General features: G+C 37.5%; 3 protein-coding genes across 3 annotated transcripts; 2 read left to right on the top strand and 1 right to left on the bottom strand.

Annotated features, from left to right (window-relative positions):
- Nucleotides 1-2,741: 2,741 nt before the first annotated feature.
- On the bottom strand, nucleotides 2,742-18,912 carry LOC100892599 (phospholipase A2 AP-PLA2-II). The gene is made up of 5 exons (XM_003729152.3): nucleotides 18,484-18,912; nucleotides 13,549-13,656; nucleotides 6,932-7,148; nucleotides 4,503-4,639; nucleotides 2,742-3,965 (listed from the first exon to the last, which is right to left on the bottom strand). The coding sequence occupies exons 1-5, from the start codon at nucleotides 18,536-18,538 to the stop codon at nucleotides 3,799-3,801; spliced, it is 684 nt and encodes a 227-aa protein (XP_003729200.1). The 5' UTR covers nucleotides 18,539-18,912; the 3' UTR covers nucleotides 2,742-3,798.
- A 10,444-nt stretch (nucleotides 18,913-29,356) lies between these two features.
- Nucleotides 29,357-29,689, top strand: LOC105441262. The gene has a single exon (XM_011672209.1). It carries the CDS (start codon nucleotides 29,357-29,359, stop codon nucleotides 29,687-29,689), a length of 333 nt encoding a protein of 110 aa, XP_011670511.1.
- A 2,296-nt stretch (nucleotides 29,690-31,985) lies between these two features.
- Nucleotides 31,986-65,322, top strand: LOC100889196 (nose resistant to fluoxetine protein 6). Its single transcript, XM_030975633.1, has 16 exons — nucleotides 31,986-32,080; nucleotides 37,194-37,407; nucleotides 38,025-38,191; nucleotides 43,190-43,277; nucleotides 45,564-45,669; nucleotides 47,057-47,283; nucleotides 47,920-48,096; nucleotides 54,728-54,821; nucleotides 55,663-55,755; nucleotides 56,583-56,751; nucleotides 57,972-58,051; nucleotides 58,890-58,991; nucleotides 60,534-60,681; nucleotides 61,284-61,467; nucleotides 63,622-63,764; nucleotides 64,646-65,322. The coding sequence occupies exons 1-16, from the start codon at nucleotides 32,063-32,065 to the stop codon at nucleotides 64,763-64,765; spliced, it is 2,130 nt and encodes a 709-aa protein (XP_030831493.1). The 5' UTR covers nucleotides 31,986-32,062; the 3' UTR covers nucleotides 64,766-65,322.
- The last annotated feature ends 6,767 nt before the right edge of the window (nucleotides 65,323-72,089 follow it).

Here is a 72,089-nt window from a genome sequence, read left to right as displayed (position 1 = left end):
GTATATATTATATATGAATAAAACATTACCAAAAATATCAACAATCCAAAGCGATTTGCTAACAAGCATGTGGAAAGCACACATTAAAGAGGAGGGGGGGGGGGGAGGCTACATCCCTATCGTCCTCTCACTATAGTGTGAACAGGTGCGAGACGACGTCGCTGGGTCGAGCTGAGAGGTCCGGAAACAAGGGGCTCCTACATGCCCGATCTATCCCGTCCTCTTGTGATGCGCATAAACCAGGGGCGTCGCTAGTTGGATATGGGGGTGTGACACTCCTCCCGCATCCTTCCATTAATACAAAATATACTGTCTGTAAATTTGAATGTTTGTAGCCTCCCGGCAAATCCTAACGAATGGAGAATTTTGTGTTAAATTAGAAATCTGATATTTTGTTAAACCATTCGGCAAATTTGAAAATATGATAATCTGATACTAAACAATTTTTTACGCTTATTGGCAATTTTTGTTGTTGCTTATTAAGAAATTTTCAGCTCACTCGTCCGGAAATGTTGATTCGGCATCCATATTAAAAAACGTTTTAGAAACGCCCCTGGCGGCATGCGATACGGTACATGCATTATCCGCCTCCGTGACTGGCCTAAGATTCAATCAATTAAGAGCACCTAATCCAGGGTAATGACAGCAACACATGTTTCACGAGCTATTAATCCTCATCATGACATGGAAAGGGGATGGGGGATTCTGCTGGTTGTTTTCAAAGCATCATCCGTCAATTACAGATCATATATATCCAATACCACTATTTAAAGACAGCTATAGGATCCCAGCTTGGTCATAATGAAGGGAAAAACAATTCTGCAATAAAGTAATTTGCGAACAATTCTACTGATATTGAGGACAGAATTCGACTAGCACAATAAGCAATTACTGCATTATTTGTAATGGGTGAATTGATTAATTGAAGATATTGCAACGGTCCACTCAATAATGATCCCCGAATGCTCGTTAAATATGACGCGGTTAACCACCGCCAACCCCCCCCCCCCCAGGCCTGGATAAGATGAGAAAAATAGAGACAAAAACACAGTAATAGTAATACCCGAGTTCAACCCATTGTGCCCATAAATACATTTCTTACAAAATGTATTCCGTCGGAGATGTTGTTTTGATTCACCTACGAGGGATCAATCCCCAGACATTATCTTTTCAGGGAACAAACATTTCTGCTCAGTACCGGATGTATTATCATCTTCATTCCTGTCACAAATCTACTTCAACCACTTGAGTTTGATCGTCAAAAAGATTTACATCTGTCACGAGAGAGTTCGACTGTTTTAAGTGCTACGTCAAGTTGACGGAGAGCAATAATTTTCAAAGATAATAAGAGTGATTTGTAGGAGTCTGGTGGGAGCTTGAGCCCCGTACCAAATAACAAGTTCAAAAGACATAACATGTCAGTTCCGGTATCTGTCTGATTGTTGTAAACTTAGATGCAGCCTAGAGCCAGCTATATCACGGCATTTAAACCAAATTTTGATTCGTAATGCCATTGGGTGGTATTCTCATAAGTTAAGCCGGGACTAAGTCCAGACTAAACAAGAATTTTAGTTCACACTTCTATGGAATGCTAGGTTTCACCTTCCTCCTTCAATATTCATGATAAAGATAATCTACCAAAGACTTTGTTAAAATTCACTTCATACTCATAATATCTTTTTCATCCCATTTCATTGCAAAATTAATTTTTTGGACACTTTTCATTGAAGGATTAAAATAATCTGTACAGGGTAAATTAGTTTGCAACAGGCACTCCATAAAAGTATGAACTAACTAAGTATGCGCTAACTTAGTACGCGCTACCGGAATACCACCCATTGATTTTACTCCCCTTCTTTCTTTGTATAAAAAAGAAGTAATTATGATGATTCAAATTTTTGTGAGTCTTCGACAACTCCCCCTCCCTAACTTTCTCTTTCTCCCTGTCTCTATTTCCTATTCTTCTTCTTCTTCTTCTTCTTCTTCTTCTTTTTTTCTTCTTCTTCTTCTTCTTCTTCTTCTTCTTCTTCTTTTTCTTTTTTTCTTCTTCTTCTTCTTCTTCTTCTTCTTCTTCTTCTTCTTCTTTTTCTTCTTCTTCTTCTTCTTCTTCCTTTTCTTCTTCCTTTTCTTCTTCTTCTTCTTCTTCTTCTTCTTCTTCTTCTTCTTCTTCTTCTTCTTCTTCTTCTTCTTCTTTTTCTTCTTCTTCTTCTTTTTTCCCTCCTTATTCGTGTTAACTTCGTGTGTATGATACGTTCAGTTGCTCTCATTATTTTATGTAAAAATAAAAATGCTGCGATTGTTGCTGATGTTTTACTTTTGATTCTCAGAAGAATGAGAATATTTATATATACTACACACGTGTTGATAAGTGTTTTAGATCTACAGTTATTCATAACTTAATACAGAGGTCATTAGATTATTTAAAGATGTGGTGGGGAAAAGATTTAATGAAGGGACAAAAACATAAAGCTAGTCAAGAGAGGGCAGTATTTCAGTTAGTGCCACAGCTAGTTGAAGTACAGATTTAATAACTATAAGACAGAAAGCAGACGCATGACATCAGTAACGAGGCAATTTTATTGGTAAATTCTTGGCACAAAAATGAAAATACAAGCAACATACATATTTACATAACAGATGTTTCGCGAAAAAAGGAAGCACCTATGAATACAAATTCGCTTTAAAAGAAAATATACAATTGCACATCACACCTGCTATTCCACAATGGCTTATGTTAGCAAAACCTTTTTTGAAATCACAGATAATGTATTTTGAATGAATAAAAGAAGCAAACGGACTTCATAGCCTTGACTTTTCAAAAGCGATAACCAAAATAAAATGTCACAAACATCATTTTAAGAAAATTGTTTGAAAAAATATTGAAAACTTTTAGTCTAAATAACCCCTGAATACATTTTACATTCTGCAACTTTAAACAGTGGCGAATTTGATTGAAAGAGTTTTAACATTTGACTTATTATCGACAAAAATGTGTTAAATTACTTTTTACAGTAAAGATCATTTATAAAGCACAATATTATTCTGCTGCCCAGAAAAACACATAACTTTTAAAAACAATTTTCTTATTAACTTTTGTTATAAATTGGAGGAAAGTAAAGGCACTTTTATCAGCATGATTGAATTTATCTACGATTTTACATTTACTGCATTATTATGAAACGTAAATGCTTTAAGTAGAAAGTTCATTTTTTACTGTATACATTTTTTAATTCAATTAACAAATACATCGAAGATTTGAAAGACTGTGGTATAAATATAAATTCCGGATTGTGTTCATGCTGTCTTACATTATATAGGCCTGCTATCTCCCTTTTTATAGCAACATAAGCTCCGTTGATCACTTGTGGATGTCGAGCGGGGGGGGGGGGGGGTGGACCGGTCCATATTGTGTTAATGTTACCTTCTTCAGTGCACTTTTAAAAAAATGCGAAAACCATTTCGCCGTTTGGTTTTTTCAAACTTTCAAAATAACCATCATTATCACCCTATTTGTGTGGGGGTGTTACACTTAGAATAAAAATGTATAAAGACATAGACGTTAAAAACAAGCCTATTAAAGTGCCAAAATGTGCATATTAATGAAAGCGAGCTTTAAAATCTATCTGGTTCTATGAGTATGATTATTATTATTATTATTGGAGGGGGGGGGGGGGGGGAGGTAATTGAAAATCGAAACATATTTATGATTAAATTAAGTTTGATGAAAAGGACAAGCATTATGGCGGCACTACAAATAGAAATTAATGGATGGAATGTTTAAACTTAAATTGGCAACAGCTAACAGGTTTTCTTAGCCTGAAAAGACGCATAGTTGAGGCTGTAGCTGTTGCTATGTCGGGCAAAGCAAAGAGCGGCTGTACGGTCGCAGTGACAGAGAGCTGAGGCACATCGGGGCTGCTTGCCGGCGAGCATGCTATCAAAGAACGAGTATTGGTGATGGTTGGCTGCAAAACAGAATGAAATAAGCAATAAATTATGTTATCGATTTGGTAATCCATCATCAAAATCCATAATGACTATATGAGTTAAATGTACAACTGTACTCTTCAACAGCATAGTATTCCTCTCCTTTTCCCGATATAATATATTTTGTTACAAATATTGATAATGATGATAACAGACAGCTAGTTATTGACTATATATCCAGCAAGGGGGGGGGACCCGGGTATGTACTATTATTACCAATTGCTTTCGCCCAGCTGCCTTTAAAAGCTGACAACAGTCAGTCAATGCCATGGTGGGACTCGAACCTCAAACCCTGTGATCCACAGTCCGGTGACGTATCCTCTAGACCACGACACCTCAACTAAAAGTCGATATTAATATCCATCATGTTTAAGGGGTGCCCCAAACACTTTCAAAAGTGAGGAGGATGGGATTCGATGGGATTATAGTCCAGTCCATTAGACCATAAAAACTCTTTATCAATACCAACTATTCTCCGATTTTGTAGTCTCAAGCATGCATTCATGCCAACTTACCACACCATATCTTAGCGTTGGGGGTGTCACAATTGTTCATATTAGACTTGTAATAGGTGAAATACACCGACTTGTCTCCTTTGCAGATGCCCTGCTTCTTCAGCTGGCTGTAACACCGGTCATGCACCTGACAACACCTGGATAGAATCGAAGAAAAACAAGTGGTGACATGATAAAGGAATATCAATATTCATTTTGTAATTAGTGGGAAATTAATTTCAAGGAAGATAGCAAATCGTTCCAAATGTGATTAAAGATAATATTGTAACAGTTTATGCTCCCACTGCAGTTGGTGGTGTTTTCACATTGGGATAAATCATAACGCCCCTCGTAAATGATCATACCGGCTTAAGCTTCGGCTGCTGTTAATTTCGAGGAATTATTCTGCCTACCAGGTACCCTTTCCCTCCTTGTTTATGTCTTGCCAAAGGACGACAGTGATGTGGCAGGGATTCGAACCCCATACCTGGTGGTTCACTATTCAATGACTTATCGAATAGACCACAGCATCTCTACATATTCATTATACTGAGTAACGAAGACAGATATGGCTATCGGGTTGGTCGGGACTGCAATACACCACCTTGTCCCCAAAGTCTTGCGTCGCAACTTTAGAGTGTTTCGGTATTTTAAAAATGTAATTCAAGTGTCTTTTCCAAATTGGATCTATCTCGTTCATTATCACGTTTAAAAAAAACCTTACATTCACTAAATAGCACTGCCTACGTGCAGGCCTTTTTTAAAACTGTTTTGATAGTCATCTGAATAACAGTCTTCTACCCAGTGTAGGCCTACACCATACAATGATCTCTCCTTCAAATGCCACCGTATGACGTTGTAATTGAAAACTTCATGAGGTCACACTCATTCAAAAGTTTTCATCGGTTTAATTTTGACACATCGCCAGCGTTCCTCAGCCAAATTATGAATGATTTCCGAACGCGATGATTATAAAGGAACCACGAAATTTGTTTGGCACGTCAACAATGCTCCGCCCCCAATAATAAATTAGGTCGATATTAATTAGCAACCCATTTAATATTTCTTAACCTGACACGCAATGGGTGCTACCACTCATCACAAGTCTAAATTTTCGTTGAAATTAAATTAAAAGCAGAAAACAACATTTGGCACACGAACAGCGAGGAGAAGATGTGAATGTTTCAACTTTTAACCACGGTATTCGAATTGATGATAAGCGTTTAAATTGAGACAGAATTTACCTCAGAAACATTTCGATTAATTCAGTACAATCGATTTCGTAAATGGGGTAAAATATATGCGCTTAAACTTGGTGAAATAGTTTACCAAAGATGTAGGTCATAACAGCGACAGTAATGTTTTTGTACTGTGAACCAGATGGACTAGATACAGTACAGGGGGCACGGGGTCATTCGCCCCCAATCGAGTAGTGAACAAATATAAAGAAAAGTTAGTTAAAAGGAAGACGGGGAAAGCCCGAGAAACAAGAGGCATGGACTACTTCTTGTACTCTGACCAGTATACCATTGACTTTCGCATCTAATATTCCGAATAAGACTGGTGCCCCACCCCACCAATTATTCCAGGACCCCTCAACGGGACAACTCACACTACGCTATTGCTGTAAATGTGTTTTAACAGAAATCTGATAAATTCGGAACTGCGTGGATTTATTAACGAAGTTCAAGAAGTAGAAAGAGTGAGTGATGAAACAACAAAAAAATTAATCCCCATCTATTTTCATTAAGTACCCAGAAAAATAATGTAAGGGAGTGGCTGATTAATTTAGCCAACTGGCATTTTGTCCAAATGCTTTAAATGATACTTATTCCTTCAGGCACTTTCGAGGTATATTTCATTCGAGAGAGGTTAGCAAAAGTAGGTCAGGAATTAGTTGAATTATAAAAACGGAAACATGATCTTGTTCAATATTCCCTTGTGGGCGTTGAATTCTGCGTGAACTGGAAGTATGACTTGGCCACTCCAATTAAGCCATATTCAGTAACATCAAAAGCGAATGTTAAATCGACCATGGCGTATCCATCTAAGGGCAGAGCCGGCGCACACCCTGCCCCTTTTCTCACACCCACAGACACCCCTTTTTGTTATAGAAGCAGTGGATGCCCAGAGTGCAGGAAAACAGCTTGTGCGTGGGGCATATGCCCGCATTACCCTGTAGCGTTTTTGTTTTTGTTTAACGCGCAATGGCGTATCCAGGATTCTTTTGCGGGAGGGGAACAATATTAAAAGAAAAATAGAGTATTGTTCAAGGTGTATTTTCTTTGGTGAGGGGGATGACAATTGGGCCATAGAATGGGGAACAAGAATACAATTAAGAAGGGCATATCGCTTCCAAGTAATTTATACAAGATTTGGCCATGCCCCCCTACGACTCCATTTTGGATCCTCTTATATTAAACGCCAATGAATCAAAGCGTACGACCCACCTGTCGGTAGCATCAACGGCCTTGCCCCCGCCTCCCAGCCCGCAGTGGCAGCCGTAGCCATTGTAGGCGAGGGACCCCCTCCTCACTAAACATTCCACCATGCCTCCAAACTGGACGACCATCTCACTCGGGCCCATGGCTGCGCCATTAGGGGCGGCTGCCCCACCGGCTACTCCTCCCATTCCAGTTTCATGCGCCCCCATCATCTGCTCCTGATCTGTGAATTGAAGTAGAATTTCAAGAAAATAAGTAAACATGATAGACATTGTAATCAATTTACTAATAATGCAATTAATTTTAGATATTCGCGTACAGACGCCTGCAGGAATTCATTATTGAATATGATCGCAAAGATATTCGAGAAATGTACCCAGGATGATTTAAACTCACCGTTACTGTCGTGTTTGCAAATTTCGAAGTGTGACGGACACGGCTATTGAAAATGTCTTAGCTTGATTTTTCGAAAATATTTATGATCATGTTATTCGTTGAATGTGTACTCTTCAATATCACCTTCACAATTTTATCCCAATACTTAAAAATATTCCTCTTCGTTTACTGTATCCCTATCCAAACGTACGTAAGGCGGACACCCCCATTTCTCCATTGACTGACGCCCATGGGACACCACCACATTACGTTTATAATATCGAAAGGGTATCCGTGCCGACATGAATATCTTAAAGGCCGTTTGTATTAGTTTGGCCAGAAGGGATGAGACCACCCAGGGAGATCACTGACAGGTGGGTATCTCATCAACTCAGCTCGCAATTAACATAAGAAAAAGAGGATCATGGGGGACTATTGGTCACCGATTAGGCATTGTTTTCTATATAGAGGGGGCAAGTAGCTACAAGTAGTACAGTGGGACTTTAAGTCACACGGAAGCGCTTCCTCTGGCAAGTCTGGAGCAGAGTTACATGGTTAAGCCAATTTCAAAGAGAAGCTGATTGTGGTTTATTTTTTTGTCAACTAATTTCAGAATCAGAGACAGGTCTTTCTTTATGTATAATGTCTGTCGTCCAATATGATATCATACTACAAACCAATTAAACATAATTATTCTTCAAATAAAATCTTGTGAATTCCTTTTAATTGGATAACCCTATTATAACATTTCAGAAACATATAAAATACAAACTGAGAAATATAGAGAAGGAACAGACTACATCGATTCTTCTTATTTGGTCAAGCTTATTGTCATATTTCAACATCGCGGTTCTCCGTGTCTTCTTCAAAAGAGGATTGACCTTTGATAATTTAGAATACTTCGCGGAAGTGCTGGGTGTATCAAACGATGAGCGTGTTGATGGAGAAACTATACGATAAAAATAAAAGCATGACGAACACCGTCTTTGTAAATGCCATGGAAACAGGAAGCTTAAGGAACGTATTGAAGATATTCGAGAGAGGGTTGAACGACGTAGGAAAGTTGATGGAACATCCTGTCTAGCTATTACGTTGGATGGGGTGAACGTCATCTTCTCGAGAACAGCATGCTTGTTTATTTCAACGATCTGGGGTTTTATTATTATTATGTTTCTAGCGATTGTTTGTGTTTTGATGATCAAGATTTTATGAATGAACTTGTTTCCTGTCCCCCCTCTCTTTCTCTCTCCTCTCACCACCAATAACATGAACACAAAAGAAATGGGAGGAGCAAAAAGATTGAATGACTTTCTCATTTTTCAGTTAAAGGGTAAATCAGTGGCTGATAGATATTAATCTGTTTCGAGCCAGAAGGGTGTTAACTCATATAATTCAATACTGAGTTACGTCTCTCTGGCTCTGAAGAGACGCTATGGCAAATATATGTTAAAGACAAACAACAAAGAATTAAAACGATCCATGGAGAAGAGAGGGAAAGGGAAGCGGGAGAGGTAGAGAGAGAGGGAGAGGGAGATAGAGAGAGAGGGGAAGGGGAGAGAGAGAGAGAGAGAGAGAGAGAGAGAGAGAGAGAGAGAGAGCTTAACTATTATGCTTATATTCTTTTCTTTAATGGACGTTAACGAAAGATAATTTGATAAGACTATACAACTTTATAATCACGATGGTTCTTGGGCCACTCTGTTAACACAGTTTACGTCAAAGCAAAACTGTAACAAGTTACTAAGATAGGATGATAATGGACCGAAACCCTGCTCTTGACATTTTAAGGTTAGTTCTTCATTCAAAAAAAGAAAACAAATTCCCAATTATAAGTTTCAACAAAGATAAAACCCAAACCGAGGAAACGTCCAATTACTATCAAAAATGCATTATCAACTTTTCTTTCAATTGAAGTCCAGTTTTGTACTCTTCAGAAAATAAGTTCGCGACCCTCTGCGTCCTTTTTGGTCAGTGTTCCCCGTTGCCATAGTGACGCGGAAGTTGCCGAAGGACTTCCCTCCCCTGGAGCTTCCCTGTTTAGACGCACTTTAATTGATGAAATTTAGTCAACCGAAGGGGGAACCTTTTGCAAATCTTATCTCCTGATTTTTCGAAGTGTAAATTTGTACTTTTTTTTTTTAAAGCTGGAGGCAAGCCAAAAGATAGTTCGTTATCCCTCTCGACGAAAGAAGCAATTTCCGAGTTTAGATTTGTATTTTAGCAGTGCCTTAATTTTAAGTGAAAACATTTTTTTAAATAGATTGTGGTTTGCCGCTCAATTTACACATTTTGCCAATCTGAAGATGTCAAAGTATTGTGTTTAATTATATTATGACTTTAAAGATCAACAGGTCGTAGAGTTGAAGTAGTCGAGTGGTGAAATCATTTGACTGGAAATATATAAACATGGACACGCGGCATGCTTTAGAACTCCTATTTCATCCTGCTTTTCTATTTTACGGTAAGTTAAAAGACGGTCATAAAAAAACTTTAAAAGACGGCCACAGGTTTGATTCAGAGACCGATTGATTGAATCCAAAAGTCGGTCTCAAAGGACCGACAGCCCACGAGACCGACAAAATAAAAAAACATATATGGGATTAAGATGTCGGTCTCTTGTTCTATCGGTCTCTCGGGCTGTAAGCCATTGCATTGTGGATAAACTTATCTTACATCGCCTGGGTGGCAGAAGGGCGTTAGCACTAAATTGCCTCAAACTTTAATAAAACTGACTTTTTTCCGAAAAAAAATTGTGGCCGTGTTCTATTATAACATTCATATTAGTCTTTTAAGTTTTAAACCAATTTTTTGGACGAAAAACATTTAAAATATAAAACTTATCCCTTAAATGCGAATAATTCGAAAAGTAGTTTTCGAGTCACTCGCGCGCTAACGTCTTTCTGCCACCCGGCCGACGATGTTTTGACGTAGTTTATTTCACTTGCTTTTCATAGCTGAAATCAACCACATTGTCTTTTGGAGGGGTTTTTCGCCACTCATTAATGGTCTAAATGTCAAACCTGCTGTGTCATATAATCACATTTTTCCTGTTCTCGTCATCCGAGTTTTGTTTGGCATCTATAAAAAGCCTCATATAAGAAGCTGACGACTCAAAACTTCTAAGGAAATACAAAATGTTAACAGCGTGGACCACTCTGGTTATTAGATTAGACATAAAAGACACAACTCAGTGCCCCTTAATTGAGAATGAAGGAATTTGTTTCTTTGTTTAGGTATACTCGTTGGTGATTAAAGACACGTTCTAAAATGGTAAGTATGCCCTGAAATAACCCTGTAAGTTGGGGCTCTGATCGGATCGGAAGATCGGAGCGACACCCTCGCACCTTTGATCGGTATCGGATCGGAAGAGCGACAAAAAAAATCGGCCGATTTTTTTTTTTTTTTTTTTTTTTTTTTTTTTTATGACGAAAATTTTCAAGTTTTTGGCTATCAAATGCTCAAAAAAAGTTCATGGCTGGGATTATTTTGTCATTTGGAGTTGTTGTAGACCATGTTTGTTGATATTTTGTGCCTTTTCATGACTTTGAAATTAAAAATATTGGTCTAAGAGCAGAGGCAAAACATGCGGGCCGCCATCTTGGATTATAATGTAGGTATTTTTTTTTTTTTTAATGACGAAAACTTTTAAGTTTTTGGCTATCAAATGCTCAAAAAAAGTTCATGGCTGGGATTATTTTGTCATTTGGAGTTTTTGTAGACCATGTTTGTTGATATTTAGTGCCTTTTCATGACTTTGAAATTAATAATATTGGTCTAGAGTCTAGATCTAAGAGCAGAGGCAAAACATGCAGGCCGCCATATCTTGAATTATAATGTAGGTAGACCTCTATAATCCAAGATGGCGGCCCGCATGTTTTGCCTCTGCTCTTAGACCAATATTATTAATTTCTAAGTCATGAAAAGGCACTAAATATCAACAAACATGGTCTACAACAACTCCAAATGACAAAATAATCCCAGCCATGAACTTTTTTTGAGCATTTGATAGCCAAAAACTTGAAAATTTTCGTCATTAAAAAAAAAAAAAAAACCTACATTATAATCCAAGATGGCGGCCCGCATGTTTTGCCTCTGCTCTTAGACCAATATTATTAATTTCAAAGTCATGAAAAGGCACTAAGTATCAACAATCATTGTCTACAACAACTCCAAATGACAAAATAATCCCAGCCATGAACTTTTTTTGAGCATTTGACAGCCAAAAACTTGAAAATTTTCGTCATAAAAAAAAAAAAAAAAAAAAAAAAAAAAAAAATTGCCGATTTTTTTCCGATCATTTCAATTGATCGGCGATCGGAAATTTTTCGCCGATCACCCCTGATCGGATCGGTATCGGCGGCCGATCCGATGATCGTTTACAGGGTTACCCTGAAAGTAGTTGATTCTAGATAAATACATTTTGAAATAAGTTGATTGAAAAACCTGGTGGAGTTAATTGTATATATTTATTCAATTCATCCAACTATTATATATCTGTTTACATAATCGTTTATTCATTCATTTAACATTTACTATTTATATGTATTCAATTATTTATTTACTCATATTTCATATCCCTTTTTTTAGTTATTGCTTTCCGTAAACGCACTTGATGATTCTCAAATCTTGCCAATATAATAATCTTTTCTTTAATAAACAAAACAGTATTTTATCGGATGTTTGTTTTTATTTATTTGACTTGGTCACTGTTGCCGTCCCAGACACAAGAAATACTAATATTATAGTGTACAGTGGTAAAGCATTGGTGCACCCGCATCTGGGATGAGGGGGAGGGGGGCAACGGCCGTAACAAGTATTTTGTACACTGTAGTTTGCGTCATATTCGTCTAACATTCTCTTTTCTGTGTCTTTCCTTCATTCTTCCTCTCTCTCCCTCTCTCATATACACACACTTTTTAACGATTTTTTTTTGGAGGGGAGGGGGGGGGGGGGGGGTCAATGGGCCACTTACGAGTCTCCTGTTGTCCCTGTCTCAGGTACACGTACAGAGTACACAGCTTATCACACATAGTAACAGTTTCCAGCGGAATCTAGGGTCGCTCAAAATACAATTTATCGCTATCTAAAATCTTGTTTTTTCCTCTCGATTCGATACATGCCCTCTCGTTTCCCTCCACACGCGAAAAACGTTTCTGCCCAATGACGTCCACGAGTCCATATCACCGTCTAATATATTGCATTTCATCAGGTGACTTCAAGGAAATTTTCGAGAAAACAGACCTTATCCATAGCATCGCGATGAAAGATAGGGGTTACATGCAGTGACGTAGCTACAGGGGCATAGGGGCAAGTGCCCTCAATTAAAATGACATTCATGAACGAAAAGTGAGCACGTGAGAGAGAGAGAGAGAGAGAGAGAGAGAGAGAGAGAGAGAGAGAGAGAGAAGTGCAGGAGAAACAAACGACTACAAGGAACGTGAGAAGGAGATCACATGGCACCCACAGCAACAAACATCCTCCATGTTATCCACCTAGTAAGGCAAAGCCCTCCCCCCAACAAAAATGAACGAACACCGGCTACGCCTCTTTACACTCTTGTCTAATACGCTCACGAAATTTTTCTCCAATCTTTGCAACTATGAACATCATATTGAGTTGACAAACACACATTTTCGATGATAGAACGCCAATTAGGTGATTTAGAAGCTGTTGATTTGTTTCAAGGGTTGGTTAGATCGAAGGTAATCAAGGGGAAAACATGGGGTATATGACCATGAACCGATGATAAGCTTCACTGATATATCGGGGGTTTAGTTTTCCAGTATATGATCACGTGATATCGTCGATTTGTACATTTTCCTATTCAAGCATTATGTCAGACAAAATAAGGTTTAATTTAAATGTTAATGGTTACAGTATATAGACAGATCCAGGATCTGGACATTAGTTCTTTAAAACAAAGTTGTTACTTGTTTGGGAGAGGGGTGCTATTTATTTCCAAAACTGCCTGATAAGAAAGAAAAGACAAAATCGAATATATCCAATTATTGTCAAATTATACAATGTTTTTGTCATCTAAATTTATCTGAGAAGAAGATTATAATTAAAAAAAAGGTATTGTGCCTTTTGGTGTTTATGATTGATGCCGGGGGCACATTTAAAGGGCTCTTTTTTTTGGGGGGGGGGGGTGGGGGTATTAAAGTAAATCAGATTTGATTTCGTTGGGGTGGGGAGAGGGGGGCTCGTAGGTCTAAAAGGGCATATATTCATCTCTTTATAAATCTCACCTGTAAGAGCAGCTCCCTGTCCAGCGGACAGGTAAGGGTCGTTCACCCCGCTAGTCCCGGCCTCCGACTTCTGCATCATCACCACCACTGGTGTGACGACTGCTGCAACTGAAACGTTGAAAGAAAGTATGGAGACAAAGAATTCAGTAAAGAAATTTCGGAAGGCATGTGCCTCCTTCCGTCGAACGGGGTTAAGAAAAGTAAAAGAGACACAAAGAACGAGACGTCCAAGATATCAACACAAGGGTGTTCAGATTACGTAAAATGTCATCATCATGTTCCCACATTGCAAAAGGGAACGGACAAGGTTACTGAAATTGCCTTAAATCGACTTTCCGAAAGTCTTTCCGATCGTGTTGAAAGGAAAAGACAGACAATGAGAGAGGCAGAGCTAGGATTCGAACCCTCAACCCTTGAATTGAGAGTCAAGTGAATGAACCACTATTCTCCACGGAACCTAGCATTGATGAGGGTAATAGTAATTTAATTACAATGTACTCAGAAAGAGCAGAACAATATTCTGATGTGGCTTTTTTTTAAAACCCTGGGTATAAAATAAGTCCACATTAATACAAAAATTGAATTGAATTGCTCTCACCAAGGCAAAGATTATGCACATCTTTCACTAGTAGAGTTGAAATGGCAAGGACTTTTATAATTCAACGTCTTCCTCTCTTATTGGGGTACCTCGTAATATTTAGTCACCTACGCAATAATTGCCTAATCGGGAATCAAACTAATGAAATTACTGATGATTATCGTGAAAACTTCCTGATGATATTGGCGATGAAAATCTACTAATAAATGGTGCATGCATGCAGTGTGATGAAAGCGCTCGATCGATTAAGAGTGTCTTGATATAAATAAATCTCGCTCAAAATGTAATTAAATGTTATCAATGTTAGTGTTGACTGTCACCATAAGCCAATCATAGTCAGAGGCCGTAGTGGGGAATGTCTGATTACTGATATTTTTTAAAAACCAATATGAATGGAACCGGCGTCTCTTTGTGTCGTAAATGATGGAAAATCGTTTTGAAAAATCAACACAAAAGATGCAATTACTTGACAGTTGCAGATTTTAAGGATATGTTTTTTTAATCCATATTTAAAAAAGCTGAAGGAATTCGCATTGGATTTTGCACCCTTCGACATCTTTTTTTGTTCTTCTAAAAACCTGCTAATTTTTCCTCTCAAGAATGAAAGGGAATGACGTATGATCAGCCGCGTACGCAGGATTTTTTCAAGGGGGGGGGGGGGGGGGGGGGTAAGAGGACACTTTTTTTTTGTCTCAAAATTTGAAAATTTGACATTTTGCTCCGTTGGGGGGGGGGGTAAGGTCAGCTTTTTTAGGTCAGCCATGGGAATTTTTTTTTTTTTTTTTTTTTTTTTGTAATAAATATAAAAAATATATATATAAAAAAAAAAAAATCCAAAAAGGGGGGGGGGGGGGGTTTTAGGGGGGTTATGGGGGGGGGGGGGGTTTACACACAGAAAAATACCAATTAACCCCCAAACACCCCCCCCCCCCCCCCCTGTGTACGCGCCTGCGTATGATATATGTATTGATAGAATGTCTGAAACCAGTACGTTTCTTAAACATTTCGGTTGCTTTCCTCGCGTCTCTGCGCAGTCGCTCAATTAATTGCCACACGAACAATTTCGCACAAAATGATAGGCGGCAATTACTGAGGGAAGGATTGCTTTGGCTTTGCAAAATTACCCATTTGCAGTCTTGATAAGCTCCAAGACAACAATTTTAACACCAGTAAAGATTAATCTTTCATTAGAAACAGTTAAATCATCTTGAAGCCTTTGGTATATCTAACCCATGGCAAAAATGTGCATGGCACATTATTAATTTTGTGTCGCATAATAGTCAAGGAGACATCTAGTCTCACCGATTGTTGGTTTGTTCATTGACTCTATTGCCTTCGAGGTTGCCCATTCAAATTTAATGAATTTATAAAATCGTTTCAAATAATAATATTTTCATGTACGTTGCATCTAAATTAGAGGTCTAAAAGTAAGGTTAAAGTCAATCTTTCAATGAGCATTTTATTACAACAGTTTCCGTCTATCCTTCGTATAAGCATGGTTAAAACAATGAGCAGTTTGGCAACAAGCAGTAAATGTTGGAAAATCGTCAAGAAACTTTATGAATGGATTCTACGAAACAGTAAAATTGCACGTTGGGTAAGGGCGGCGAAGGCAAACACCTCGGCAAATTAATAAATATGAGTAATAAAAGCTGCTTGCTCAAAAAGAATGTATATTATAAAATCTAAAACAATGCATCTTGGGCTTCCGCTGTTTGGTTCTATGTAGGCCATTGAATGCTCTATATGACTATTACTTCATTTCCGAGTGTGATAGGTTTGTTTTCTCCGCGGTATTTACGATACGGTTGCTTTGAAAATACATTATCGTTGATCTAAAAAAAAACGAAAATGATAAAGTATACTTTCATAAATACTTTCGAATTTTCCTTGCTGTATTCCTTGAAACAACAATATTTGTATCTAACTTTAAAATGTATACCCCACAATCTTGATAAACGGTAATAACACAAAGTTTATTTTAAAGACTTTAAAGTGCAATGACATTGGAAACGACAGTTTTAGATTACAATGTACGAATCTGTACCTCATCATGTTATGTCTTAACTGGAAAGCAAAATAATATAATCTGAGTCTCTGGATGACTTTTACTTTGATCAAACTTTTATTTTGAAATAGTTGGGAAAGTTTCTCTCATATTCTTTTCATTTGATCAACTAAGCTCTAGATAACTCGGAATATCAAAAGTTGTAAATGTACGCGTTTATATCTCAACTTTAAAATATTTCTGAGGATACAATTATTTTGTGAATATTCAGCCTGACTCAACAGCCTTGTGATGGCATGCATATGTTTCTCTTTATTGTTTCGCTCTCCGGCTCAGACTTGTCTAATTTTAGAGAATGACTGTCTTGTTCACACCGAGTTGCATTCGTTCTGCAGGGAGTTGTATTCGACCCTCTATAGCAGGGAGTTGTACATGCAGCCCATATACTTCTTTTGAGTTATACTTATAGCATGCCTGCATGCAGGAGCTGCAACATAACAATTTCCGGACCGGTAGAATTGAAATGGGGAGGGAATAAAACGGGAAAGGAGGGGGGCATCGAGGTTACCCTGTCACTTCTACTTCGACAATAAATTGTAAAAATATACTTCTAACCTCTACCGTTTGGATAAGGTGAATTTAAGGTGTATGCTTATCATCATTACTTTCTGCTTAAATATCATCGCTTTTCAATAAAGATTGGAATGATTAATTTGTAGAGGCTAGAGGTTTGTTGCTTGGAACAGGATGATTAGGCTTAATTTAACTTTCAGGCTAGTATTGGGCAATTTTGAACGATGGAATCTGATCAATTATATACATGTACTACACCTAAATTTTAATACGAAGTGTTTAGCATTGCTAATTTAAAATACTAAATATCAATCATAGATTATTTTTATTGCGGTTTGAATAAACATTTTTTTTAATTTTAAAGTTTCAATATGGACATCATTATTTTTCATCATATCAACTTCTTACGTAAATTCTAAATGATTAAAAAGTGTATCCCAAGTGTCCAAAGATACGCCCGTTTGCATTATAACCATTGACAGTTTCGTCGAATTTAAAAAGGGGTGCGTTACTGCACCCTTCACCTCTATAAACCTACCCTCTTGGATCTTCCCTTCTCACAACCACGGTAATCACAGTAATGTCTGCTATATATAATATTGAAGGGGTATAATATATCCATGTGCACTTTATGTACCTCAACATGAGTGTTGCATGGTCCCATGTACGGAAACCCGGATCATTGCCTATTAGTGTGAGGTAAATATAGATTAAATTAAACCCAGTCAGGTTTGAACTGGGCATGACAGACGGCGGCGGAAAGGGAAGGGGTAGGAGTGTAATTGGTATGTAACAAGAAAGCACAGGTATTCCCCTAACTTAATTAATTGCATGATCGCAAAGACTTCTCAAGAAATCTTCTCAAGAGCAACTTCAACACCCTATTGAAAATGACATACTCTCTCTCTCTGCCCCCTCTCTCTCTCTGCCTCTCCCCCTCTCTCTCTCTCTCTCTCTCTCTCTGTGTGCCCCCCACCCCACTGCCCCCTCTCTCTGCCCCCCCCCGTCCCCTATCTCTCTTTGACTCTTAATTCTGAGTACATGATTGTTTTGGATGGCATGAAGCAGGGAGTGCTCCCCTCTCGGCTGGTCCACCTGCCTGCATAGAGTGAGTGACTCACATCTTGTTGGATACCGTCACAAATTATTATTGCAATCATTTCTTACTGAATTATGTTTCGTAATCTAATATCAATTTCCGGAGTTACATGGATGAAAAACTGTCCCAGGACAATACTTGGAGTTTTAGAGTGCCCCAATTAATGCAGAAGTTCATACAAAGTTTTGTCATGTCTTCACATTCACGGATGTGTTTGAGATATACTGTAGTTCAATCCAAAAAAAAGTTATCTTTCCTAGTAATTGTTATTGGCAGAGAAGCTTCATTCTTCACCTCAGTCTAGAATGATCCCCAATTTTGTTTCAATAGATCTCCCCTCTATTTACATCTCTCTCTTTTGCTGTCTTTTTCTACCTTTATCTATAATATGATACATACTATTTTCTTGCTCTCTTATAATGAATAAATAACATAAATGAATGAATGAATAAATGGATAAATAAATAAGTAAATAAATAAATAAATATATTATATTCCGATTCATTCAGATTAATGACTAAATATATTGATTCTTAATCAAGTGAATACAAACAAAACAAAATCAATAAATATACAAATATTAATAAATAAATAAACAAATAAATCAATAAGTAAACAAACAAAAATATAATTAGCAAGAAATCATGTTCAACTTACCAACAATTAGAGATGTGAAGACAATGCATATCACCCATTTTTTATCAATCGTCATCTTGACTATCTGGTTCTGTTCTCTATTTATTCCTCAAAAAAAAATGTGTGACACTGATAATAATACTGATGAACTAGTGATGGGGGAGCTTGCTACAGGCCCAGTTATATAGTGCTGAAAGTTTCGTGAGACAGTGAGCGACTCTCATGAAACTCTGCGATCAGATGCGTTCGACGTTTAGATCCAAACCAGAGATATGAAGAGTCTTAAAAACCTCACGGAATGTTGCGGAACCTCTCCTGGTGTGGCATGATAGTTATGAAAGTCAATGGCTTAAAAGAATCCGTGGGCGACGACTTGCAGTGAATAGAAGATAAATGCTATTTTGTTCGTGCGTGTCCCGAGCCCCCCTGGTCATTTAACTCATCGCATGCGATAAAAGTCTGCTCTTGTTAAACACATCGTGTGCAAATGACGTCAGCAAAACGTCATAATTGCCTGAAGTTCCTGTCCCGAGTTGAGTTATAGCAATCGGGGGAAGGAGCATATCTAGAGGTAAGAAACAATCGTTTTGACATTTTCAAAACTGTACAATTACTATTCCTAAGGTTCAGATAGAGTATTACTGATGACAAAATGGAACTGAATGGGCAGTATTTTCGGGTTGGGTTTGAGATAAATTATTGTAGGCCTAACGTCCGTTTCTGTTTAGGCTATGATAAGTGCTCATGACTCAGTCGGTTTACATGCTGGTCCGAGCGGGCTGTCACCGCAAGATCAGTTGAGCTAATCAGACGATTAATAAAGTTACCCTCATGCCATTTTCCCTTGCATGATTTTTTTTCTTCTGATTCTATATCATTCGTTTTTGCATTTGAGCTTCTAAAACTCCGTAATCGAAAAAAGCTGATTTCATGACTATTTTTTACTCTCTGGAATATCATTTGTTCGGCAAATCCACATATAATATTCAATAAATGTAAACCATGGCATAAGATTATGGGAAAAGAAAATGTTGCTATACGGTAGGCACACTAACTTGTAGTATTAACGAATCGATTCAACCTGATCGAGTGCCCCAAAATGCAAATACTGAAATTCTTAAGGAAGTAAGTGAAAAGCGATGATCAATATAAAGTAGAACATAATTGTGTTATAATTACAACAATAATAGTATATAATATAATTGATTTACATAAAGAGTGACAACTTAAATACACACAAATAAAAAATGCATAATTGAAAGCTTGAAAGTATGGACAAGTAAAAAATAATCAAGATAAATACAGAGGCCAACTATCATAAGCAAGAATGCTTGAGTCGATAGCAGCCATATCATGATTACTCTGTAATAGTCACTTCATAATGCAAGAAATGTATGAAAATATAACTATGAAGTTGTTAGAGTAGTAATTTAGCTATGAACTACATAACTAAACTAGAATAAAGGGATAAAGGTTACAATTTCGTCTGAATTAACGAAAGGCATGATGTCGCAAGGGTCAGTTATTCTGTAATACGAAACAATAGTGTCCTTTAAGGACTTTCTTCACAGGAGGAAGGGGCTACGTCAATTATCAGGAAATGCGTTTATTGGAGGCAAGGACCCTGTGCACCGTTGAGGCCAATGCACAATACCTAAATACGTTCTATCTATTTAAAGAGCAAATTAGTGCTGACTGTAATAATTGTCAGGAAAATACAAGGATTTAAAGGTACAGAGTGATTGATTAAACAAAAAGTGAGAAAATAGAAAAAGGATGTTTTCGACCGACTTCAAATTGTCCTGTAATAACACAGGCCAGAGAACTAGCATTAAACAAATTATTGTTGAAAAGAAAACTGAGGAAAACTTTTTTCTTTGTCGAAGTGTTTCCTTTGAAATGATCGAAGGTACACGAAACCAAATGTTTACGAGACCAGAAGACTACAGAACCTAGATATTTTCAAGAGACCGAGGGGAACATGTCTTCGAGGTGGAAATAAAATGTCCACAAGACCAAATTTTCAAGAGACCGAATATTCCCAAATCGGGCAAGACCAAAATATGTCCACAACACGACGTCCATGAGACCAAAAATGTCCACAAGACTGACGTTTTCCAAGAAAAACTTTCGACAGAAAGAGGCTTATCGAAGGTCGTCGCGAGACTAGTGGTCTACCATACGTAATGTCCCTCGGACCGAATGTCTAAGAGACAAATGAGACTGAAAGTCGTAGGTATCTGGTTGTGCAACTGGTCATTGTTTCACGAAACCGTCACAGAACAAGTTTACCGACATCACATGAAAATACCTGTTTAAATTTAAGGAACGCATTACAATGGATTGTCGGTGAACTTGTGTTTTGGTCGGTCTCGCGAGGCGCTGGCGAATTTTTTTTCCGTACTCGAGAGGGCAAATACCCCATGTGCGCATGCGCGTGGACTTGTGATTTCTCTGCTACTTCCCATACGAAATGTACATGTATTCGCATGTACTGTGCACGATTCGCGTTCTACGAGTAAACGATGGCATAGTAGTCTTCAAACACAGACTCTGATTTGCCAGTTTGACAAAACAATTACGCATATATCGTGCGTAGCAATAGTACTAGTATTCAAGTCTGAGTAGTTGTATGATTCAGACATTTTAGTGCTTACAGAAATGCATCCCAAATTGAATAGCATGGTATAGTAGTCTGCAAGCACAGACGCTAATCGGACAGTTTGACAACATAGTGTCTTGAGTAGTGCTTTATATTCAAATATGTGTAGTTTTATGATTCAGACCCTACTGGTGCGTGTATTGGAAAGGCATCTCAACTTGCAGAGTGGCATAGTAGTCTGCAAGCACAGACGCTAATCTGACAGTTTGACAAAATAGTGTTATTCAAGTCTGAGTAGTTTTATGATTCAGACCCTACTGGTGCGTGTATTGGAAATGCACCTCAACTTATAGAGTGGCATAGTAGTATGCAAGCACAGACTCTCCTTTGACAGTTTGACAGAATAATATAGGCCTATTGTGTATTGAGTAGTGCTTTTATTCAAGTTTTCGTAGTTTTCTGTGTTGTGCCACTGCTCTCTCACTCTCTCTCTCTCTCTCTCTCTCTCTTTCTCTCTCTCTAGCTCTCCCTCCAGTATGCTCGCACTCTCTGTATTACTTTTATTTATAACTATGTACAAAATAGCTCTCGATCGGGTAATAAAATAGGGGGTCATCTAACTGTTTAGATACAAATTTGTTTTCCATTGGCGTCAAAATGCATGCACACATCTAACGGCAAATATCCGGCACGTGAAATTCTGAGTCTGGTCACAAATCATGATAAAAATAATGACAACTTAGGCCTAGGCCCTATATTAAACAAATAATTGTAATAATAAAGAGCAGGGCATTCTGAGTCGAATTCTTTTTCGATATAGGAGTAGGCCTAGATCTAGACGGGAAAAAAAGGATAAAATGAATAACTCCGTTGAGCATCAATATTTTGGGCCTATAGTGCTACACCAGATTCATTTTATTGATTTCTGAAGAAGAAAACATTATAGGCTAGGCCTAAGTGCGGAATGTGTCGAATCAATTTTACAACTGAATATTTGTCTTGCTTTGTCTTTCCGTTCGTGCCCACAATCAAGATGATTGAATCATTTATTTCATCATGTGTGTTTGTTCTATCACGATTTTATTATTAATTTGACCATGGATTATACTGACAAAGGAGTTATTAGACCAAAGTTAGAAATATTATTACAGAATGACGGTTTTGAGAAGGCCAATAAATGACCTCATGGTGTGTGGGTTTGTTCAGAGCCAGAAGGGCATTCGTTGTGTTAAGAGTTAACATCCTTCTGGCTCTCAGCAGACCATGATTATAAATAAAAGTAATACAGAGAGTGCGAGCATACTGGAGGGAGGGCTAGAGAGAGAGAGAGAGAGAGAGAAAGAGAGAGAGATATGGAGAGAGAGAGAGAGAGAGAGAGAGAGAGAGAGAAAGAGTGTGAGAGAGCAGTGGCACAATACATAGGCCTACCATGGGGTCTGGAATCATTAAACTACACAAACTTGCATAAAATCACTACTCATCAATACACAATATATTATTATGTCCTTGCAGACTACTATACTACACTCTACACATTGAGATGCATTTCTAACGCACGCACCAGTAGGGTCTGAATCATACATCTACGCAGACTTGAATAAAGTACTTCTCAGCACACTACTAGTATGTTGTCAAACTGTCAGATTAGCGTCTGTGCTTGCAGACTACTATACCATTCTATACAAGTTGGCGACTTGAATAAAGTACTTCTCAGCACACTACTAGTATGTTGTCAAACTGTCAGATTAGCGTCTGTGCTTGCAGACTACTATACCATTCTATACAAGTTGCAATGTATTTCCATATGCACTACTGGGTCTGAATCATACAACTACACAGACTTGAATACTAGTACTATTGCTACGCACGATATATGCGTAATTGTTTTGTCAAACTGGCAAATCAGAGTCTGTGTTTGAAGACTACTATGCCATCGTTTACTCGTAGAACGCGAATCGTGCACAGTACATGCGAATACATGTACATTTCGTATGGGAAGTAGCAGAGAAATCACAAGTCCACGCGCATGCGCACATGGGGTATTTGCCCTCTCGAGTACGGAAAAAAAATTCGCGAGGCGCTGCCCTGCATGGTCTCATCATGGACCCTACTAGTAGTAGGGTCCATAGGGTTAGGGTCCATGGTCTCATGGACATGGTGAACTCACAAGAAGTATAAACACCAATTTAGTTCCAAAATTTCAAAAATTTTCATTTTATTTTGAAGGAGGTGAAAAAACCTCACCAGAATAGGGGGAAAAGAGGCAAAGAAATAAAAGAGGAAAAAATGGAAGAAGAAGAATAAGAACAACAAATCAACAATTAAAAAAACAACAACAAAAAACAGAGGGATATGAACAGGTCCGCCTGCTTACTTCAATTTTTGCCTACTCATATTTCTTCCTCGATTTGTTTTGTAATGCTTTGTACTGCAATTTAAATCCCCGCCATTCATGTGAAAATTACGTTAAAAAACCCAATTGATGGGGAGAGAGGAAGGGAGGGGGGGGGGGGGGGCGGAAAATTTGAAAAGTAGGCCAACCATGACAACCCAATGTTTAAGCTTTAAAGTGCTTTAGAATGCAATATTTCACTATTCAAAAATGGAATTTTTGGGTCGCTCAGTCGCTACGCTCTCTCGCATTATTATTAGGCTTTAAACTGTTAAAACGAATGTATTTGTACATATACCCCTCGCCCTGGTATGCATGGGTCGGCGGAGCGACTCATAAAGTTGGAGGGGGCACCAACAAAAGGGCACTCTCTTGAAAATGTGTTCAAAGGGAAATCTCAAAGCGAAAATAAACAATTTTTTAGACATTGGTATATATACCCCTACATTTTTGATAACATTGTCAGTGATGATTTCAATATTTTTTCTCGTTATACATCATACAAGATATTTCCTATGCATCATACTTTGAAGTTGGGTGTGATGGTATTAAAATTCATTTGCGAGCGAGCGAAGTAAGCGAGGAAAATGTTTTTGATTTGTGAGGTCGCAGTGCAAAAAATTACATCTCTTAAAGAGGAAAAATGCCTATTGATATTTACAAGGCTTTATAGGACTATATATACATTTATATGTATTTCTAAACGTGAAAAGGTAAAACGGAATGTTTGTATCAATTTAAGTCAGAAAGAGAAGGGGGGTTGGTATGGTTGATTTGATTTTGAAAGCTAATTCTCTTAGATTGTCTTGGATATATAGGTTTTTTAATGCAGATGATGCAATGTGGAAGACATTATTTTCACTTTGGACTGAGTTGGCGGGATGCCGTTATGTATACAATATAAATGTCATATTAAACACATGAAAATGATATGTAACAAAAGAAATTTACCAATGTTTTATATGGATTTGCTTTGCACATGGTCAGAAATTCGATATGTAAATAAATTTGAAGTAAAAGATATTCCCAATGAAATACTTTGGATTAATAGTAATATTGTAATTGATAATAAACCTCTTTATTTCCCGTCGTGGATAAAAAGAAGGAATTTTTCAAATCAAACATGTTGTAAATCAAGATACATGGATAGATAACTCTCTATTCAATAACCATTTTGATGTACCGAATCTGTTGTTTTTAATGTCAAAGTTAAAAAAAGGATTCCCAAAATATTGGTCACAAAATTTACGTTTAAACAAAGCTTCAAGTCTCAATGAAACTATGTACATTGAGACAACTTTAGAAGTTATAAACGTTGAATTTACTACGGCGAAAAGTTATTATAATTTAATGCTAGAAAAGAAAAAAGAGAAAGTTGGTTTCCATTTCTGGCAAAATATTTTAGGCCTACCAGAAACATTTGATTGGAAAGATGTATTTCAGTTCAAATTTACTAAGATAAGAGACAATAATATCAAACAATATAATTTCACATTAATTCATAGGATATTGCCCTTTAAAGACAATCTCTTTAAATGGAAAATCGTACAGTCTAACGAATGTGAAATTAGTCGTAAAAAAGAAACTGTTGCACATTTTATATTTCGTTGCAAGAAATTAAGAGTTTTCTGGAAAATTATCTCAAGAATGATATATTTCATCTTTAAAATAGAATTTGAAATTGATATGAAAACGTTATTGATTGGATATAAAATAGATAACAGAAAATTTACTTTACTTCATTTTTTGATAAATTATGCTCAACTGGTAATATGCAAGGATTACGTAAAACGGAAGTACCAACCAATCCAAAGAGGTTAATGTATTATTTTATTTCATCATTGAAATGTTATTTGAAATACAAAAAAATATAAGATACTTCAATAATGAAGAAGTTAAGAAGTTTTAGAAATGTTACAATGATCATTTTAAGAAATTATGTTGATCTTGTATATAATTCACATGTTTCATTTTACTTGTTTGTAAATAGTCTATATGTATTTTGAAATGGAATAATAAAGTCCATCTGAAGAGGTAAAGAGAACAACAACAAAAATAAAGAGGAAAAAAAATCTAATCCTGATGGGGTTTTCAGCACATTATCATAACGTAAGACTGAAAATGCCTTTGATAAGCAACATAGGCTAATTATATTATCTATATGATGCGAGCGAGCTTTGGAGAAAATTTAATGATGATGGGAAAACGGGACACTTATCGAAAGGGATAAGACATTTAGAAAGTTTTAGAAAGGGTTATTATCAAAGATGAAAATGGGGCACTTCTTACACCTAAAAAAGAGGCGTAAAAGGGGCATCCATCAGATTTTGATAGGGGCATTTATATATAAGAATGAAAAGTTGGAACTTGTAATAAAGGAAAATGTGCATTTGTTGAAAGAAAATAAACGGGGTGGTAATTACGAGAGCGGAAGAGGTACTTGATAGAATGGGAAATTGACACTTATTACACTTGTCGAAGTAAAAGGGGCACGCGTAAAAATAAAAGGGCATTTTTCAGAGGTGAAAAGGGGAAGGGGCACTTTTCCTATGTGAACAGGGGCACTTTTGGGGTAGGCCTACTTGAAAAAGTGGTGGGGGCACTGTGACCCCCTGCACCCCCGGGAGCGCCGCCTTTGCTGATATGCTAGTGTCAGTGACTTTTAAATAACAATTTTATGTTACAAAAACTTTTAATCTATATCGTAAAATTTGAAAGAGATTGACATTTCAGCTACATGTACTAGTATACGGTTTTGAAAATAAGGGGCGCTCTCACGAGTATGTATTGTGTCAACGTTGAACAATATTATGAAGTCGTTTTTTCCCCCAATATTTTGTTAATGGGGTTTATGCATGGGAGTGAGAAGCTCTCACTTTGAAATACATTAATTAGAGGAGTTACTTTTCGATTCTATTGACCAGGGGCGTAGACAACGGGGGGGGGGGGGGGGGATGAGGGGGATGGCATGTACAATCATCCCCCCCCCCCCCAGGTTTTTGGGAATGATATTTGCTTACTTAATAAGTCATAATGATGATAATAATAGTAATAATAATAATGATAACAATTATAATATTAATAATAATAATAATTATGATGATGATAATAATAATCCTCATCATTATTGTAATTGTGTTTATTGTTATTAGCCGCATTCACACGGTGAAAGCCAATTCAGACGGTAAAAAAAAGAAAATCTTACAAGTATTTTGTGGTTATCTTGTGGTTTGGAAACCAAAAGATAACCACGAGTTTTGCGTGTTCAAATGGGGCAAACCACAAGATAACCACAAGATACCTCTAAGATTGCAAACCACAAGATAACCACAAGATAACCACAAGATTGGCTTTTAACGTGTGAAAGAAGCTATTGGAAATCAGGGATGCGGATTACGAGCGTACGCCGTGTTATGTGCGCATTACGTGCGGGGAGAGAAGGAACGCGCTATGGCAGTTAACTAGAAAACAAAAACACGTGGTGAGTCCGCTCAGCAGGAGGCCTTGTCTTCCTTAACTTTTTAAGGGGGAAATATATGTGAGTGTGTCACTTACATAATTCACAGCGTGAATTGATTTTAGGATTCTAGGATGGCTTCTTTTTTCAAGCACAATGAGAAAGAAGAACATGATGACGAACAGCCGTCTACATCAAAATCGGATGATGTCGGAGATAGGCTTGTTCTTCCTGAAGTTCAACCAGAAGAAAGTGCCGTTGAGGGTGATGGAGCATCTAAGGCGAAAGATGATGATGAAGCTGATGCCGGTTTTGACGACTGGGTTAGCCCCAATCACCCCCTACTTCTTCCATTCCCGTAGTAGAAACTAAAACGCAGAAAATTCTGTTTCAAGCCAAATGGTACCAAAGCTACCCCTGGATCCATTACGAACCCTCCCTGAAACGGGTACTGTGTTTCTACTGTGCACAGGCAGAAAAATGCGGACTCTTGAAATTGGCCAAGAACAAAGAACCAGCATTTGTTTCAGTCGGCTTTTGTAACTGGAAAAAGGCATCACCCAGATTTGAGAGCCACCAGGCTTCAAATTGTCACAGAGTCGCAAAGGCAGCGATTTCCTTGAAACCTGAGGCTAAAATCGATGTCAAAATGGACGCAATTTAAACCGCCGTCAACAGCAGGAAACAGCTCAACGAGCACTGATGAAGGTCTTCAAGAGCTTGCGATTCCTTCTGCGACAGGGTCTGTCATTTAGAGGCCACACAGCTGAGGAGGGAAACTTCCAACAGTTGCTGAGCGTCTTCCGCGATGATGATGAAGGACTTGACAGATATCTCAAGCGGTCAATCAGCTTCACATCTCCACAGGCCCAAGAAGAGATGATCCAGATGTTCGGTGCAGACATCACTTGCGGCACAGATTGCGAAAGATGGACCGTTCGGAGTAATGGTTGATGGGACACAGGACATCACTGGAGTCGAACAAGAAGCTATCTGCTTCCGCCACGTTGATGACAATCTGGATGTACATGAAGAGTTTGTGGGACTGTATGAGCTGCCGTCCACATCTGAGGAAATGATCTCGAAAATGATTTTCGATGTAATCACCCGCCTGTCACTGTCGACTGACAATTTGAGAGCCCAAACATTATGATGGGGCAGCCAACATGCTGGGCCAGTACAAAGGATGCCAAGCCAAAGTGAAGGAGCGCCAACCCCTCGCACTGAACTTTCACTGTGCATCACACGTTGCTAATCTCATTATGCAGCATGCAGTCTCCGATTGCCCCGCAGTTCGAGATGCCATCCAATGGGTTCATGAGCTTGGTGTTCTCTTCAAGAGATCCGGGAAGTTTAAGGTGAGTACATACCTCATGGTACATGAATTCACAATTAATCTCATTCGTGCCTCATTCAGATTCATGAAGTTATGCTGAGTATAATGTAGGTACCTTATATTTTATATATTAGTTTATCACATATTATATGAAATATTAATTATTTTTTACTATAAAACATAATAAAATATTACACCGTTCGTCTTAACCTATACAGGGCATCTTCCAGGACATTGCACAAGACAGCCTCTCCGATGATCAGCCGGTAAAGCCCTCTACCATATTCGCCCCCTTTGTCCGACCCGATGGCTCTGTAGGTCGCCTGCAATTCTCTCCGTCAAAGACAACTACGAGCCTGTTCTGGAAAGCCTAAGGGAAATGGCGTCATCAGGCATCTCGGAATCAGCGGTGAAGGCGAACGGTCTTCTTGATCGCTTTGAGAAAGGAGCGACGTACCTGAGCCTAGAGATGGTGACCAAGCCAATCGTTGCCCTTGAACAGCTGAATCGGTCCTGACAATCCCGCTCCGCTATCGTTTCAGGTACGCTATTTCAAAAAGACTCTTTAATTTTGTAACTTAGTCTTTAAAACTAAATATTGTAAATGTATTCTCTTGGTTAGATTAAACCTCAGTATGCATATTTCATTGTGTGTCAAAAAAAAAAATCATAAGCCATGTAATGTTCTTTTGACACACACAGGTATGCTGGAAGCAGTCAAATTGACAAGGAGTCAGATGATGGCATGGAGAACAGATGAGGAATTCCACGATCTGTTCGAGAAAGCAGTGTCAAAAGCGGATGGCCTGGACCTGGATCCACTAAGTGTTCCAAGGAAAAGAAATCCACCCAGACGCCTCACAGGAACCGCCGCGCCATTCCACCCAACCAGCCCGGAACAACACTTCAGGCAGCAATACTTGGCATTCATTGACGCCATTATTGTACAAGTGGACGACAGGTACGACTCGTCACAGTGCAACCTCGCTGCCTACAAGGTTCTTGGAGATATGCTGATCTCAGGCAAGGCTCAGGCAAGGTTCTAGACGAGCTGCCATCAAGCAATATCCGGAACTACAAAAGGATGTGCTAGCAGTACAACTGGCTATGTACCGACAAACGACGGAGGCGAAGAGTGTGCAGGAGGCGAGAGAGGCGTACAAAGCCATGACACCAGAAGTCCGCAACCTCTTCCCCCAAGTAGCTACCCTCATGAAGTTGCTTCTCGTGTGTCCAGTAACCTCAAGCGAATGCGAGCGTAGCTTTTCCGCTCTAAGGAGACTCAAGACGTGGCTGAGAAGCACCATGACCCAGAAGAGGCTCAATGCAGTAGCTGTCTGTAACAGCCACCACCTCCTGCTTGACAACATATCCCTACAGCATCTTGTCAAGGAGTTTGCGGGCAGGAACGAAAAGAGGCGCAAGATATTTGGTTTCTAAGACACAAATTTGCAAGACTACAAAAGTAAAACTGACTAAGAGACCGATATGTTTGTTTGTTGAGCCATGAATGCTCCTTAAGTAAGTTTACCAACTTACCGCATGTCTCTATTATCTGATTAGCAACTGTTAATCAAGCTGTTTTGTTACTTTTGGTATGGGAATGAAGCAACAACTTTTTTCTTTTCATCGAGACTACTTTTCAGGCACGAACCTAGTACTAGCAATACCTTCTCGTATATTATATGTATTATATTTATTTATTTATTTATTAGTTTATATCAGATTATATTACAGGTATATGATATTCATACATATATATATATATATATATATACATTATATGCATTTATTTATTTATTTATTTATATATTTATATACACGTTATTTTCTCAAGTCGGTTTTTATTGAAATACATGTGTGGTCTGGCCCACTAGTGTTATAGGCATTATAAATTGTGTGCAAAATGCATCAGCGCAATCTAAAACAGAATAGAAAATGAATGTGATACAACAGTATACATAACAATTCATGACAGAGAGTACCATACTACTATCTTTATGACAAGTATTATTCAAACAAACATATATAATTATGTATAATCATGAATTGTTCAACTTCATGCTCCCACTATATGACTCTTGTTACACTAATACTGATATCAGGACTGACTGGTATACATTAGTTTGTTGTTAAGCTTGCATTAGCTACATCTTTTCTGTATTGTTAACGATTTATTTATTTTTGTTTTATTTAAGATGCACTTTGTTTTGTATTCATTTAAAGTATGTTGATTGATGCATGAAGACATAAGTTTGAAATGTTTAAAGAAGTTTGTTTCATGTAAAGCGCAGTGTGAATTTACCCTGTCTTGAAATGCGAGATAAAAGGAACCTATTAGTATTAGCATTATTATTTGTATATGTTAATGAGCCGCCAGCCAATATCCATCTATGGATACTATGCCTGTTTCTTTGAGGTAAAAAAAAGCATAGTATGTACGTATTCATTATGCTTTATAATGAACAGACACATTGTTCAAAGTTTAATCGTTATTTGTTTGTTGTTTATGTGTTCTATTCACAAATGGCCACAGAGGCTGTTTTCATTCATAACCACATACCCCTATCAAGACAACAAAGACTATACCTGCGTGTACACAGTTGACATTGTTTTTTTTTTTCTGAAGAGGTGTAACAGCAAAATTCACAGAGATAAATAAATACGTAGTGTGGTTCAATATGCAATACTATGTGTCAGTCCATTCTGTATTCGTATGCCACGGTGTGTAGATCTTGTCGATGTATGTCTGTCCATTCAAGGCGTTGTATGTGTGTGTGTGTGTGTGTGTGTGTGCGTGCGTGTGTGTTTGTGTGTGTGTGTGTGTGTGTGTGCGTGTGTGTGTGTGTGTGTGTGTGTGAGTGTGTGTGTGTGCGTGTGCACGCTTGTGTGTGTTATTTTACCTCATTAAGTATGCATCAGATTGCACGATTTCAAGTTCAAAATTGCAAAAGCTCCCTACCGTGGGAGGGGGGACACCCCCCTCCCACACCCTCCCCCCGCTCGGTCGCTTCGCTCCCTCACTAGCGTTGGCAGCCCAGTCATCCCCCCAGGTGTACGAACCTGTATACGCCACTGCTATTGACTTTCATGTCTTGTTATTCTTAGAGAGCCGAAGGAGGCTAAAATGCCAAAGACAGTTAATAAATGCATATTTTACTAATCAGTAGATTGGTCAGAATAAAAAACAAAACAAAGCAAAGGGAGATCAAGGATAGACCTATATTTTTTAATCCCCCTCTATAAATAAAAATGATAAATACATATAGGCCTTTCGATTTTCAATTATGACCCGGCCTACTTGAATATTAATTGTCAGAAAAGTTGAGGAGATGGAGAGTAGTGAGTGAGAGAGAAAAAGAGGAAATAGAGATAGAAAGAAAGAGGAGGGGAGGGAGGGAGAGGGAGATAAGGGAGAGAGAAAGGGAGAGAGAGAGAGAGAGAGAGAGAGAGAGAGAGAGAGAGAGAGAGAGAGAAGGGGGGGGGGGCTGATAGGTCGAGAGCTATTGAGAAATATTAGTTATTCTATTCTGCAGACGCACTATTAATTTCACAGGGCCAAAGACAAGAAATATTTTTATAAATAATGACAATTCAAAAATCTCCCTGATGATTTGATTAATGTTATTAATGAAAAATCCAGTGCACTGTATTCGAATGATCAGATGGAGAGGAAATCAAATGACCACCAAGCGATGAAATAAAAACGGATGGTAGTTAGACTAATACCAAACAACAACAACAACAACTACGGCCATAATCACCTGACGTTGAGCATTCATTGTTGTACAACAACGTTATTTACCTGGCCGAATGGGAAAATTTAGAAAGGTAAGTTTGAAATACTGGTTTTAACTCTAGATTTTGACTAACTGCTACCTTCGCAAGGAGAATATGAGTATGACATAGCAAGAGAAGGTAGTTTGCTGTTGACACAACTCTTTCGGAGACTTCAGTACATGTAAATATTCAGCAAGCACGGCTCACGCCATCGCCAGGAGCAGCGGGGCCGGGGACTTGTGGCCTACGCCTCCTAAGAGTCTTATCTAAGCTCGCACCGTGCACAATGAACTTTGCACCGACCGGGCCGTGTCCACAACATGCAACAAACATATACCTAGACCTAAGTCATGAAGAGTTGAAGACATTAGTTATTTGCAACACAAATCATTGCTATTTAGTAATTAATGCTGCTACTGTTGTGATCTAGATCTATATAGTACTTTAACATCACTGTTGTGTTGGTTTATGAATTCCTATTGTTATTAAAATATTAGGCCTACTCTCGAACACTTTTTTTTTTTGTTTTAATTAAATCAAGATATTAGTATTTGTATGATTTGTTGTTGTTATACTCATCATGTTCATACTCGGCTCTTTTCCCTATCTATATGTAACATATGTTTTATGGACCTCTGCCTTGTGCAGCTGAGTCTGAAATAAAGTTCTGAATTGAATTGAATTGAATTGAATTGAAGGGACAAAATCCTGTACAATGTAGACCTGCATCTAGTTATTCTGCTGGCTCTGTAAGGATTTTAAGAAATCAGAAAATATACATTTGTATAATCACCTCAATAAAATCTACAAGACTTTTAAAGCTTATTCTAAACTAGGTCTACTAAAGATGTCCAACTACTAGACCTTACATGTACATTTTTTGTACAAGGAAGTGTCAAAATGTGCTCGTATTTTGTATTTACATGTACATGTACTGTCAGACCTGTGTATCGTAGAAGAGATCTTCTTCTTCTTCCTGTTGAGTACCAGCCTCTTAAATGGACTATTTTTATAAGCTAATGAGATTGAAAGAGAAAATGTTGAGTGTGTGTGCTTGTGATTGGATTTACATTTACACAATGTAGATGTGTATCAATCAGATATGATTACAGTAACACCTGAATTATTTGGTCCACAATAAGAGATAGAAAAAAGTGAAATGAGGCAATACAAGAAATTTTGTTTTCGTTTATTTTATCATTTTTATTTAATATTTAATTTTCTTTTATAATACCCACAAAAAATTAGGCCACTTTTTTTTTTACTTAACCCCCATCAAAGAATCGCCCTCTTTTAGAATGTAGGCTAGAGCTGTAATATAGATCAATTTTAGCAGGGGAACATGATACGTCTATGGAAATCTTCCATGATTACAGGAGTTTATTCCCATGTACAGGCATATACAGGCATACCCATCCCTGTCAATTTTTGTCAATTCATTATGTAACTCTGTTAATTTTATGGCCTTCGTAAACACAACATTTCCTATTTTACTGCGTACTCGATCAACACAGAAATTGCATGACAAGTTCTCTTTCTCACCTTAATAGTTACAGAAAGTAAAATCAGGTCAAATACGAAAACATACAAAACACAAACAAACACATTTAACATAGATCATGTTATGGTACAGAATGATGGTACAGAAAGACTTCCTTTTCAAGAGGCTTGCTTTCATTACTACTTGAAACTTCTGATTACAGAAAGTGAAATCAGAATAAATAATTGCACAGAAACTTGCAGTGTAACAGTCTTGCATAATCAGAAGAAAGTAAGGGCTTTAGATTAATATATAAGAAATTGAATTAAAGGTAAAGACCAGTTATGGTCATGCGATTGCATTGTGAAAGAAACGTTGTGGAATCGATCAGAAAAGGTTGATCATCTACATAATAATGTAGCATCTAGCATCTGCAAGGTTCTGGAATCATCAAAATGATAAGAAATTTGGCCCATTCTTCGTAAAGTTACAAGCACTATACACAGAAAGATGTATATGGGACTACCCTATATCTCTCACAGACCATGAGAGAAACAAATTTACCAAATATATGAATTAGTAGGCGGTTTCCCGGCAAATTTTGTATCATCATGTATTAGTCAAAACATATTCTTTCACATGATTGGTAATTAGAGCTTCCATTTCATTTTTTGAAATTGGGGCGTTTCCAAAACTGGTCTTTACCTTTAAACTCAGTACTGTACACAACAAAATACATGTATCACTCACAGTCACAGTAAATGTCTGCATAGTGAGGATACTTGGTCTTGTCTTGGTCGTGGTGAGTGGTATACTGTAGCTCTGGAAGCTTCGAAACAGCTCTAGGAAAACTGAAATGGAACTCCGGCAAATGAGAGGAAAAATTACATAAGAATCACTGCAGTAAAATATCAGTGGGTTTATGGCAAACCTAAAAGAAGTGCTCTCTGAAGCAATTTTTTTTTGGAACTAGTTATTATTGTTATTTATGACCTGCTTTCCTTAGTTACATTTTGTCAACTCAAAGGTTATTAAAGCACTCTTTTTATTGATCAATTATGAATCCATTACCGGTACTAGTAAATGGTGGTCCCTTTTGTGATAACTTCCTTCCACTAATGAACTTGCAAAATTTCTCATGACGTAGTTTTATCATGAACATGTGCTTCCCCATCACTTGTTGTGAAATTCATGGAAAGAGTTTGCTCATTGCTTTTAACAATACACAATTGTTTTCCACTAACAACCAAAATCCCACCCCAAATCTGTTGTTATAATACGCCACAACATTAAGTCATACTGCTCATGAGTCATGACATTAAAGGTACATGTACTATGTCCCTTTTGCAGCCAACCTCAAATTCTGTAGAACTTTGCAGGAATTATGAATATGTCATGTATGTCCTATCTGTGAAATTTAAACGTTAGCAGTGTCCTCATATTCAAATTATGCAAGGAAACCTGTTTACTTGATAGACTTCACTGTCGGACACTATTGAGTGCCTGACTGGCTTTTTTTTCTTCTTTGGTAATAACATACATGAAAAGAGTTGTAAAGGGTACATGAGCATTTGTCTACATCAATAACCCACTTCTTGTGATGGCCAAGATTAAACTGATTGAATCTTTGCGCAGCATAAAACGTATGACCAATCGGTACAAATGTCTGAAAATCAAGACTATTACTTTTGGGCTCTATAGCCCTAAAGTCGATTTGACAACTAATAGTTGTTATTTTCCCACTTGAAGACATTTTCAAGCCCCACCTTTTTTAGGGAAGTTCTAAATTAGTATTATCTTTCAAACGCAGTTGGAATTTAACTTTTTCATTTTTTTGGCCTGCAAATGGGACATACTTTAATTGCTGGTTTAAATAAGTGCTCCTAGATTATATAGTTGAATTCATACTAGTCTGCAACTAGTTTGCCAATTACTGTAGACCATGTTTGTAATGTAATCCAATTCAATGCACAAATCTTTGTTAAGTGCCTTTTATAAACTATTTCATTCACATGTTACAAATAATTGTATTTCAAAGTCAGAAATTGAATTACATCCATAAATCGTTGCTAGGTTGGACAAACATTATGGATTTTTCGAAACATGTAACAACACATTTATAATTTATAATTATAATACAATTATTTGTATTACAGGTGAATGAAATAATTTGTAAGAGGCACTTAACAAAGAATGTTCATTGAATCGGATAACATTACATAAATGGACTATTTTAAAAAGGAAATCTTGTAGTCATCATACGTACCCTTTTCATTTAATATTATAAAGTTTTATGAAAAAGGGCCCAGGTGTGTCCTAGCTTGTTCACCAAGCTAGGACACATGTTTGATGATGTCATTGGTGTCATTGGTTTGATGATGTCATTGCTAAATATAGATCAAGACTCAACCTTTAGAACTTTTGTTCAACATCACAATAGTCAGCACCATGTGATCCTGTACATGTAATTACAATGGGTAGTGTGTGGTATGACCGATCAGTAGACTTGTGTGTGTTTGTTTTTTGTTTTTATGGGGGAGGGAGGCAAGAAACTTCATGCACTTTCCGATAGTTTTTTCTCCTTCTCATGTTTAGAAAAGTTTCTTGTTTAGAAAGGAGAGAATATGATGCGTTAACATGTTTTGTCATATACGGGTGGCTCTTGAAAAACCTCTTTTGTCCTGTTCTCTCTCTCTCTCTCTCTCTCTCTCTCTCTTTCCAAAAGTGTTTTAATGTAATTACTGCATATACAGTATAGTGTACTTGAAGTTGTAATGTGGTCATGTCATCTGATAAGTGTGGTTATAAACCTCTCCTACCACAGAACATGAATGGATTCTCTGGCATTTTGTTTTATCAATTAAAATCAACCCAAGAACAACAATGTACCTTAATGGCTGATGTAAATCAATTTTGTTAAGAATTAACCATAAATTTGTGGAAAATAATATTGTGAAATTGGGTTAATTACAAACAACCATTAGGTAATCTTTTTTTCACTAAAGTTGAATGCCATTTCACCACACACTTTACGTTTTTGTACATTTATATACAGTGTATACTGGTATTTGTGTGTAGACTCTTGCCTCTACTTTGCACAGGAGCATTGTTCATTCATTGATTAATTTACTATAAAAAGCAAACGTTCCTGAGAGGTTGATATATTGTGCAAGGTTATTTCATAGATGGTACTGGCAGTTTTTCATCCTTACAGCTTCTCTTTTGTGTGATAGTAAGTGTCAAACCTGTAAGTTTCATGATATGAATAGTGTTGAAGAACTTGCTCGAATAACAAAATTTTAAGAATGTTGTTCACCGATATGATTTTAATCTTTTGTATTGTTGTTTGGATATTTTGTGGCATGAAACAAATCTCTACCTTTTCCAAACGTTGTGCAGTTTCTGGGAAAGTCAAGAAGTGATACAATATTGTTGAGTGTAAGAAAGATTAAAATGTTTACCATTAAACCAGACTCGTGTACATTTTTGCTGAAGAGCAAGTGCTTGGCAGCAGCCATTTTGCTGGTTGCCAAGAAACAAATCTTGACCTCTTGCGAAAGTTGTGATGCTTCATGCTTTTGGCAGTCGCTGAAAGTTGAGAGTAAGAAAACGTGGATTCAAATGTTTACTAACCAGACTCGTGTACATTTTTCCTTTCCTGCCTGCGTTACCCCACAATTTCAGATGGAATCGCTGAAGAGCAAGTGCTTGGCAGCGGCCATTTTGCTGGTTGCCATGGCAGCGCTGACGGAGGCCATCACACCAAAGGTCATCCAAGGCGTGGTTGAGGCTGAACGAAAGATGACACTAGGGGGCGTGCCAGGAAATGCCTCAAAGGAATGCGTTGACGCCATTGATATTCTATTTCTACCGACGTCGACTCAACTCAAGGAATATGGTACATGTATTTCTTTGTTTGGGTTGAATTGTACGGTTGTCCTATTATAATAATAGTGGATAGTTTTAGAGCGCATGTATCCACCACGCAAGGAGCTTGAGGTGCTCTTATATCAATATAACAACAATTATTTATAGAGCGCATGATAAATGATGTTTTTAAAATGTGAAACAGATTTCATATTAAAAAGTACTAAATACTAATCAAGGGTAAGAACAATTTAAAGATGATACGACAGGAGCAAATAACATCATATCAAAAGAAAGGTAAAAACAACTTAGGATAACTAAGTGATATAATATATCACATACAACTACAGAAAAACTAATATTATTAGTATTGGCAATGTAAATAATTTTACACTGTACTAAGTGTGACGGTAAAGGGGGGGGGGGGTATTAGATAGAGATATGAAATTAGAAAAAGTGGTGCCCGTCAGATATGTTGAAGATTATTACCCTGGCTCTAGCTAGGCTATTAATCTCGGGGCTCCCAGTATTTGAGGAATTCCTTCCCATTGGTATCCATTTATCACTCTGGTGGAGAGTGGCTCATGTAGATTTAGATAATGTCTTTTACAACATTTACTAATAATTTATTTTTTCTTCTCTGGACAGTGTTTGATGCATTTGGCAAGCCTCAAGCTGGCATATTACAAGGCAATCTGCACTGGCTTGGTCACTACGATGAATGTCGCTCAATCAAAGTTCCAGAATATAACATTCAGTACAAGTACTGTGCAACATTCTTTGATGTCAATTTCACTGCCATAACCAAAACTAAGGTAAGATGATCAAAGAATAATTTGCCACCCGCTAACAAAAGAAAGAAGCTAAAGACAAAATATATTCTGTTACTTCAATTTTTAAATTATGCTATTAAAGGCATTTCTGTCAGATTGAAAAAAGGACCTTTACAGATGTGCTGCATTTGTTTATATAATTGTTTATCGTCCAGTGGATCAGTTCCTTGGGACAGCAAAATATTTACAAAGTGAAAATTTGTTGGAAATAATTATACCGCATTTGCCGGCGTAAAGGCCGCAGTATTTTTGGAAGAGAAAATATAAAAAAGTCGGGTTGCGGCTGCCTTTACGGCGAAAGTCAAAACCAGCACGAATTGGCACATATGGGACTACTAACGGTACAATAACTTTACTACTATGGTACAGGACATTTCAACACATCTTACCGACAATTTTATCTTGCATTGTTGACATGAATACGAAAATAAATTGCTAAACCAACATTTGCCGATAGATCTTGATCTAAGTTCGTGCCAATGCATTGCAAAAGTAAAGGAAGAGACAGTCTAACGGAGCTGCCGCGAAGCTTCCATCCGAAGTCGCCATTTTGTTTTCCATTTCATGCAGTTTCGCATTACACCGTACATTGTGGTAGGGGTATATATCGGACTCCAAATCTGCCCGCGATCACTTTTTGAGCTAAACTTCCGGTAAATTATAAGAATATTGATGAATTTGGTATCAGTTTGTAAAAAAAAATAGTGTTTTACGGGAAAATTACGATCATTTTGTTTTGTGCGTTGGTTTTTTTTTTTTCCTTTTTTTTTTTTTCCTCTTTGAAATGTCAAAGTTGGGGTGCGACTTATGCGGCGGTGTGGCCTTATCGCCGGCAAATACGGTATTCACTTTCGAATGAGACTGTGTACAGTGCACTATGTGGGAATGCTACATAAATAGTGGCTCTTTGCTATTCTTTTGCACATACTGTAATGTATACCCAAATTATGCAGCAGGGCAGCGTTTCACACAACCATTAAAAATACAAGTTCGCTGACAACATGTTGAAACGTTTGTATAAAATTTAACATGCACTTCAATATGATGTTGTTTAACTTGTACTTATGACTGTTTCATGACATAATGCCCGGATTTCAATTAATTGTAGTGTTGAACAATCACTTTGCATTTTGTTTGTTTTCAGTAGGTGGAACTGATTTTCTGTCATCAAAATTTTTCTCTGACATCCAATACATGTACTTTGGGCTTGTAGTTGTATTGATGAAAGTGAAAGGTGAAAGTACTTACAGTAAACCTGAATTAAAGAGAAGGTTGAGTTCTGGGAAGAGGTGAAAAATAATTTGTGAGCATTACTCATTCTTATTATGCAAGTGTGGAAGAACATCAGTTAAGACATGTTCCCTGAAAAGCATGGCTCTTCAAATGCCTTCATATTCTAAATATGCATGTAACATCGTTAAAATCGGGGGGGGGGGGGGGGGCGGCTTTTTACGCCACATGTTCGTGTAGTCCCATTTACATTTTTCTGTGCAAGTGTTTGTAACTTTACCAAGACTTGGCCACATTTCTTATCATTTTCAGGGTTCTTGTTAATAGCCGGCAACCGGCTATTTTTTCCGGCTGTAACGGCAATCGTAGCCGGCTGTAAGCCTCTCCAAAAAAAAAAAAAAATAATACAAAAATCACATCATATTCGGTCAAGTCGCTATCTCAAATTTCTGTTATCACAAGCTTCACGAAGACACGCTTTCATAGCGCGGGGTTGTGAAAACGGTCGTAAAGAAATGAGATGAAACGTCTCCGAAACGATCGTAAAATAAAACCCTATTAAAATATGGACTTGCGGCGCGGCGCACGCGGGGGCAGAGCTATCTAGTATATGCCCAGTGCGCCATAGCCAAGCGCAGGCCGGCAAGCTAGCTTACGCAAGAAAAGCGCGCGTTGTGAGCCGAGCTGAGCTAGCTGAGTGAATTTATCTCCGAGATCGCACGCCAGTCGAATTAAAATGGAATCGAAACGGCAGACATCGATGTCTTCCTTCTTTACTATTAAGAGTAAGAAGCAACGTACAGGTAAGTTTTTTATTTGAAATGTAAATAATAATGTAGGCTAAATTATAAATAATACCGGTAGTAATAACAGGGTTCGTACACTTACACATTTTTAAAATTCTATGACTTTCCAGAGCAGGTTAATGTAAATTTCCATGACCATTTTCAATGATGAACATGTCTTAATTTAAAGCGTACAACTAAACATCATCGCAATACTAGGAAGCAAATCACTAAACTATAAGGCGCACCCCTATTTCGAAGATCCCCCCCCAAAAAAAAAAAAAAAAAAAATCTGAAAACAAATCTGAAAACAAATCTGAAAACAAAAAATCTGTCATCTTTAGTTTAAAAACAACATTGTTACTAGACTAAGGTCTAACTTAGTTCAAAAGCACCTCAATTTGCCTCGTATAATGAAAGTGAAAGTATTTTTCGAACACTGATATAAGACGCGATCTGATCTGGTTAACAAAAAGCCATCAAAAAAAAAAGCCAACATTGGTCTTTTTGTTAACATCAGATCGGCTCTATTTCAGTGACAGTGTACGAAAATACTTTCATTTTATTACGAGGCACAATTGTAGTGCTTGTGAAATAAGTTAGACCCAGTAACAATGTTGTTTTTAAAACTAAAGATGACAGAATTTTTGACCCCCCGAGTCCAAACAGGATTGTGGACAGGCTAGTGTTCGCGTGGTGATTCGTTATCCCCTGTGTAAGTGAGCTGAAGACACGGGAGAGCTTCGGCCGGCAAAGTGCCATGCGACAGGGCATAATTTAATCGAGACTGAAAAAAAAAACTGAAGACAAAAAACTCTCTTCCCTTCAAATTAGGAACGTAGTTTAACTTCAAATAGTAGATCCTATTCTTTATTTGCACTATGTAATTCATGTTGAGACACAGAGATTTTTGAAAACCACTAAAAAGTAGCATTTGAGGACTCAAATATCCTGTTCCGGACTATATAAGGCGCACTCCCGACTTTCGATATTTTGCTGACGGAAAAAAAGTGTGCCTTAACTGCGGACGTTGGGGAAAGCAGCAACCACGAGGCTAGGCTAGTTTTTCGTAGAGATCAGTGAGCTGGCTGTATGCTCGCGCTCGCACAATGGACGCCAAATGTGGAATCAAATGCGATTCAGGGTTGCGATATTCGAGTAAAGAGCAACACGATTTTTAAAGGGGTTCTTAATAAAACACGAGTGGCTCATGATGCATAGTTATTTACATTTTATTTATTGTTTAATGAATATTCTGTGGTAGAACCCCGGGGTAAAACACCTTCATTCAAATTTTTAATAAAAATCAATGCACAAGCTCGATCAAAAAGTAATCGTACAGCGTGCATGCAGCATTCGTGCATGTACACACACCGGCACCACGCACCGCAACTGTCAATGCAAGTCATTTACGCACACAAACATCTTGCATACATGTATGAAAGACACACTAGTAGGTCCGAAAGATATTGCGTGTAATTTATTACGAAAAAGGTCCTGTGAACCACAGATTTTACGAAATGTATTTTCCTTTGTTCACAAGACAAATTAAATGCCCTTTTAACAAACATCTTGAAAAAAAAAATTCCCTGACTTTCCAGAAGAAATGGATGAATTCCCTGACTTTCCCTGACTTTTTGCTCCTGGAAAATACATTTGTAAATTCCCTGACCCGTACGAACCCTGTAATAATGAGTGTGAAACTATGATTGATTTGGCGATGCACGATTCGATACAGAATACGAGCGCTGCACAACCGGTGCGGCACGCTATACACATACACTGTCACAGAGACTAGACCGAAGACGTACGTTCGTAAACAAGCTCAAGCCAGCGAACTCCGCTCGCAATAATTTAAAGAGGCCAGCTCCAGAGCTCGCTCTGCGTCCAAATGATCAGAAACAATAATGGAGCATTTTCATTTCATATTGTATATCATATGAAAAGTAAGTTATTCAGCCAAAATATTCATGATCTTTATCATTAAACTATGGCTCATACAGTGTGGTCATATCTTCAAAAATAAGGCTAAGATAGCACCAGAGAGCATCTAAAACCCTAAAGCTTCCAGGGCCCTTGGGCGGGCCCTGGACCCCGGCCGCAAGGGACTTCGCGCTTCGCGCTCGTGATGTGCGCTACGCGCACAGAGATTTTTCTTTTGCAATTTTAGTAGCCTCCTGTAAATCATAAATAGCCTGCTATCAGAAAAATTAACAAGAACCCTGCATTTTGATGATTCCAGAACCTTGCAATACACACAAATTCTTATATGCTAGATGATCAACCTTTTCTGGTCGGTTCCACACCGTTTCTTTCACAATGCAATCGCATGACCAGAACTCAACTTCATCTTTAAGGAAGTCCACTGATTGAAGAAGTGCAAATTGTGAAGCTCTTTATTTTGTATAAATTACTGTCATCCCAATGAAGTCCCAAATTTACCCAGTCACGTAATCAGAATAAGAAGATGACTTCATATGGACATGAATTTTGCTCTGTCTTGTAACAGAATTATGAAAATATTCAAAGTAGGAAGAGGCGGACACTCTGGCCCTCTGCAGATCAGTGGACTGAACCTACCTTAAAAATTCTGGGCCCTGTTTCATAAAACTTGATATTAATGACAAGTCACGATAACTGTTAACATCTACTGAAATTGAGGCATCCGATTGGCTGAGAGCAAATTTGTCATAGGAAATTTTGCATTTGTTATTGATAACAACTTTTAGGAAATAGGGCCTTAAACTTTGTTAGTATACTTTTATGCATAGCGGCCCGTCCCTGCTGTAATACCATGATTAAAAAAAGAAAAATGAAGAAATTAGTGCATCGTCGGTTGGAGCCAGAAGGGCATTAATTCAAGTCTTTTCACACAAAATTAACGCACTTTTGGCTCCCAACAGACAACAAGTATCTATTTCTGTTTCCTGCAGTAACCATCAATTCCCTTTTATTCTTTCTTCAGTCGCCAGAGGTTCTGCTTGCCTGGGGTGTGTGTGTGCCAAAGGAATGTACCGAGACAGATATCCAAAATTACCTATACGTCTTTGTAGGTAAGTGGACATTTTTCTTTATTTTTAAGTATTCCTTTTTATGAAGTAGACAATCTCTTCTGGATATTTTTAATTGAGACAAAACCACTTTAAAGTGGTTACATTCTTCTAAGAGTATCTTTATGGGTAGATGTCTATACATGTAAACCAATGTTCAAGATCATCTGTCCAGTTGTTTAAGTGTTAACTCCTGCATCATAATTATTGTTAGTTGAGGCCAGGTTCATACTTCATAAAAAGATAACATAATGTGTAAGAAAAACAAACATGACACTCTTCAATATATGTATATATATATATATATATATATATATATATATATAAATGGCTCTCTACAGTTTAATACAATATGTGTATATTAAATGCCCACTGCACTACTTATAGTTTCTTGCGCCCTCTATACAGCAAGCAGTGCCTAATCGGTGTCCCTTGGCCCCCCATGATCCTCTTTTTCGTATGTTCATTGAGAGCTGATTTGATAAGATAGCCACCTGTCAGTGACCATGCAGGGAGGTCTAATCCCTCCTGGCCAAGCTAGTGCAGTGGGGGCTTTAACATAATACATGTACATGTGTAAGTAGTACTTGTACCAGATTAGTACAGATACAAACATCTACCGGTATGTGCAATCGTGAATTTAACATTTTCTATGTTTATATACATGTACATCACGCACTTGAAACCTGTGTATTGTGAAAGACACTTGATCATGTATACTAATTATAGCTATCAAACTGAAACTATGTAGTCAATTGGCTACAATAATGGACGAAGATAAACCTGGACAATACTCTTATCAGTTTCTACAATTTGTTTTTTCTTTCACTTGGTATTACTTTTCTTAAGATCTTGTTTTCTTTGAAGTTGCAAATTCTTAGAGAAATGAGAAACTACTTTTAGTTTCCCTCTCATTATCTTGTAGCAATAGTTGGTCAAATAAAACCCTCAGAAATAGTTTGGAAACTCAAGTTTGATTGATTATATCTTTCTTGAAATCTGTGCAGTTTGATGTGTGAGTGAATTTGTTCCAATACGGAGGAAAATAATAATAGTCAAAACAATTTTAAAAGAAAGGAAGTAGATTTTTTTTTTAAATTGTGAAACAAATGGTTTTTTTACAGCATTTTAAACTACTAAAAAACTAATATTTGTGTCTTTATAAGAATAAAATAGATAATTAAATAAATAGTTTTCAAGGACATGTTATTTTGCAATACTGGACATGAAATATATTGATCTTTGTAGTCATGTGTGGTACTGAATTTTGTTCTAGACTTGGATATGTACAGTATATTGTGTACATAAACTTTTAAAGTAAATACATTAATTGTACAGTCATGGCCTTGTGCCTGTGTAGTACTTGTTTGCTCAGTCTGTAGACATGCATCAATGGCTCAAACTTCAAAGTCCCAGGAGTTAATGCCGAGCCATCCACGCTTTATTTGCATGATAATAATTATACTTAGGTGGAATAATGAACTCTCATATGACATGTATATGGCCATATTGCCATATCTAATGCCTTTCCTTATAAAATTATATTTTGAAGACGGGCTGTCAATGAAAATAAGAAAATAAGACCTTTCAGGGTGTTATTGAAGTCATATTGTTCAGAGATTTTATGCATTAGAACTGATTGACAGAAATGTTATTTTGAGAGGTCTCTTTAAAATCATATACAGTGGCTCATTTTAAAAAAAAATTGTTTTTATTGTATACAATATTTTTTAATTGCTGCCTTCCTTTGTTCTATATGTCCGTCAAATTTTTGGCAAACATCTTGTCTAGTCTACATAGAGTCCGAAATTGTGACATCTGAAGAAATAGATTTCCTATAGGAACTCAGTGTTATATTGCTCTGGTTCCTAATGTTATGAATCAGAGAAAAATAACACTGAGTTCCTTTTGGAAATCTATTTCTTCAGATGGTCATATCTCAGCCAATACTTAACATATTGAATTGGTTTTCGACATTTGGACATTATTTTTGATGCTCTTTTGGAAAATGAAGAAAAAAATTGAGAAATTGTAAAAATATATTTTGATGACGTCACACTTCACCACTCTATTACATGATTGTGCTCCTTGTATCACATCTACATGTATGCACACTCATTTCATAATTTCATAGTGTCATCTGGAGGTCTTGTTTTTTCTTCATTTGAGACTGGTTTCTCAGTCCAGAAAGCTTATACATATCCTGCCCTTTCCACCCCCCCCCTAATCTTCATGTCCTATTCCAATTGTGAAAAATTCATTTTGCTCTTTTCTCCTCTTATCTGACAGAAATGCTGAACTTGACCAAGTACATAGAGCCAGCTAATGATAAGTCTTTTGTCAGCTGTGCTTATGAAGATCATATTCCTTACAGCGCCGGTTTTGTGGGCACCATGTAAGTTTTGCCACTGTTTTTTCACCATGATATCTCAATGTGTACAGGTACATTGTATTGGACATTAAAAGTAGTGAGAGAGAGAAAGAGAGAGAGAAAGAAAGAGAGAGAAAGAGACCATCAAAATGCTCAGCAATTAAACAAAACAGTTACTAGTACCAGGCTTTAGCCCAGCTGCCCTAAGGTGCTCAAAGCATTCAAGGAATAAATTTCTACCAGATACCCGTTTACTACACCAAATGTAGATTAATATCTAGCCAAAGGACATTAGTGCTGCGGTGGGACCCCAGCAGCGAACCATGTGATCTATAGTCCGGTGACATGTCCCCTAGACACGTCATAGCATGTACATGTATCATAACTTGGGCCATATTCAATTCAGTACATGGATTAAGTCAGTATTTTACTTAGCTAAGTAATATGTCTTAAAGGCCCACTGCACTACTTGCAGCTACTTGCGCCCTCTATATAACAAACGATGACTAATCGGTGACCATTGGTCCCCCATGATCCTCTTTTTCTTAAGTTAACTGAGAGCTGAGTTAATGATATAACCACCTGTCCAGTGACCTTGCAGGGCAGCCTAATCCCTCCTATAAACTACGGAAGATAAGCTTTAACCCAATTTCAAATCACATCTTAGCATTTGACTTTAGTAAGCCGACTTTAAGGTAAAATACTAACTGATAATTATTATGACTTCACATTATCAATCAGAAATAATGCGCAATTAATGCATCACATTAAAAGCGCACTAATATAAAAACCATATGTGGGCCCATCAAGGCCTCCATGACAATTGGCTTAAGTCTGCTAGGTCTTAAATTTTAGAGTAAAATACTTAGCCAAATGCTTCAAATGAATAGCAAAGTTGGTTAAGTCTTTTATCTAAGTCGAAAACTTAATAAAATACTCATATTTCTTACTATAAGTAGTGGGTACTGAATTGAATATCTGCCCTGGTATCTTATTTTGATAATGATGACAATCCCTGTCATTAGTATGCATACTCTTAAAGAGAAGGGTACTTCTGAACGAGGTGAACCTTCTCATTAATTCTATTCATGTGTGGAAGAATATCCTCATAGTAGCACTACCCTTTTGACGATGATTCCTGATCCAACTCTATGCGTAATCCTGACCCTAAACCTGGCAGCAAACTTATTCACAAGATAATTCAATGACAACCCATTAAAACAAAAGTACTTGTGTTTCTTTGACTAAGTATATCCCAGAGCAAATGTGGCTGTTGTGAATGTCCAATCACCCAAATGTAATCAACTGGGCCTTTCTTCGCACTTTAAAAAAAAAATTGGTTACCTAAGATGTACAATCAATTAGATGTCAATATCATTTCATTTTCTTTTTATCTTTTCCATAAACCCAGTACTCTCTTCAGCGCCATCTTCCTGCTGATGTTGCTAGGCGCGGCCTATGACTGTTACCTCCGGTATCACAGGAAGAATTCCTCAAAGATGGTCGTGTACACTAACACCAGTACGAACAACTCCGCCCAGAATGGTAGAGCGGGCGAGGCCCCCATAAACGATGATACCGCAGAGACAAAAGACGATGATACACCTCTCATACTTGTACAAGAGCCACCAAAACATGGTAATGTATTTTATCTTGAAAATGTGTGGATGGAACATTAGGGGACGCTCATATGTTGTTTTGTCTAATTGAAATTTTGATGCAGGTTTTGTGTCTTTTATATTAAGATGAAGTCTGGCTTTCATTTTTGGACTACTAAATAAATACTAAATACTTTGGACTTGTCCTTTGATGATTCGTAATTTAAATGCTATAAAGAAATCATGCAGAGTGAGGTAGAAGTAGAGAGGACTTTGCTTCTTTGCTACAAAGTCCGACCAAGAATTGATGGTCAAAGAAGATTGAGATGCAAAGCCGCCAACTACATGTATGGCCTTGGGACAGCATGTGAAATTTATTTGAAACTCAGATCATGGAACTTCTTTCTTTCTTTTTTTCCTTCTCTCTCTCTCTCTCGACCCCCCTGCCCCCTTCCACATCTCCCTCCAATTCTTTCCCCCACTCTCTCCTCTATCTCTTTCTTCCCCTCCCCTATCACTCCCTCCTTCTCTCTCTCCCTCCCTCCCACTCTCTCTTTTTCTCTCTCCCCCTCTCTCTCTCTATCTCTTTCTTTCTCACTTTCTCTATCTCTCTCTCACTCTCTCTATTTCTATCTCTCTCTTTATCACTTTTTTTCTCTCTCTCTCTCTGATACAGCCATCTGGGAACAGTTCCTGCTTAGCTTTGCTCTCAACCGTAACCTGGCCAAACTCCTCAACACCAACCCCGGGGCGGACCGCACCATCGGCTGTCTGAATGGATTACGTGTGATCAGTATGGCTTGGGTCATCTTAGGTCACACCTTCTTCTTCCCCAGTCAAATGGGGATCATAGGTCAGTGTATGGGTCAAGTAGGGGTCAAGCTGAACGAGAATGCATGTGGGTCATGTTGGGTCGTGCCTCCTTTCGGGGTCAAATGGGGTCATAGTTCAGTGCTTGGGTGAAGTAGGGCTCAAGCTGAACGAGAATGCATGTGGGTCATGTTGGGTCGTGCCTCCTGTCGGGGTCAAATGGGGGTCATAGTTCAGTGCTTGGGTGAAGTAGGGCTCAAGCTGAATGAGAATGCATATGGGTCATGTTGGGTCGTGCCTCCTTTCGGGGTCAAATGGGGGTCATAGTTCAGTGCATGGGTCAAGTAGAGGTCAAATGATGATGATAATAAGATCAATTTATAAAGCACAGCTACTATTATACGACTTACGGCTCAAACTATTTGATTTGATTTGATTTGATTTATTGGTTTCTGCATCTTTTTTTTTCTTCTTTTTTTCATCATACATTTTCATGAACATAATATGGTTTGATACAATATTTTAAGTGTATATAATTTTATACAGATAATAAACGAAATTAAACAAATATATTGAATGCATAATTAACATACATTAGATGCAGGAGGGCTACAGAAATAAGCAAAGTAGCTTGACGTGCCTGCAGCTCTCAACTTAGATACAAGAATAAAAATAAAGAAGAGTGTGACTTGCAGAGAAGAAAAGGAAAGGGGAGAGAAGGAGCGTTGGTAATATACTGTGTTCAAACAGTTTGTTCAGCCCCTATCTGCCAACTCAACTGCTCATATGACTACTTTAGTAATAGTGCAGTCTGTCACCAACCAAATGTTCATGTACTGGATGTATATTAATGCATCAAGCCTGCAGAAATTGACCACACCTTTTGCTGGGCTGAGATACGAGGTCAAAAATTAAAAAAGGAGGAATTTAAAGGTCTGTAAACCTCAAACATTTAAAGATGGCACCCAGCAAGACCAACAGTAGCTTGGAGAAGGAAAGAGAACTGGCCAGAAAATTTGACAGAAATGAACCCCATAGAGAAATTATGGTCTATTATGAAAAAAAAAATATTGAAACTCAATACTGCAAAACAATAACTGAACTTAAAGAGGGGATCCGACGAGCATAGAAAAGCCTAGACATGAATAAGGACCTCCTTGCATCATTAGTGGGTGATAACTGGACCAAGCGTGTTTCAAAGGTGACCGACCACCAAGGAGAGATACATTTTTGTCTCGCCTGCGTAGCAAAAAGCGAGACATAGGCGCCGCTTTTCCGGTGACGGCGACGGCGGCGGCGTTAACATCTAAAACTTAACCTGAGGTTAAGTTTTTGAATTTTTGATATAATTTTAAAGTATAAGTTCTTAGTCAATGAAACTTTGACTATAGGGTAATCAAGTATCCCAAATCATGTGAGTAGAATTTCAGATCACAAATTCAAGGTCAAAGGTCATTTAAGGTCAACAGACTTGGACTATGTTGTAGCATCATCATCGAAAACTTAACCTAAGCTTAAGTTTTTGAATTTTTGATATAAGTTTAAAAGTATAAGTTCTTAGTCAACGAAACTTGGACTATAGAGTTATCAAGTCTCCCCAATCTTGTGAGTAGAATTTCAGGTCACTAAGTTAAGGTCAAAGGTCATTTAAGGTCAACAAACTTAGACTTTGTTGTGGCATCAACATCAAGATTTTCAAAATGCTTCTTCTTCGTCATTTTTCAACCGATTTTGATTCTGATTGTTTCATATGATAGGGCTAGGAGGGGGATTTAAAATTTGTACACAGAATCGTGAAATTCATTATCTATGCTAATTTATGCAAATTTATTCGAAATCACAAAAAAGGCTTCTTCTCCTTCATTTCTCGACCAATTTTGATTTGGTTTTGCTTTATATCGCAGAGCTAACTTTGGTACACTAAACTTCTACACAGAATTTTGAAATTGTTCTCCATTAATTAATTATGGTAATTTATGCAAATTTATTCCAAAAATAACAAAAATTGCTTCTTTTCCCTCATTTCTTGCCTGATTTTGATTTGGTTTGCCTTATTTGGTAGAGCTAAATTTGGAACACTACACTTCTACACAGAATTGTGAGATTTTGCTCCATTGATTATTTATGGTACTATATGCAAATGAAATGAAATTATGTCCCTTCCAGGGCATCAAATTTTTATTTTTTGACCAGTTCAAAAGTGTACCACATAAAATTTACGATTTTTGTTGTTGCAAGATGCGGATGAGCGCTACGTCATTGACGTTCTGGTTTATCATAATGAATTGCGTTATGCAGGCGAGACCGCCGAGAGCATTTCCCTTGTTAATAAATTGAGAAGTGATATCTCTAATAATGCTTAAAAATGAGAAAATTAACAAAATAACCTGAAATGCATGGTGCAAATTGAGTTTCAAACACAATAAAATGCTTTTCTGTAGGGGGGCGGAACGGACTTATTGAACACTGTATAATACAATAAATCTCATCTATTGCCCAAGGTTATCTCAAAACTGTACTCTGCCCTGAGACAAAGTTGAAGGGCACAGTGCAGACTAGAGACTAGAGGAGGAAAAAGGGAGAGAGAGAGAGAGAGAGAGAGAGAGAGAATTCTGTAAAGAATAATCTACCATCAAAAGAACACTTTTCCAATGTTTAAGTGGTATATAAAGCACATTTGAACCAAACACTGAAAGAGGAAGTCCTTGCATTATCACATTTATGAAAAAATCCAGGTCGAAGCTTGATCATAATATCATCTGAATTAAAGAGAATGGGATGAACAAATGGCACATTATACTTGTATAAGTTGGCATTGGACAAAAGCACAAGAAAGGCAAAAGAGACATACTAATCTTCCTTCCTTGTAAGATAATGTAATCTAGATTAAAACTTTCTATCGTTTTTAAATTGATTTCCAGAAAGATTAATGGACAGTTTAAACCGCTTTCATTGTCAGTAGAAAGTTATAGATAGATTGTATCGTGGCTTATCATTTTATATGTTGGATATGAGCCTTGAGGCCAGTCCACTCCGATACCACCCAAGATAGATGATCACCTGATTATACTTAAAAGGACAGATCCTGCATTAGGTTATTATAATCAAGAGCTACTTTGGAATCCTATCATTGTCATTGTAACATTTACCCTACATGTTTGCTTACCGGGTATGTTCAAGTTCATGTTTATGAATATATTTTCACCTTCATGTTTAGATTTGGAGGTTGTTGTTATTTTCTTCATATCTTGAAATTCAGCCAACATTTTAAAATCAATATTATAGGTGTTTACTGCAATTATTCCCAAAAAACTGCTCGACTGACTTTCGACATACACCTTGCAACCTTGATTACATTAACTTTGATATGGACATGTGTAGAAAATATTGAGAACCTTCTTTACAGAACTATAGAAGTTTATGATCAAACTACCGGTATCGGGATTCAATTACATTTTACATGTACCTTTATTCAAATGAGTGACAAATTGATACTCAAGTTTGTTTTGGTTTCTGTGCTTGAAATACAAAGTGCAAAATTATGCAATCTACAAATAGATTATCACGATGAAAAGCCTATCACATGTATAGACTCTGACCTATTTAACAACTTAAAGATAAAGTTGAATGCCACACAAGGTAGAAGCAACTCCCATCTTTTAACGTCTTTTGGTATGACGCGGCCGGGGTTCGAACCCATGACCTCCCGGTTGTGAGGCGGACGCTCTACTGACTGAGCCAACCTGCAAGGTCACTGGACAGGTGGTTATCTCATCAACTCAGCTCTCAATTAACATAAGAAAAAGAGGATCATGAGGGACCTATGGTCACCGATTAGGCATTGTTTTCTATATAGAGGGAGGAAGAAGCTACAAGTAGGACAGTGTGGCTTTAAAAACAACTGATGAAGAAGTGTGTGATTATGGGGACTTCAGAGAGAAACATTCAATGATCATTTGAAAAGTTTTTACTTTTAATTTTTGGATCACAAGAAGGGATAATTGAATCATGTCTTTAATACAGAAAGACAGAATCAGCATGTACATGGAGGTGATAATGAGCTTTAAAGGATATCCAACACCTAAGAAATAATTGTTTTACAACTAAAATATATAAAATATACCTTAGTAAACTTCACCTGGCTTTCTATGGGCTAACAGATAAAGAGTATGATTCAGAAAATAGAGAATAACAAAAAACCGCACACATGGAAGCTAAGTGGGACCTAGATTCTGTGCGGGCACCATTTTATGCCAGAGAGTATTGGTGCGTCAAGTAGTCTGCTCACAAGTCGCTTTTGTGTTGATTGAGAAAGTATTTAAACTTGAAAAATGCCTTTACAAAAGTAGTATATGAAGTCCAGGGAGTATGAATACTGATGAGGCTACCCTGGGTAAACAAGACAAATTAGTATTATTATTATTAACTATAATATTTATTGCATGGATATGGTGGCCCTGAAGGGACATCGCGAATAGACTAAATCGTGAAAAATATGCGATAAAATTCACGATATCGTCAATTTTATCGCATATTTTTCACGAAGAAATTCACGAAATTGACGATATCGTGAACTTTATCGTGAACTTTTCACGATAAAATTGACGATATCGTGAATTTTATCGTGAAAAGTTCACGATATAAAGTTCACGATATCGTCAATTTTATCGTGTACTCTCATCGTGTACTCTATCGTGTACTCTCCTGACGGGCGCTTCGTAAACAAAACCAGCCCTAGCTGGGGGTGACAGAGAGAAGGAAAAAAGGGAAAGGGAAAGAGAAGATAAAAGGAAAGAAAGAATAATAAGAAAAGAGGGAAACGGGGGGGGGGGGGCGAAGGGCTCTTGCCTCCTCCTCACTCCCCCCCCCCCCCCTCCCCGCCAAAAAATAAATCAGAGAGAGAGAGAGAAGGGAAAGGGAAAGGGAAAGAGAAGATAAAAGGAAAGAAAGAAGAGGAAGAAGAAGAAAAGAGGAAAACAGGGGAAGGGCGAAGGACTCTTGCCCCCCCCCCTCCCCCCGCCAAAAAATAAATCAGAGAGAGAGAGAGAGAAGGGAAAGTGAAAGGGAAAGAGAAGATAAAAGGAAAGAAAGAAGAGGAAGAAGAAGAAAAGAGGAAAACGGGGGCAAAGGGCTTTTGCCTCGTCCCCCCACCCCCCGCCAAAAAATAAATAAGAGAGAGAGAGAGAAGAAAAGGGAAAGAGAAGAAAGAAAGAGAAAAACGAAAAAGAGGGAGAATAGGAAAGAAAGGAAAGGAAAGAAAAGAAAGGAGGCAAGAGCCCTTCGCCCCTGTTTCCCTCTTTTCTTATTCTTTAATCCTCTTCTTTCTTTCCTTTTATATTTTCTTTCCCTCTCCCTTCTCTTTCCCTTTATGGCGGGAGGGGGGAGTGGGAGGTAAGAGCCTTTCGCCCTTCCCCCGTTTCCCTCTTTCCGTCTTCTTCTTCTTTCTTTCCTTTTATATTTTCTTTCCCTTTCCCTTTCCCTTCTCTCTATCTCTCTCTCTCTTATTTATTTTTATTTGTTGGCGCGGGAGGGGGGGGGAAGGAGGCAAGAGCCCCTCTTTTCTTCTTATTCTTCTTCCTTTCCTTTTTTATTCTCTTTCCCTTTCCCTTCTCTCTCTCTCTCTCTTATTTATTTTTTGGGCGGGGGGATGCAAGAGCCCTTCGCCCCCGTTTCCCTCTTTTCTTCTTCTTCTTCCTCTTCTTTCTTTCCTTTTATCTTCTCTTTCCCTTTCCCTTTCCCTTCTCTCTCTATCTCTTATTTATTTTTTTGGCGGGGGGTGGGGAGGGAGGGGGCAAGAGCCCTTCGCCCTTCCCCCGTTTCCCTCTTTCCTTCTTATTCCTCTTCTTTCTTTCCTTTTATATTTTCTTTCCCTTTCCCTTCTCTCTCTTATTTATTTTTGGCGGGGGGGGGGAGGCAAGAGCCCTCCGCCCTTCCCCTGTTTCCCTCTTATTCCTCTTCTTTCTTTCCCTTTCCCTTCTCTCTCTCTCTCTCTTATTTATTTTTTTGGCGGGGGGGGGGGGAGGTAAGAGCCTTTCGCCCTTCCCCCGTTTCCCTCTTTCCTTCTTCCTCTTCTTTCTTTCCTTTTATATTTTCTTTCCCTTTCCCTTTCCCTTCTCTCTCTCCTTATTTATTTTTTGGCGGGGGGGGGGGAGTGAGGAGGAGGCAAGAGCCCTTCGCCCCCCCCCCCCCCCCCCCCCGTTTCCCTCTTTTCTTCTTAGTATTCTTTCTTTCCTTTTATCTTCTCTTTCCCTTTCCCTTTTTTCCTTCTCTCTGTCTCCCCCAGCTAGGGCTGGTTTTGTTTACGAAGCGCCCGTCAGGAGAGTACACGATAGAGTACACGATAGAGTACACGATAAAATTGACGATATCGTGAACTTTATATCGTGAACTTTTCACGATAAAATTCACGATATCGTCAATTTCATCGTGAAAAGTTCACGATAAAGTTCACGATATCGTCAATTTCGTGAATTTCTTCGTGAAAAATATGCGATAAAATTGACGATATCGTGAATTTTATCGCATATTTTTCACGATTTAGTCTATTCGCGATGTCCCTTCAGGGCCACCATACATGGAACTACTAACATACAAAACTAAATAATTTTTGATGATTGGTACACTTTAACGCTTTATTTTGATTTTGTTTTCTTTTCATTGTTCTATTCCTACAGGCAACCTTCCCACTGCAGTTGGCTGGTATCAAACATTTGGTTTCCAAGTTGTAGGAAATGCCTTTTTCTCCGTGGACAGCTTCTTCTTTATGAGGTAATAGAAACTGGGGGGTGTTTCACAAAGATTCTACGTCAAAATTAACTCAAAGTTGGACTTTAAAATTATGGAGAGCCAGTTGTAGCGTTATAATTAAATATATTCAAAAGCAAAAATTGAAGCATTTTAGACCTTTCATAAATTCCACATCAAGAACATGAAATCTCCCATGAAAATAGAAAATATGAATGATTTGTATCAACATTTTTGCCTTTTAAATAACTTTTACAATATATTTTCAAAGATGCTTACGGCTTTCCATAATTGTTAAGTCCATCTTAATAGAGATAAGTTCAACTTAGGATCTTTGTGAAACACCCCCCTGTTCACAACCTGAAATGCACTAGTTTGGTTGTGTAGCAAATGGTAGTGCCACAAAAAGATATCAAATTGTAGTATGATTAACTGATGTATATGAGATGTAAATGTAAAGGTCATGCAAAGGTCATATGATGTCAAAGGTTATACAATATACTAATTTACTGTACATAGCTAGATGCAAGCTCCAGACAATAGATGCTTCCTCTGTTATTGGATGTTTTCTGTAAACATGCAGGTTTTATGCAGTATACCGGTGCATTCACGTTTATGTTCACACACTGCATGATGTCATCAAAGTATTTCTGATATTCTTAGCGCTTCATAGCTTGATACGTATATTATGGGAGGGGTGTTTCACATAGCTCCAACTATTTTCTGAGTTAAATGACGGTCTCGCATGTTATTGATCCATCTTCCAAATGTTCCTAGCTTTCCATAGAGGTATGGTTTGTCACATTTCCAATTTCAACATATAGTCACTTTAAATGAATTTACTCTTGACCTTTGACCTCCACAGTGGTCTTCTGCTGACCTATATCACGTTGAAGAAGATGGCCAAGACGAGCGGGAAGATCCCGTGGGCGTGGTTCTATTTCCATAGATACTGGCGGTAAGTCTCGTGAATGGAGACAGTGAACTATGGTAGTGTCTGTATGTTACAGATCTATTTGATAAAGACGTATCTTAAACCTTCTTCATATTTGGGGAAGGAGAGGAGAAAATCCGGATGAAGTCTGGCCGGTCCGGACCCTAAAGCTAATTCTAATGCTATCAGCATCTCTCTTTCCGCACCAAATGCTGACTTCTCGATCCGCTTTGAGACTGCAATTGAATTGGTATATTGGACAAGAAGTGGATTCTTCATAATATGAACGCTATCTGCACTACCGGTACTCAATGTTAATGGAAATATCTCTTCATAGACTTGCTTGAAGTTTTCAGTCAAAGTAGCGGGACAAAATCAGTCAAGTCTGGGATATTTAGGCATGCTTTATGCGCAACGACGGAATCAAATGCGCAGAGCAGATGTGATGCATTCTCGTTATTGGAAATACAAAGGGTAACATGATTTTTGGCGCGGAACAAGTGATTAGCTATCGATTCGGGCTAAGTCCAAACTCAATTCTCTTCAGCAGTGAATACGAAAACGTTAATAGTCAGTTTCTATGTGGAAAATCTAAGTAGGTGATGCTCCAGCAATAATTGCCCCAGGCTCTCGTTTTTATCGAAGATTACAAAAAATAGGTCACACTTCAATTTTGGGGGTAGCTTTAGAGTTTCGATATTGGGTTTTGGTGTAGTGTGCAGTGCAGTGTTGAAGTTAAGTATGCTGTAAGTGTTCAGTATTGACCAGTACAGGATTTTGCATTTTGGGGGCCACTAAATTTCGCTAATCAAATCATGATTCTTGTCTCGATTTTCTCCACAATTAAACAGTCTGACACCGGCCATTCTGATCACGACGCTCATCTGGATGTACATCAAGCCATGGGTGGGTGACGGCCCCCTCTGGAGGTCGTTCCAGAACACCGACAGCTGCATCAAGTATTGGTGGACCAACATCCTTTACATCAACAACTTCTATCCACAGAGCTTCATGCATGAGGTATACAGCCATCCATCTTTATTATTTTGTATTAACCCTTGGCATCTATGAATTTGATTGGTGATCATTGTGATTGAATTATGATTAAAAAAAACATTCACTTGACAGTTCATTTATAAAAATTGTCCCAAAAATGTGCTCGCTCAGAAAGAGTTACCATTAGATTGTATGTACCTATCGTTCCGTTCTGGCAGTGAAACCAAATAGGATTGAAAATTTAGAGTCGAGTGATTCATGTGCTTGACTTCAAATGACTTTTCGATGCAGGAATTTTGTTTTAAAGGACTGGTTGTGTTGGCTTAGTGGTCTAGCAACAGCTAATGTAAATTTGCATCTATTATATGTTGTTATGTAAGGCAAGCCATAATGTTTGTCCTACCTAGCAACGGCTTATGTTATTCACATTCTTACAATTTAGATGACGCTTGTTAGTACATACATGTCCAGGGCCCCATTTCACAAATTTATAAGCTAGTGAAATCCTAGCTTCTGGATGGCTATCAGCAGATTTGTCACTGATTTTTTGTCATTTGTCATTGAAAAAAGGCCTTGTGAAACGGGTCCCAGGAGGTAATGCGTATAGTCCTGGAAACAATTTAAAGATAAAGTTGAGTTCTGGTCATGCAATTGCATTGTGGAAGAAAAGGTGTGGAATCAATCAGAAAGGGTTGATCATACAGTGCATCCCAGAAAAAACGAAACCAAGAATTATCGATGTTTTATCATAACTTAGTCACATTTATAATTAATAAATGACACATATTTTGAAAGCTTAGATCCTCCTCCTACATTTGATGCAACTCGTATAATCCACATTTCATGCATGAGTGATTAAAATGAATTTGAAGAGAGGAAAACAAAAAGTCATTTGGCGGATTGGTGTAAGTATTGGTGTGTACTGCAAGGTTCTGGTATCATCAAAATGAAAAAACTTTGGCCCTTTCTTGGTAAATGAAGTTTCCATCACTGTACACAGAAGGATGTATTTGGGACTTCACAAACATGTAGCATAAAAATCTGTCCTGATTTGTGTGCTGTTACATGCCATATTTAGAATATTAAGGCATTTGAAGAGCCATGCTTTTCAGGGAACATGTTTTATCTGGTGTTCTTCCACACTTGCATAATAACAATGATAACGCTCACAAATTATTGTTCACCTCTCCCCAGAACTCAACTATTTCTTTAAGCTCATGTAATCTATTTTTTCCCCAATGCAGTGTATAGGATGGGTATGGTACCTTGCAAACGACATGCAATTCTTCATTATCAGTCCCTTCATCCTGGTTCCTCTCTACTTGTGAGTATTCATTTTAACTCTCTTTAAAAATATTTATTATTTTGCTTTAAAATAAATTTATACATACCCAATTAACTGCCGGGCCTGTATACTCTTCTCAGGTTAGCCTATTTTGATCTCTCTTTATGTGCCATATCCGGAGACATTGGTGACCATCATCATGGAGTGCCACAACTCTCTGTCCCATATTCTATGAAGTAATTCATTCTCCCGTGATCAATTCAACTTTCAGAAATCCCACTCCTTAAGCTACTCATCCATCTTCTATCCCTACTCCTCCTCCCCTTGATTCTTCCAGTTTGTGCAAGATGTTTTTAATAGTTATTTTAATTCATGCCCAAAATGACCCCAAATAATTCCCATTGATTCTGATACTTTAAGAAACAGCCCAAAAATACAAACCCTATGGACAAAGGCATGATGCTCTTTGCCTAAAATGAAATATTTGACAACCCTGAGAGACACCATTAGTCACAAAACTGCAAATATGTCAAGGGTCGTGATATGTCAAAACAAAATGTCATATATACAGTGAAACATGTTTTAGTGACCTCTTGCATTGAAAAACCACCTGCCTATTTCATAGACTTTTCATTGTTTTGTTTCCCTTTCAAATACTTTCAAATTCAAATGATTTTATTTCTCATGCAAAACATATTATTATTATTATTATTATTATTATTATTATTATTATTATTGAAACCTGCACTAGGGCAAACCACCTGTCTATTTCATAGACTTCTTGTTTTGTTTCCCTTTCAAATACTTTATTATTGAAACCTGCACTAAACCCAACCTGCCAATAAAGACTAGCATGTCTGATGTTTATCTCTTTCAGTCTCCCATGGCTAGGCCTCTCCCTAATTGGAGTTCTTCTCGCGGGCAGCTTTGCCGTCACCGGTGCCCTGGTAGGAATAAACAAACTCGGGGCAAATGGAATGTAAGTATAACCATTTTTTTCTTCGATGTATCAAAACAATCAATGTATAAATCCACACGGTGTGGAGATTAAAGATATTCTTGAGTTTTTATCCAGAATTTGTTGCTTCTCAGGTATTCACACGATAACGGATGGTTTTAAAGATCAGTGAAAGTGTTTTGATTGCTTCATGACTGACACATACCTGCCAACCACCCCCATTTAGGCGGAGTTTCTCCGCATTTTTCATACCAACTCCGAATTCCGAGTGCATACCTCAAAACTCCGATTTTTTTAATTTTATTTTATTTTTTTTTTTTTTTTATTTTTATTTTTTTTTTTAAATAATTTTTTTAAAATTAATATTTTGTGTGTGCGTCCGCCATTTTCAATGGCAAAATGTCCATTCTGTCCTGTAAAGTATCCTACAAGCATCTCACATCAGCAATTTGGGGATGTTTATTCATACCTGCGTATAGCCCACGTGTATTTATATTACATGTGCAGTTGATACGCCGTGCATAAACACTGTATACATTGGCGTGTTTTCTTCAATGCTTGTGCGATGACTGCGATCGTGGAAGCTTGTTATTTACCGGACTTCCTCAGATTTATTTTGGATTACTACTACTGTATATATACCTTTGCAAAATAGGGCTCCTAACTGAGGTGGGTAGTGAAACATGTAGTTTTGTGAGTGTTCACATTTCAAAAATTGTTTATGTGTGGGGCGTAAAGGTTGAAGGAAAAGGCCCATTTGCACCATTAAAATGGAGAGAAAAAAAATAGACCCTAAAGTCCTGTGTAGCCCCCCCCCCCCCCCCCCAAAAAAAAATCTACGGGCTACTACCCCAATCCTTCGGTGGTTCGCGACCTCGTAGTCCATCCAGAAAAATTTACTCCTAATTTCTCTTGTCTCAGGTTGGCAGGTATGCTGACAGGTCTTGTATGATTTATCACCCAAAGACTACAAAAGGCCTGCACCAACATGTGGGAGAGCATTGCTCTCTTGAACCCAATCCTCTCTGATCTTTAATAGCGGCTTTGTATTCATGATGATGGGAATTGTGTTGTTGTTGTTGTTGTTGTCACTGCGTCATATCAGAACGAGACTTTAGTGAATAGTCTGAAAGATAGGAATATTAAAATATAAATATTTTCAAACTAATTCCTCTCTCTCTTTCTCTCTCTCTCTTTATATCTCTTTCTGTTCTCTTTCTCTCCATCTATCTCTTTCTCTTTCTCTATCTCCCTCTCTCTCTCTTTCTCCCTCTCTTTCCCTCTCTTTTGCTCTCTCTTTCTCTCACTCTCTCTCTTTATCTCTCTTTCTCTTTCTCTCTCTCTTTTTCTTTCTCTTTATATTTCTCTTTCCCTTTCCCTCTCTCCCTCTCTTTCTCTCTCTATCTCCTTCTCTTTCTCTCTCTTTCTCTCTCTCTCTCCTCTCTTTCTCCCCCCCCCCCTCTCTTGCTCTCTGGTTCTCTCTCTATCTATCTCTCTCTCTCCCTCTCTATCTATCTCTCTCTCTCTCTCTCTTTCTCTCTCTATCTCACTCTCTCCCTCCAGAGCAATACCGGGTGTGGAAGCCACCGGAGCGGACTTCAGCTCGGTGATCTACGGCAAGCCTTACTGTCGGATCCCACCATACCTCGTAGGAATGATTCTGGGTTATCTCATGTATAAACAAGGGGACAGGAGGATTCGTCTTAATCCTGTAAGTACTTGGGCAGGGCTAAGGCAGTCTGTCATTTTGCGTGTCATCATCATCATTGCTTTTAATAAAGGTATAGACCAGTTTTGGAAATGCCCCCCTCTCAAAAAATGAAATGGAAGCTCTTATTACCAATCATGTGAAAGAATATGTTTTGACTACTACGTGATGATACAAATTTTGCCGGGAAACCGGACCAGATAGATATTGTGCACGTGTCGCGTAGTCCCATATGTATCTTTCTGTGTGCAGTGCTTGTAACTTTACCAAGACTGGGCCAAATTTCTTATCATTTTGATGATTCCAGAACCTTGCAGTACACACCAATACCTATATACTAGATGATCAACCTTTTCTGATCGATTCCACAACGTTTCTTTCACAATGCAATCGAATGACCAGAACTGGTCTTTACCTTTAATATCATTACAGCGAACCTAATAATAAAGTCAACAAGTCTCGTTCATCATCCAATTGTGACATTAGCCTGCGTGCATTGCATATGCACTAATGAACTCCCAAACATGAATTGTTTGTATATTAATGCCCTCCGAAGCAATATATTTATTTCTATATTGTCTTTATTTGTTTTTGCTTCTCTCCAGGCCTTAGTATCACTGGGTTGGACTGTAGCGACGGTGATCGGTATGTCGTGTGTCTATGGGCTTCTTGGAGCGTACAAAGGTGATCTGACCCTGGCAGGGTCGATCCTCTATGAGATGCTGAGTCGTTTCGCATGGGCGGTCTCCCTTTCCTGGCTCGTGTTTGCCTGCAGAGAGGGTTACGGAGGTAAGCAAACTTTCCCCAGTTTTTCTATTTTAGGGGTATAGGGGGAAGATTCTGAGGACAAGCTATATATCGTCCTAAAATTAACAAGTATCCTCTAATAAGGAATAATGGCATGTTAAAGTACAGCTGCATTTTGAAAAAAATGATTGTTCATGGAAGAAATAGTATACCATGATGATGATTATGGACCTCAAAGTGACCCAGTATCAGTATAACAAGTAAAGCATGCATTCATATTTCACTGTCAAAATGCCTGAAATAGATATATACTGTATGATTACCCGTATCAGACATCTGAGCTGGTCATTTACAAAACCGTATTGCCCTAGTTTTCACTAGCAATGGGAACGGGGGGGTATATTCTTTGTATTTTCCTTGGTCTCCTTGCTCATATAGACTTTGTGTGTAGAGATGAGTGAAAATATACCTTTGTATTTTCCACGGTCTCGCATCCGGGCATATTGTATTGACCGCGCCGTATTTTGTCATTTTCATTGCGCATCTATTATGCGTACGAGAACCTGCACACTTTGCGCGCACTCTATTGTGACGTAATAATCACACCAAATGCACACTGTTTGCAGTGTATCAAACATATTCGTCAAGCACTGGATGCACAGTGCTGATTTGACAAAGTTTGTTCAGTTCTTTGAGATTGTCATGGTGGATTTCTGTATTTGCTCTAGATGTCTGATTTGGAAAACAATAAAAATATTGACTGGCTTTACTTTCGGGGGATATCAGAAATATTGACCGCGCTAAGACCATATTGCCCTCGTCTTTCGACTCGGGGCAATATGATCTGAGCTTGGTCAATATTTCTGATATACCCCTCAAGGCCAGTCAATATTATATAAATATTGAATGGCTCTGAGTGGGATACAAAGGTAAATATGTATATCACACAAGCTAACTAGCTCGTTTCATGAATCATCATGAAAAGGAATAAAATAGTCTAAGCTATTGGATAAGCCCTTGTGTCCCACAATGGAATACTGTTCAATTTTATAATTATTATTATCATTCATTGTTTGAAACTTAGGTGCTGCATGTACATTATCACCATCACATTAGCCTATAATCTAGGCGGAGTGCCGAGCTTTTTTCTTTGCTGCTAGACTAACCTTAAGCAGAACGTCTGATACGGCGAGACTACGAACCGTGAGCCGCGAAGCGGCTGACCTCCTATAATCACTGGTCTAGCTAATCAATATTCATATATATTCAAAATGGCGGATCTATGAATCATTCAACAGCCCTACCAAAATCACAGCACAAGGGGATTGCTTGGTATATTGCACTCTTTCGAAACCAGTAGGTAATGCAACAAAAATATCCCTGCCGGCTTCAATAACGCTACGAATAGCGGATTCCTGCAGTTCTCTGAATTTTCCATTAGGAATGCCTAGTTTGTTGGCCGCATATGATAAACTTTCTCGCAGAAGATCGTCTTCGCATTAACTACCCGCCATCTTGGATGAAGAAAATGACGTAATGTCACGTGATTTATAATATGCATATGCATAGACTCTTCTCCATACGTGTTTCTGATTGGTTGAGTTCATTTCGTATTCATGAGGTTTTTTCGTACGAAAAACTGCCACGGATTCATGGTCGATAATAAAAAAACAACGACTAAAGCTAGACCAGAGATTATAGGCGGTCAGCCGCTTCGCGACTCACGGTTCGTAGTCTCGCCGTATCAGACGTTCTGCTTAAGGTTAGTCTAGCAGCAAAGAAAAAAGCTCGGCACTCCGCCTAGATTATAGGCTACCATCACATCTGCATGTTTATGTATTATCTTGGACATTAAGTTCAGTGTAAAATAGTTTATCGTGTCTTTACTCCCCCCCCCCCCCCCCCCACAATTTGTTATTTTTATTTTTAAATTGCAAGGGCTGTCCACATGTACATCTATTGTCTAAGCTTTAATAGCAAACCATGAGATGCAATGACTGAACACTGCACAGTTGTGCGGTTACTTCCCACAAACCATAAGATATAAAAAATAGAATCACATGGTCATCATGGTCATTTTATGCAAAGCATAGTGTAAAAAGGATTTTTGATTGGCTCAAAATCCTTTATTCAAATTATAATTATGTACATTGATATTATGTTGTTATTTCTTGTCAATTTTGTTTGACAATCTAGGCTGGGTTGATGATATCCTATCTTGGAGTTTCTGGCTGCCTCTGAGTAGAGTGACGTACTCCGCCTATCTTCTCCATCCGATCATCATCTATATATTCTTAGGAAACGTCAAGAATACCCAGATGGCATCCCTGTGGCTTCAAGTAAGTATTCTACTTCATTCTTCTTTCCCAAGTTTCTCCTCTTCCTCCTCCTGGGCCCCGTTGCATAAAACTTACCATTGATGGTAACTTTGTCATCAATGGTAACTACCATGGTAACAGGGCTCAACAGCCAATCAAAATCAAGGTTTCCATGGTAGTTACCATTGATGGCAAAGTTACCATTGATGGTAAGTTTCTCCTCTTTCTCCTCCTGATGAAGCAAATCTACTATACCAAGAAAGAGCAGCGCACTGGCATTTTGTGACCTGAATTCACTGTTTCCGTTTGGGGATACTTTCTTTCTGTCTTCTCATCGTATGCATATTCATTTTCCCTGAATAGCTGTCAAAGAAGAAATAACGTTTTTTAATTGTTTAATTCCACCTTCAGCTTTAGTGAATCAAGCCCATCCAATACAATCATTTCATTTTTATCATAAATTTTTATTAGTAGAATATTCTAAATGTGGCTTCAAAAAAGCCTTGTTTGTCATATATTATATCTATATTTAATTTCAGTCTCCATGATGATTTTCTTAACTTTTTGAAGCATTTTTATATATTAATTTTGATCACTCTTCAAATTGGCCATTTTGATGTCACAACTTTTATTTGCTAGTTACCAATCTATGGCCTTTTGAAGTCAGGGAGTAATCTTGCAAAATATATAAACAGTTCTTTATACTTTTTACCTTCATACATAAATTTAATCAAATTATGTTATGTGAAAAACGATGAAGCATACATTGATTTTTTATGTTGGTTGATGACTTAATAATAAATTCAAATTCAAATCCAAATTCAATATTTTACCATATGTTTACGTTTCTTTCATCTTGTCAATTCCTTCCCAAATTCCTCTCTGATCTATCTCTTCTGCAGCCTACCTACTTTGTGGGATACTTTGTGATGTCCTACGGAGCGGCGGTCGTCATGGCTCTCTTCATTGAGTTCCCATTTGCCAACCTAGAGAAATTATTTGTCCCAGCCAGACGGGGCTAGGATGTTGTTGCCAATTTGTCTATTCAAATCTATATTTTTTACAAATTTTTAATGTTTTTAATTGAGATATTGCTAGTATATAAGCCCACATGCCAAAGTGCAACAGAGGTATGTTTATTTTTTAATTCAAATAGTGACTATGATTATTTGAGTAATAATGATATTGTTATCCTATTTTGACTGATAAATGCACTGCTACACAATTTAAGATCTTCTAATACATAGACACTTTTGTAATTGTGTGTTCAGGTTTGTTTCGATTTGCCACAATAAACAACAGAGTATTATTGTTGTGTGTGAGTATTAAATGAATAGCTAGCAAGAATGAAAAAAAGTAGCTGTACGCAATAATGGTCCTACACGTATTCACATGGATGTGTGTTAAAGCCACATATATGCAGTAATCAGTGCCCCCCCCCCCTTTTTGTTCTATTTGTTCTTCAGTTTTTTTAAAGAGGATACTACCAGATCTCCTTCACCTTTCATGTGCATGATAATAAGCCAGCTCATAGATACAATCTGCGCATGGGCAAATGGAGGTCATTTATACCAAAAGTTAAAAAACCCATCTAGAAGAAAACTGGATTTGTGCTCATGAAAGTTATGCAATCATTATTCATTTATTCACCAATGGCACATTATCTAATACACAGGTGGAAGTATTCTTCTCAAGAGGGCAAACTAAAGGTATTCATGAAGTGCGTCCATCACTTATGCTGTCATAAACCATATTAGAGCATGTGATATTATTCTTTTTATTTGAGTCAGTTTCCATCTATATTTAGTATTGTATCGTCACAAATGTACTTATTTTTATCTGGTATTTTATATATGCCATGTATATATCATGTTTCAAAATTAATTAATTCTGTTATTACAATTATTAATAAAAATTCAATTGAGGGCAAATTCAGTAGTCTTATATATCACCATTTGAAATGTGCAAAATTTGAAATCACATATTGTATAATTTGAAATTCTGAATGTGATGATAATAATAACAATAGCAACAATAATAATGCGCACATATCCAACCCAAGGGATGCTCAAGGCACATTAATAAATTTGGAAATTATTACCCCAGCTTTAGCCGTGCTGCCATTATGGCGCTCTAGCATATCAAGGAATTAATTCCTGCCAGGTACCCATTAAACTCACCTGGGTCGAGTGTGGCAAATGTAAATCAATGTCTCGTCGAAGGACATTAGTGCCGTGGCGGGACTCGAACCACGGACCTTGTGATCCGCAGTCCAGTGACATATCCACTCGACTGGGGATGTACGATAGGATATTGATATTGCCCTGGAGATAATTTTGTTAAACTATTTCCAATATTCAATATATTCAAGTATTTAGAAAAGATAATAAATTTGATTGTGTGATCAGGAAGATTTATAGCAATAAGCTGAACCTCTACAAGGATATCGTCTGCTGAGAGCCAGAAGGGTGTTAACTCGTGTCATTTTACACACAATTAATGCCCTTCTGATTCTCGACAAAATGACTTAATGTTATATTTTGAATTATGTGTGCATACATGTATGTAACCTTTGATTTTAGAAAGAATTTGTATGACGTTTTAAACTTGTATGACATCATTTTCAACTTGTATTCTTCACACTACTCGGATGTCATGATATTCCATTATAATTATGGTGTTGGTTTCAGGAATGGCATTTTGGTATGTATCAGGTTGTGTCATTATACAACTGAATTGTGTGTGTGGGTGTTATTTAGGTTTTAAAAGACGTGTATCAATCAGATAGGACTATTTACATCTGATGACCAACATTTAACATCACCATCTGAAAGACATGACTTGGTCTCAAACGGGTACATTTTCAAATTTATCATACAATTAGATATATAGTTCAGTTAGATGTGTATTATGTGTCCGACTTTATAGAATGATGACGGATCGCATATAACAAAAAATGCACACTAAATAGAACAAAAATGCACCGCGAATATAACCAAAAATGCACGCTCATTGACATAGTCGTTCAATAGATTATTCATTGAACGTCATGAACACCGACAATCCTCCAATCAAATGACAATGATCTACTTAGATGTTATATAATACTTTCTATGACGAGTCACATGTTAAGAAAAAATGAATACCTCATCACATGTCTACTCTCAATCTATCATAAGTATCTACGTCATCATTACATATATTAATATAGTCATTTATTAGAGTTCTATATAGGCCTACATGTAAATATGCATTTTTCTGCTAATCTGTCATTCTTAAATTGTTTCATGTGTGTTCCTGTACTTTTTGATAATCGGTTTTAACTTTTTATGTTGAATAATACGGATGATGAAAGATTTTTTCTTCATGCTGCTGGTGTCGTCTGTTGGGAGCCAGAAGAGCATTAACTCATATTAGTAATACAGAGTTCATGTCCTTCTTCCTCTCAACAGTTTGTATGCAATATAATGTGTATCTTGTCACTTGTGGTTCTATCTTGGTGATGATGAATACACTAATCATGATAGAAGAATGGTAATGCTACAAATAATTTTTTTATCAATGTTTTGTTGCCTTTAGAAAAACACGAAACAATGCATAGTACCCTTTTACTTAATTGCTTGATTACTTTGCACATAAGATTTTATAAACTGTTGTATATATATACCAAGTACAAATTATTCTATCAAGTTTTATGATTGTTTGTATGTAGTACCGACCAATATTTACTAAGAGTGGCATTCATAAAATGTATGATTTTGTCTCATTGTGCTAGGTTAACAATAAAATGATTAATGCATTGAAGTACTTAACGAGTGGTTGACCTAGCTATAAAACAATGTTGGGGTTTGTAAGTCTACAACAATTTTTTCAAGTGATATTTTGCAATAAGTAATAAATCATTGTATGCACAATCACACATGTTTCATCTAGTGCAGTCGTGTAATCTGCGTTAATTTATTATTAGTCTATTTAGCAATGTTTTAATATTAACATTTTTAATCTGATTAGTTAAAGAGGGGTCGTTGTGCTGAGAGGGAAGGTAGGAAGTATGGAGAGAGAACGGGAAAGTCGAGAAGGCGGAGCTTGTTTATCTACCTCAACCTGCTGTTAGCGAAGGGGAGAGAAAGAAGAAGAAGACTGTAAAACGAGAGAAAAGCACTGATATAATATATTTTGGATGATAAATAACCTATTAATGTTTGGATAAAGACAACCTTTGGCTGTGGGACTAAAGAAGCGATATACTAAAAGGAAAGAAATCGTTACCAGGGGAGAAGGTGGAAGAAAGTAAAGAGAGAGAGAAAGAGAAAGAAGAGGAGAGAAGGGGAGCATGCAAGGGAGGCGGCGCATGAGCATTGCCTCATTATTACGTTTGTAGGCACGCATTTAAAGTGCGCGTGCGCATTAACGAAACTACTGAATATTCATCAAGCTTGATGACGTTTCAAGTTTTGCGCACGTAAACCCCGCCCGCTGATTGGTTGAAAGTTATTCTTCCCAAGAAATTTACGTCACCAGCTCATTTGCATAGAGTCGCTGTGCGGCATGGAGACGAGTTAAGTTTTATCAACATACTCTGTTTGTATGCCGAACAAGACAAAGGTGCGCAGAAATTCTTCTGAATTTTCTTAACTTTTAGAGTACTTTTAGACACTTCTGACGAAATATATAACTAAATCAGGTAAGAACATTTATATTGATATATTTAGCCAGTTTTAGAGAGAGTTAGGGAGAGGGAGAGAGAGAAAGAGAGAGAAAAAAAAGGAACAAGATTCAATGAAACACGCAACTTCGGAGGTCCACAAGAGATACTATACAAAGCCAAGAAACGGATCAAAAGAGTTTATGAAGAAGAAGAAGGAGCAGAAGAAAAAGAAGAAGGAGAAAAAGAAGATGATTATGATGATGATGATGATGATGAAGATGGAAAATTATAATAATAAGAAGAAGAATTAAGACTAATAATGTTAATACAAATCAAGAGATAAAGAAGAACGGAATTACTGCAATCAAAGTATTCATGTGAAAAAGAAGATGGTGAAAAGTTGAATATAGTAGGTTGATACATGACATGGGTAGAAAGGTAGAACAAAGACAGCCACAGGAAGAAAATGAAGAAATAATAATTTTTAAAAAAGTGTGGAAGACCTGTCAAGACAAAACAAAGTACACCCAAAAGATGACGATAGAGGGAAAAGACATCAAATAAATAGGAGCTGGCAGCCTTTCTCGGTGTGAAAGCGCCTGTCACCGAGTCTAGCGTATTCGATGACGCCATGGTCAGATGGACAAACCAGCAGTCAAAGTTCAATGACCTTCAGAAGGCGTTGCAGGAGAAGCAGGAGGAAAGTCGAGAGACATCCCAAGCTTTGCAGGTGATGAAAATATATAAACAAAATTAATAATAACGATTTAGAAGCATTGCAAAATAATAACAATAGGAAAGTACTTCTGATATTTTTCAAGTTTTAACTTTTTTGAAAATAATTTTCAACCAACCAAAACATCGCAAAGCTGATGGGCGTGGTCCGTCCTGAGAAGAAGGACGCCCACTTGGACAGCATCGGAGGGATCTGGACCAGGAGCCAGAAGAAGATCACTGACCTCCAGCAGGAGCTCTTCCAACAGAAGGAGCAGATCCATCGATCTGGAGAACAGCTCCAGGTACAGTGACACAATATTTTCTTTTGGAGAAAATTGTTTAAAAATACAAAACAAAACAAACACACCAATAAGTCAACCTCTTTTGACCTGTTTTGAATGTTTGTCGTCTGTAAATGGTATTCACAGGTATGCCAGAGAACACTCTTGTAATACCGTAAGTTACAAACGTTACAATCTGGATGGTTTGGAAAATCTATAGATATGACCAAAAATTAAGTTTTGTCTTTGACATATTTAGGCGAAGGAGCTGTAGGCCTACCTGTAATTACTTGCAGACTAGTTAAAAGGAAATCGACAAAATTTTTAGGTATAACTTTGGATTCAAAGCTTACTTGGAATAATCATGTAAATAATATTACAACATCAATTTCAAGGGCAGTTGGGGGTAATTGGTAAAATGAGGGATCTTGTACCCGAGAAAATACTCTATACTATTATAATGCATTAGTGTTACCTTATTTTACATACTGTAATGTAGTTTGGGGGAACTGTAGTATAACTAAGATTAATATAATTTTTCTCTTGCAAAAAAGAGCACTTAGGATTTGTACTCATTCTAATTACTTAGCTCATACAAATCCGTTATTTTATAGATTAAACATTTTAAAAGTGAGTGATTTGCACTTATATCAAACAGCAATCTGTATGTTTAAATACACACAAAATTCACTTCCTCTTTTTCATGACGTATTTATTCCTAATTCCCATGTTCACTCATATCCAACGCGTAATTGTACTGATTTTCATTTACACAATCCTAAAACTTTGTTAGCGCATAAGTCCATAAGATATCACGGTCCAGACATTTGGAATGCACTCCCTAGACATATTAAACAGTGTACATCTCTCTATTCATTTAAAGCTACACTAAAAAAAAACACATTATTTCACAATATAATGTACAAAGATTTAAAAAAAAAAAAAAAAAAAAACAATTAAAAAAAAAGCGTTTTTTCTAAAACTTTAGAAACAACATTAAATTTTGGTCTGACGTTACATATAGTAATACTGATGATTCAACATTTTGGCGCTTGAGGACACTTGCACTTGCACACACACGCACCACTTGCACCCTTGTTTTTGTTTAGTTTCTCTCTTATCTCTGTCATTAACGTGTAATTAGTAGCCATATAAATATGAGATTCATATGCTAATTCTATAATTATTTATATTGAATACAACTGTCTATATTCACATTTAATTGTAATATATATCATTTGAGTATCATGGCCCCCTGTTCTTGTTAATTTGCCAATATTTCACATCTCATTTTTATTTTAGCTCGGTTGACCGTCTACTCAAGCTTTTGCTTATAACGGCGACCTTCTGCTTTCTTTCTTTATACACGCAATGGCCCAACGTATAAGTTTACTCTTACTCATGTATTATACATTTTGTTTCTATATTTTGTATATTGTTTTGCATACCTTATGTTTTATATAATTATCCATATTTGTTGTATAACTGATTTGTTTGATTGCAGAAAATAAAGTCTTTGAAATGAAATGAAAAATAAATATCTCTTTCTGCGTTATCTTCATCCGAACTATATCAGTAAAAAAAAAAATAGTGAATAAATAAACGAGTAAATTAAACAAAATAAATCAAAACATATATGGCCCGAGGTTGATTAAATTTCCCAAGAATAATCCTTGTTTTTTTCTTTTGCAAACAGAACGTGGCCAGGATCGTTGGTGTGACACCAACCTCTGTAGATGGAACGAACATTCTGGATGCTATCTCAGTAAAATGGGAGGAGATGAAATCTCTCACCTCTCATCTCAGATCCTCACTACTTGTTGAGAAAGATCAGAACAACAAAGCTCATGAAACCTTACAGGTACAAAGTTTTTTAAAGAGATCAATAATATCATTTTTGATAATATATAATAATGAAACGTAACAATATGCAAATTATATGCAATTCGATCACCCTTGGGAGTTAGTGATAATGTTTATAAAATCTTTTTAAAGATAATATACTCTTCTTTATGCAATTATACACCATATAAGGTGAACAATTTTATTCATTCATATTTTTATTAATTATTCATCTCCTCATTTATGTGCTTTTTTTTGGTATAGGGCGTGGCAAGTTTCATGGGTGTAGAAACATCTGGTTGTGAGTCTACCATTGTTGGCGGGATGATGGACATATGGACGGAGAACAGAAGAGAGGTCATTGAACTTCAAAGAGCCTTGATGGAGGAGAGGGAGAAGACCAAGCAGGCTCAAGAAGCTCTCATGGTGATTTTAATGTTAACAATCTAAATACACAACGAAAATATGAACAAACAGATAACAGAAAGAAAAGAAAAGAAAAGAAAAGAAAAAGAACGTCCTAAATAAACATAACCTATAATTTATAAGTATAATGAATGGCATCAAGTGTGCTACAATCATGACAACAGTAACTTAAAATTCAATAAAGTCAGAATCTCCCTTCCCTTATACTTGCTCTCTTCAGACCACCCCCTGTCTCCCTTTATCTCACTCTCTATCTCTCTTCCCCTCCTCTCTATCTCTCTCTTTCTCTCTTTCTCTGTATGTTTCTCTTTTCCCCTCTCTCCCTCTCCCTTTCTCTCTCTTACTTTCTTTCTTTCTTTCTCACTGACTCCCTGTCTCCGCACCCTTCTGACTTTACACTTATTCAGTAATGTTCTTTTTCTCCACCACCCT

This window comes from Strongylocentrotus purpuratus, unplaced genomic scaffold (genome assembly GCF_000002235.5).
Source record: "Strongylocentrotus purpuratus isolate Spur 01 unplaced genomic scaffold, Spur_5.0 spur5_scaffold_8, whole genome shotgun sequence".
Classification (NCBI taxonomy): domain Eukaryota; kingdom Metazoa; phylum Echinodermata; class Echinoidea; order Camarodonta; family Strongylocentrotidae; genus Strongylocentrotus; species Strongylocentrotus purpuratus.
The sequence above is the reverse complement of the archived record's forward strand: the minus strand, read 5'-3'. Positions and strand labels throughout refer to the sequence as shown.

What these genes read in the sequence shown, in the direction of transcription:
- LOC100892599 (XM_003729152.3), bottom strand. Translation starts at nt 18,538, where the DNA reads ATGACGATTGATAAAAAATGGGTGATATGCATTGTCTTCACATCTCTA. An exon ending in ACAGGGAGCTGCTCTTACAG is followed by an intron (nt 7,149 to 13,548) that starts GTGAGATTTATA and finishes TTCAATTCACAG; the next exon opens with ATCAGGAGCAGATGATGGGG. An exon ending in GCCGTTGATGCTACCGACAG is followed by an intron (nt 4,640 to 6,931) that starts GTGGGTCGTACG and finishes GATTCTATCCAG; the next exon opens with GTGTTGTCAGGTGCATGACC.
- LOC105441262 (XM_011672209.1), top strand. Translation starts at nt 29,357, where the DNA reads ATGTACCGACAAACGACGGAGGCGAAGAGTGTGCAGGAGGCGAGAGAG.
- LOC100889196 (XM_030975633.1), top strand. An exon ending in CTGCCATAACCAAAACTAAG is followed by an intron (nt 38,192 to 43,189) that starts GTAAGATGATCA and finishes TTCTTTCTTCAG; the next exon opens with TCGCCAGAGGTTCTGCTTGC. An exon ending in CACAGAGCTTCATGCATGAG is followed by an intron (nt 56,752 to 57,971) that starts GTATACAGCCAT and finishes TCCCCAATGCAG; the next exon opens with TGTATAGGATGGGTATGGTA.